The sequence below is a fragment of the Trichosurus vulpecula genome, chromosome 1 (genome assembly GCF_011100635.1).
Source record: "Trichosurus vulpecula isolate mTriVul1 chromosome 1, mTriVul1.pri, whole genome shotgun sequence".
NCBI lineage: Eukaryota > Metazoa > Chordata > Mammalia > Diprotodontia > Phalangeridae > Trichosurus > Trichosurus vulpecula.
Genome location: NC_050573.1, coordinates 26,506,053 through 26,567,000, shown reverse-complemented (window position 1 = coordinate 26,567,000; position 60,948 = coordinate 26,506,053). Strand labels below are relative to the sequence as shown.

Genomic DNA, 60,948 nt, shown 5'->3' with positions numbered 1-60,948 from the left:
ACAGACCAAGCCAAAAAATGTTGTTTCTAAGGATGATGAAGTAAGACACGTAGGGAGTCATGGGCTACAAGTGGCATGCAGAGGATTATAAGGCTGTGTGGGGAAAGCAAGGAAAACCAATGTTGGCAGACTAGTGAGGTTTTCCAAATGTATCTTCATAGTTATACCAAAACATATCAAATGAGGGCAGAGAAGCAGTAGATTATGCAACATCTTAAACTCTTAAGTAAAGCCAGTGGAAAATACCAACTTTTTTTTTTTAAAGGAAGGACACCAGATCTAAACGAAGATTACAAAAACTATTTGTTGAAAAATAACTTTATTCCAGAATCATAAAAAAAAACAACCACAGCTCTCAAAACTAATTTCTTCTCATCCCCGCCCCTACACAAAATATCAAATTATTTAGAACAGAGATACCTGACTGTGTTTCTTAAAAGCCCTAATAGCAGAACATGGCTAGTCACAGGATGGAAGATTTACACTTGTTGGCATTTGAATGCGTCATCTTAGAAAACTTTATCCAGGAAACAGTCTTTCCAGCTACTCTGTAGTGCTTAGTAATGCAAGTGCCAATACCTTCCAGTGTCTATTGCAGTCATGCTTGAATAACAGAACTTCACTTTAGAGCTTCAGTGATGATTGGAACCAGATACAAAAAGCTCTACCTTCCTCCTCAAACCCCACCAGCCCTCATGGAAAAAAAGATATGCTATGGTAGCCCCTAAACATTTACCACCCAAATTCTGGTAAACAGAATTCCTGAATTTGCTATGAAGTCACGATACCTGTTTTATTGAAAGATGAAACTTCAAAAAGCTTTGGTATTTCAGGGTTTTTTTTTCCTTTAAAAAATACTTTAGTCCCATTTCTTTGAATGCTTTGAAAATTCGAAGCACCTAAGAACCTACAATCTCACCCAAGGTCTTCTGTGCTCATACATGAGCAACATCAATCATGCATGGCTCGTGGCTTGCTTTAAGGGTTGCTTTGGCTAATAGCAAGTTGGCACTAAGCTTTTTATTTGTGAGTGGAAAAATCCCCACCTTGTATAGTTCCCCATCTCTGCTCTGACTCATTTACTAAAATATCTATAGGAGGAACAGGAAGTTAATGACCTTGCACAACTTTCTCTCATTTCCCATTGCATAAAGTTTCCCAGGGTCCACAATGTCAGTTGCTAAATCAAGGCAGACAAGCCCCAGTCATCCAAGGGAAGATATTCTCAAATGCAGGAATTTTACCAAATGGGCCTGGGAAGACTTGAAATAGGGGAAACTATGATCCAGCTCCTGGAGGTGGTAGAATACACCTGTCATGGTGGCCCATTCTGAAACTACATGAAGTAGTCAAATAGTGGAAGTACTATGGGCCAAAATGGAAATTGCCCAGTGTAGAGGCAAAATATAACACTATGATTCCTGGGATGAAAGGCCCTGCATTTAATTTCACCTTGTGCCTTGGCAGCAAAATAGTTAGGTAGCTGGGTTGACTTTGGCGAATGGACATTAGTTTGACATCTTGAAAAAAATTCCTAAAAGTTTATTTTACACAATTTTTTTTGTCTGAACCTATGATTTCAGCACTCAAGGGAAAGCCTCATCAGGGAACTTTTTCTACCTGGTACTTTCTCTGTACCTTAGTGTTAGACGGTTGCCTAGGGCATTGAGAGACCAAGTGATTCACCCAGAGTCACATACTCGGTATATGACAAAGGCAGGATTTGAACCTAGGTCTTCTTGACTCTGAGGTCAACTCTACCCACTACACTTCTCATGCAGAATGATGTGCAGTTAATGGTGAGATCTGTGCGTAATGAAACCACTTTCAGTCATCACAGTCACCGCAACATGTGAATGAATGTGATTAAAAAAAAACCCAAACTTTTTAACCTAGTTAACTTTAGTATTAGAAAAGTGAAAGTCTGCTGCTGAATTCAAGCACAGTCCAGGATGATGGTAAGTTCGTGGTGATGAAAAAGGCAGCTGGATAAGTAAGTTTGCCAAAGCATCTGTTACCTACATGACCTTGTTGGAGCCTCATGACAGCCCTGTGAGGTAGGTACTACAGGTATTCTGTCTCCATTTTACAGATAATGAAATTGAGAAAATCAGAAAAGTGAAGTGATTTTCCCATGCTCACAAAGCAAGTGAATATTTGAGGCAAGATGAGAAACCCAGGCCTTCCAAGTTCCAAGTCCCAAAACACATCCCGGCCCCATCTTGAGCAGATCTGTATCCATGGAAAACAAATACAGTGCGTAACACAACTCCTTACATTCTCTGAAACCGTCATGTGAAAGACTTGATTGGATGCACTCCCCGAAGGCCTTGTGGAAAAAAAAAATGGCGGCTCACTAGACTCTCCACTTGTCACTATTACATAGAATTTTCCTTCCATTACATAGTTATCCAATGGGGCTAGCTTCCTAGTACCCCCTTGGGGAAGCAGAAAAGATGTTTTCTTATCGACATTTCAGAGATGGGCAAGACCAGGCCAAGAATGACCATGACTCATGGTCACCAAAGGGGAGTGAGAAAGTTGAGAGTCAGCCCAGATTTCTACTCATTCCATGGCAAACTGCTGAGTTCTACTTTTGTATCAGTGACTTTCATATCAATGGCTAAGGATCAGAAAAAGTAAAGGCTCACCCAATTACACTTTTCCTGTTCCCTGCATAGCATTTCCCTATACATTCTGGTTAAAATAAAAGCATTTCCTTGTTATCTCATTAGTTTCCCACCTCTTCAAAAAAGAATTATGGCTAATCTATGGGCCTGGAAAAGTTATGAATGATCACAGGATCCATAGAGCTTGAAGAGACCTTAGAAATCATCTACACCATCATTTTCCATATGAAGAGACTGAGGCCCAGAGAGGTGATCTGCCCAAGGATACACAGGTTGTGATCATCCAGGTCCAGTGCTCTTCCATTCTAATAATTCAAATCCACTTCTTCAAAGGAAACTTGACAGCAATGCTTTCACTCAGAGAGACTGTAACTTTTAGTTAACCCAATTTCCCACCAAGGAGGGAAGGGCCTCCTCCAGATACAACAGTTTCTGGCAAATCCTGCCCTTTTCTTTAGCCAGCAGACATTTGCCTAAAAATCTGGTCCACCTATACCTTCCTTGGATAGTGACAAAGGGATTGCCTGGGTCATTTTGGGTGCTTGCCCTGGGATCCCAGAATACTCTTCTCTGTACACCGGCACGAGCTGCTGACAAACCTTCAATCATCTTCCCATTGCTAAGGAAAGATATTTCACTTGCGCTGTCAGGGAAGTAGGGACATCTGGATAGGGCCAAGATTCTCAGGGAAAGTTGCACTTTAGAAACCAAAAGCCACATGTAGGGCTTCCTCCCAAGTGTTTGCCTGTCCCTCTGGCTCATTAGCATCCTTGAGGAAGCTGATAGCAAACCAAGCTAATTAGGGAGAAAAGAACAGAAGGGGAGATGGGATCATTGCTGAGGGGCCCAAACCATTGCCAAAGCGAGAGATCTCAGAACCCAGGTTGGGGTCTTGGTTTAGGGCGTCTGGAAAAGCTGAAACTCCAACCAAGCATCCTCCGAGAGCACTCTAGCAACATGAAGGGAAAGTTGAACTGTCCATCAAACAGGTCGGTCACATTCTTCCTGGAAAATGTCGCTCTGGGTTTCCCTACTGTCATCTGAACAGCAAAAAAGAAAAGGAAAGAGCCAACATATTGTTTGGTACGTGGTATTCTTACTCAGCCACCAGCCCTAAGGAACACAATGCTTTTTTGGACTTGTTTTCAACAAATAAATCCAGACTCAGATTCGGGGGTCTGGGTAGTGATCTGGGGTAGTGTGTGCCTGTATAATAATGGACAATTTGTTTTCCAAATCTAAGTCCTATTGAGAGAGGAATTGAGAGGCAGCTTGGCATAGTGGCTAACGCGTTCAATTTGGAGTCAGGAAGATTTGGGTTTTAATCCCACCTCTAACACTTACTAGCATACGACTATGCTTGTTACTTTACCTACGTGAGCCTCAGTTTCTTCATCTGCAAGATGAGGGGGCTGGACTAGTTGGCCTCTAAAGACCATTTCTGCTCTAGATCTTGGATTCTAGGATTGCTTCATGTCCCTGGCCATCAATTTGCTCATCTGTAGGATGGAGAGGTTGGACCAGATGATGTCTAAGGTCCCTTCCAGCTCTGGATCTAGGATCCTATGATCAAAGGATCCTTCAAGACCCAGCTCAAATCCCACCTCACCAGTCAAACCTTCTCTGACCACAATAGTCCTTGGTGGCATCTTCCAATGGTCGGCGTCCTCCAGCCACCAGCATCTCCGCTGTTCAGCTGACCTCATATCACCTTCTGACCCTTCTCTAGTCAGCTTAAACTGTCACTTAAATCTTGTGTTGTTTAACTCATCACTATCTTTTCTCCCCATTTCTTGTCCTCTCCTGGAGAAAAGAGACTCAGTATTGTATTTTTTTGTGTCCAACACCATGCTGACAAGGATTCCATAAATGTTTGTTGATTGAAACAGCAAATATTTGGTGAGCTGATTCACCAATGGGATTATAAAATTTGGAACTGAAAGGAAGCTTGGAGACCATCTAGTCCATCCAGTCCTCATTTTACTAATAAAGGAAGAAACTGGGTCCTACAAAGCATCAAGTGACTCACCCAAGGTCACACAGACATTAAAGCAACAGAGTGGGAATACGAACCCAGGTCCTCTGAACCCTAATAATAACAATAATAATAATAATGTGAGTGATGGTGAAGACGATAGTAATGATGGCTAACGTTTCCATAGCACTCGAAGGTTTGCAAAAGGTTTTATACGCCATCTCATTTCATCTGCACAATGACCTTGTGAACTATTTCCATTTCAGATGAGTTAACTGAAGCTGAGAAAGATTAAATGACTTGCTTGGGGTCACAAGGCTGGTGTCCGAGGCAGGAATAAAAGTCAGGTCGTTCTGAGTTCTGAGGCAGCTAGGTGGTGTGGTGGATAGAGCCTGAGGCCTGGAGGCAGGAAGACCTGAGCTCAAATCCAGCCTCAGACACTTACTAGCTGTGTGACCCTAGCAAATCACTTAACTGCTGCATGCCTCAGTTTGCTCAGCTGTAAAATAGGGCTAATAATCACACCTACTTTCCAGGGTTGTTGTGAGGATCAAAGATCATATTTGTAAAGTGTTTAGCATAGTGCCTGGCACACAGTAGGTGCTTCATGAACACTTCCTTCCTTCTATCCCTCCCTCCTTTACTCTCTCCTTTCCTCCTTTCTCCCTTTCTTCCCCTCTTCTTTCTTTCCTTCTTTCCTTCCTTCCTTCCTTCCTTCCTTCTTTCCTTTCTTCCTTTCTTTCTTTCTTTCTTTCTTCCTTCTGTCCTTTCTTCCTTCCTTTCTTTCTTCCTTCTTTCCTTTCTTTCTTTCTTCCTTTCTTTCTTTCTTCCTTTCTTCCTTCCTTTCTTTCTTCCTTCCTTCCTTTCTTTCTTTCTTTCTTTCTTTCTTACTTACTTTCTTTCTTTCTTTCTTTCTTTCTTTCTTTCTTTCTTTCTTTCTTTCTTTCTTTCCAGACCAATTTTCTTTCCACTGTAGACCATGACTTTTTCCCTGATAGGATTTTTAATTTCTGTTCCCTGCCTCTCCAACACCCAGGCTTTGGGGAAAGTTTGAGCTAAATGCCTTTCTTTCATCTCCTATGAAATCTAAAGTCACTCTCTAGCTCAGGGTCTAAGCTAATTCCCACTACCAGCTGGTAAGTATCACTGAGGAGAAGGGGCTCACCTTGTAGGGCCTGGAGCCCATTACCCATGCCTTCCACATCTCCATTCACCAGGGCAGTCACCCGGTGTATATGGCCATGTCTGGTTATCTCTTTTGGCAAGTCTTCCACCTCTCTTTCTTCTGCCTCTTCCTCTGCTTCTTCCTCCTCCTCATCCTGTGAATCGACCAGGACCATGACATCACTTGAGTCTTGACCCCTAAAGCCCAAAGGGAAAACTGAGTCAAAAGGCTGCCCAGAGTCACATAGCTAGTAAGTGTCTGAAGATGGATTTGAACTTGGGTCTTCCAGACTCGAGACCCAGTGCTCTATCCACTATATTAATAATGACAACAACAACTAACATTTACGTAGTGCTTACTATGTGCCAGGCCCTGTGCTGCCCCTTGCCCAAACTCTGGGGACTTGCAATCTTGGGGAACTACCTGGGGAAATGCAGAGAGTTCTAAATTCTTCTTAATTAAAGCTTTGAGGAAGCCATGGAGTGATACACAGAAGAGTGACAACTGATTTGCTCCAGAGAATTGCATCAAGTCAAAGCTCTGCTTTTTCTTTCTCTTTGCTCAATAAACATCTTCCTATTCAGACAGGCCAGTCTTCTCCAGGATCTACCTGTTCATGTCATGTTTATTCCTGCCTCTGAGCCTTAGTTTATATAGGCCTTCATTCCTGAAATGCTCCTCCTTCCTCCCCTCTGCTTGCCTAAATCCTGCTCATCCTTTGAGGCGCAGCCCAGCTCAGGTATCCCTTCTGGCTTTCTGATCTTCTTCTGCTCTAACCTCCTACATCACTGACAGGGCCTTAGCTTACCTAGACTGTAAGCTCCTTGATGGCAAGGGCTATATTTATGTCTTAGACTGGAGTACAAAAATTTAAATGGCCCCAGCAGGTCATTTCTTCTCTTTTTTTTAAAAATAAATTAATGTATTTATTTTTAGTTTTCAGCATTCACTTCCATAAGTTTCAAATTTTCTCTGCCTCCCTCCACTCCCCCTGCCCAAGACAGTGTGCAATCTGATGTAGGCTCTATATATACATTCTTATTAAACATATTTTCATGTTAGTCATGCTGTATAGAAGAATTAGAATGAATGAGAGGAACTATGAGAAAGAAAAAACAAAACAAGACAGCAAATAGTCTGCTTTGATCTGCATTCAGATTCCACGGTTCTTTCTCTGGATGGGGATGGCATTTTCCATCATGAGTCTTTTGGAGTTGTTTTAGGTCCTTGCATTGCTGAGAAGAGCTAAGTCTATCAAAGTCAGTCATTGTACAATGTGGCTGTTACTGCGTACAATGTTCTCCTGGTTCTGCTCACTTCACTCAGCATCAGTTCATATAAGTTTTTCCAGCTGAAGTCTGCCTGCTAAACATTTCTCATAGCACAATAGTATTCCATTACATTCATATACCACAACTTGTTCATCCATTCCCCAACTGATGGGCATCCCCTCAATTTCCAGTTCTTGGCCACCACAAAGAGCTACTATAAATATTTTTGTACATGTGGGTCCTTTTCCCCTTTTTATGATCTCTTTGGGATACAGCCCTAGAAGTAGTATTGCTGGGTCAAAGGGTATGTACATTTTTATAGCCCTTTGGGCATAGTTCCAAATTGCTCTCCAGAATGGCTGGATAAGTTCACAACTCCACCAACAATGCATCAGTGTATCAATTTTCCCACATCTTCTCCAGCATTTATAATTTTGCAGTTTTGTCATGTTAGCCAATCTTATAGGTGTGATGTGGTACCTAAGAGTTGTTTTGATTTGCATTTCTCTAATCAATAGTGATTTAGAGCATTTTTTCATATGACTATAGAGGATTCCACTATAGATACTTTTAATTTCTTCTTCTGAAAACTGCCAGTTTATATCCTTTGACCATTTATCAATTGGAGAATGACTTGTATTCTTATAAATTTGACTCAGTTCTCTATATATTTTAGAAATGAGACCTTTATCAGAGACATTGGCTGTAAAAATTCTTTCCCAATTCTCTGCTTCCCTCCTAATCTTGGTTGTATTGGCTTTGTTTGTGCAAAAACTTTTCAATTTAATGTAATCAAAATTTAATATATTGTCCTTGGATAGAGGATGTATCAGATATTAAACTGATAAGAACAGATACTACACTTGATCTTAGCCAAAAGGCCGAGAAGCGATAAGCTGGTCATTTCTTAAGCTTCCTACATGCACTGGTCCTGGTGCTGTGTGACCAGGCTGGCTCAGGGGCAGGGTCTATCTTAAGGGATTGCTAGATGGCTAGAGCGCTGGGCCTGGAGTCAGGAAGACCAGAGTTCAAATCTAGACACTTACTAGCTGTGTGTGATGCTGTGCAAGTCCCTTAACCTGTTTGCCTCAGTTTCCTCCTTGTAAAATGGAGATGATAACAATAGGACCTATAATAATATATTAATAGTATTATTATAATTATATATATTAATAATAATAATAATAATAGGGCTGTTGTGAGCATTGAATGAGATAATAATTGTAAAATGCCTTGCACATAGTAGACACTACATAAATGTTAGTTGTTGTTTTTGTGATTGTTATGACAGTGGTTAGAGCACTTTGCCTAGAGTCAGGAAGACCTGAGTTCAAATTCATTTTGTGTGAAAATGGAAAGCCACTCAGTTTCCTCCTCTGTCAAATGAGAATAATAACAGCACCTCCCTCCCAGGGCTGATGTAAGGATCAAACAAGATAATGATTAAAAAGTGCTTAGCACAGTGACTAGCACATAGTAGGTGCTACCTAAATGTTAGCTATTGTCACCATTATTCTTATCTTAGGTCATCCAAAGCTCTTGTATCTGGCTCATTAGAGTCCGGAACCCAAGGGAGTTATTTATCAGCATTTAAGAGAAATGACGGGCTAAAAATCAATGCAGATTGTTGGAGGAGGAAGAGGAGGAGGGAGGAGGACAGAATACCAGTAATGTTTATCTTGGACCAAAAGCTGTTCGAGAACCAAGTATCTAGGATTACTAACAGAGGAGGGGGAGGGGGGAGAAGAGGAGGAGCAGGAAGGGAAGGCTGTACAGAGCTCCTTCCCAAGGAAATAGTTGGAGGGGGGAGGCTAAGAAGAGGGGGCACAGTGGGCCCATATTCCCAGGAGTTGGGGGGGACAGCCCCACAACTTGAACAACCATTTAGCAGATGTAACTCTTTAGAAACCAAAGCTGAACAAGCAGAAGACTATCTCCAGAAAATTAAATGCTGCCCCCTGCTCCTGGAGAGGGGTCTTACCTGCCTCTCCAGGATCAGACAGTAGATAAGGTTTCTTACTAGAAGCAGGAACATCTGCTGATGAATACCTTTAGTCATTCTGTTCACTTTTTTGGGTCTAGCCACTTGCCCAGATATGAACTCGCCTTTGGGTGTTGTCTCCCTCAAATAGAATGGCAGCTCCCAGAGAGCAGGAACAGGCTGGCTTGGTTTTCTGGCTGTGTCCCCTGGACTTAGTATAGTTACACCCAGTAGATACTTAACAAATGCTTTTCACTTCCATTCCCCCAAGTTGTTGCTGGTTGGGAACTATATCAACCATGTATTTGGTCTTTATAAATATAAATTCCACAATTCTAGAGGATTCCATTAGCCTCTTTCATTTCTTAAGAATGACTAGAGACTCCTGTTCTGATGAGGTTTTCTGGGGTGAACTATATACATTCCAGAGTTATTGATATCAAATAAATACTGGTGTGCCTTGCTTTAAGCAAATGCTAGATATGAAAATTCAATTTACCTATACATACATACATATATATATATACATACATATATATACACACACACAAAATCAACATAATAGATCACTATATAATGTATTAATACATAACATATGGCTTTATATATAATGTTATATATATGTATATGTATATCTCCAGGATAAAAAAGACTGGTATTGATCCAAAGTAAAAAAAAAAAGTAACCATTTTTTTTTTACTTTGTCCTTTTCCAACAGTCTGGATTGCTATTAACCCATTATCTTTGCTTTACAATAAGGGGATTCATTCCCCTGTGTACCAAGCTCTCCTAGTGCATTTGGAATGACTCAGTTTTCATACACCTTTTCAAGGACACATGCCCAAAGCAAGGTATTTGCAAAAAGCAGTCTCCCCAGGATCTGTGACTCACTCAAAATTAAAAGCTGACAAAGGGCAACGAAGGAAGCAGGATTAGGCCAAGTTGATGGGCATGGCCTTTTGGTTTGTTCCAGTTCAATAAAAGAGACTTCTATTAATCACGTACAATGGGCAAGGCAGTGTGCTGGATACTGAAGATACAGAGAGAAAATGGAGCAATCCCCAGCCTTCCAGAAGTCTCTGTCCTAGGGGGAGACGGTACACACAGAGAAGCGCATGCAAAGTAGATCTAAATGAATCCAAAGGAAGTTTAAGAGGGAGGAGGCCATGTTATCATCTGAGGAAGAGGGGAAGGGACTGGGGAAGGTCTGGTGTAGGGAGAGGCCTCAGAGCTGGGCCAATAAACACTCACCTGAGACTGTTTCCTACTGAAGGGCAGATGGGAAGAGACAGAGAGAGAGAGAGAGAGAGAGAGAGAGAGAGAGAGAGAGAGAGAGAGAGAGAGAGAGAGAGAGAGAGAGAGAGAGAGAGATTAGTGTTTACTGTCATTCATTTGAGGTTACAACAAGTTCTTAATAAATGGGACATCTTCACAAGAATGCAGAATACTTCCACCAAGCTCAGTGGACTTGAGTGCCCTTACGGGAAGCAAGGGAGACAAGGTGGAATCGAGGCAGAATCACCCGATTTGGCCACAATGGAGAAGCCTGTAAAGGTGGGATTTAGGTTGGGAAAGGGGATGGGAATTCTTTCTCTAGGCTTCCTTTGGGGATACCCTGAAGACTACCAAGTAGCTCCTACCTTTCAGGCAGATATTTGGACTGTAGTACAATATAAAACCTAAGACTGTTCCCACTCCCAACAGGAGCAAGATCACAACTGCTCCCACGATGCCCCCGACGTTCAGAGGTTCTGCAGAGAAAAGACATGGACAAAGCACAGCTTGGTTTTTAAGTAGCCAGGTGGTGCAGGTGTTGAATGAAGAGTCAGGAAGACCCGAGTTCAAATTCTACCTCAGACACTTACTAGCTGTGTGACCCTGAGTAAATCACTTAACCTCTGTGAGTCTTAGTTTTACAGCTCATCTGTACCACGGGGATCATAATAGCAGATATTTGTTGTAAGGATCAAAGGAGGTAATATTTGCTGACTATTATTTCTAGTGCTAATGTACATGACTGAAGAGTCATATCACCACCCCTTGGCCTGACCAGCTTCTATTTCTTACTGAGTCATAGACGAGCTGTCTTTGGGCAAGATGTCTTGGTTTCCTCACCCATAAAATGGAGATAATCCTATGTGTTCAAACTGACTCTCACTGTAGTACTTCAAGGATCTGTCATCCCTGATGCATAATGGATGTGGGCAATTCCTTCTACCAAAACAGATTGTGGTTCCTCTTGAATTTAATAGCTGGTCTTCGAAGGTTTCTGTGACCAAAACATTCATCATGCAGGATTATGTGTGTTTTGTCCTTCCTTCTCAAAGAGGATCATGACATCAAGGTGATGGTGACATGACTTGTAATTGACTTTGATTTGAGTGAGGGAGGGCTGTGCAAGGTCACCAGCCTCACTTTCTCCTCCAGAGCCATCTGGGTCTGGTGGCCAGATAGCGATCAGGATGACTGGAGATGGCCTAGGATGCTGTGGGAGACCTTGGCCCTTTTAAGGCAAGGTCTTTTTAGAGTCTCACTTAGAGTGAGGCAATAGCCATTCAGTGAATAGGCCTCTTTAAGAAGTGAGTCAATTTAATTTAAAAAAGTGAGTCAATTTTAATTTAAAAAAAAAATCAAACTTGGAGGTGAAGACCCTCCCAGTTGTTAGTCAAAAGAGAAACAATTATTACCTTCACTCTGAGTGAGGAGGGCCCAAAAAATAGCTATTATGTGTTGCTTGGGCAGGGACCTATGGTCTAATCCATGAGATCTAGAGTGAATCAGGTTTAAGACTTGGTCTTTGAGAAAGAAATCTAGCCAGTAAATTCCAAGTTGACTAGGTAGCTTTCAGCCATCAAAATTTCCCTTCCTTTGGGCAGAACACCCTCATCCAGAGACCGGCCCAGTGAGGAGCTAGGCCCTTGGCTAGGCAGGTCCTCAGACAATAGACCACTAACATCCTGCCCACCTCACAGGGAAGTGACTGGAACGAGGTGGGAAGAAGGGGCCAAGCACTGGGGTGAAAATAAATGTGATGTGAAACAAAAGATATCAGTAAAAATGAGATTAAAAATATGTGAAAGCACTCTGCACATGTAGGAGCTTAGAATGTAAGCTCTCTGAGGGGAGGCATGGTGTTTTGGTCTGTACCATCAACACCTAACTCAGTGCCTGGCACAGAGTATGCATTTAATAAATGATGACTGATTGGTTGTCTTTGTAACCCCAGCACACAGTAGGCATTCAGTAAATGATGGTTTATTGGTTGTCTTTTGTATCTCCAGCACACAATAGGCATTTAATAAATGACGGCTGATTGTCTTTGCATCCCCAGGACACAGTAGGCATTTAATAAATGATTACTGATTAGTTGTCTTTGCACCCCTAGCACACCTCCCCAGCAGAGAATAATAATAGCTAATCAGAGTTAACATTTATATATCACTTACTGTGTGCCAGGCACTGTACCAAGGGCTTTAACTCATTTAATCCTTACAACAACACTGGGAGATAGGTGCTCTTGTTATCTCATTTTATACATGAGGTAACTGGGGCAAACAGAAGTTTAGTGACTTGTCCAGGGTCATACAGCTAGTAGATGTCTGAGGCCAGATTTGAAATCAGGTCTTCCTGACTATAGGCCCAGTGTTCTATCCAACTAATTAGGTACTTAATAGTTAATTAATAAAGCAATATAATGATTAGTTAACTATATAATTAGTTAAATTATAATTATATAAGTAATTAAATAATAATAAATTAATTAATAAGTAAAAATAATTAATAGATGCTTGCTGATTGGTTGTCTTTATATTTCCAGCACACAGTAGGTGCTTAATACATGTTCATTGTCTTTGTATGCTCAACACCCAGTAGACTTTAATAAACACCTGTTAATTGATTGCTATCATATCTCTAGCACCTAGCACAGAATAGCCAGTTAATAAATGCTTATTGATTGTCTTTGTACCTCTAACACCTAGCTCCATGCCTGGCACACGGTAGGCACTTTATAAATGTTTATTGATTATCTTTCTATCTACAGCACTTTGCTCAATGTCTGGCACCTATGGTGCTCGAGGAATTCTTGTGAAATGAATAAATTATATTGGTTTGAACAGCAACTCTGGTATCCCTGAGAATCTGTCCTCACCTCCCCAGGCTTACTGAATGAAGCAACTAGCTTCTGCTGGTTGGCAATGATGAGGCAAGCAGTACGGTGGAAAGAACACTGGCTAGGGAGTCAGAGGAGCTGAGTTTGAATCCTGGCTCTATCACTAACTATAGGTTAAAGAAATAACCTTTCTGGGCCTCAGTTTCCATTTCTGTAAAAAAAAAATTTTGAGGGAGTGATTAGTCTAGATGACCTCTGAGGTCCCTTCCAACTTTAAACCTATGATGACCGATGGTCGACCCGCTATGGAGAAAGCATCAGCAAAGCGTCACCCTCTTGTCCATTCTAAGGTTGGACACCTTCTCCCCTTCCCCTACCATCCAGTTCTTGGGAGCCAGTTGGGTCAAACTCACTTTCCACGGTCAGCCAGATGTCCACCTCCCTCACCCGCACTGGGTTTTCCGCTCTGCAGACATAGTAGCCTTCATCCACACCCTGGGAACAGTTGAGGATGGTGAGGGTGGAGACTGAGTCCTTGTGTGTTATCAGGTACCGGGAGCTGGGCAGGATCTCCTCCTCTGGCTGCGTGAGATTCCGAAGCCAGGAGATCTTGGCTGAGGGGTTGGCTCCAGACACCTGGCAGGTGAGGGTCACGTTGCCTCCCAAGAGGCAGGTCTTCATTGGCTCAGACTGAAGGGTGGGCCCATCTGATGGTCATAAAAAGGGAGAGAAAGAAAGACAGTTGCTTATGCAGCCAAGCTTGAGATTCCAGGGGAAATTCCAGCAAAACCTCTTCCTTATCGGATCAGAGAGCTGGATGACGCCTGAGAGGCTGTCTAGTCCAATTCATTTTACAGAGAAGGAAACTGAGGCCCAAGAGGTTAGGTAAATTGCCCAAAGTTACTCAGAAAAGTGCCAAAGCTTCAAACCCAGGTTCTGACTCCAATCTAGCATGTTTTCCATTGTACCTCAGTGCCTCCAGGAATCACTTCACTGGGGTTTGGAGAGTAAATAGCAGATGGCCCCCAAACCACTAGATTAAAAATTCACTCCTTATCTCCAAAATTTGGCTTCAATTTACCAAACTTGGTGGTTTGTTTTTGAGGCAATTGGGGTTAAATGACTTGCCCAGGGTCACACAGCTAGTAAGTGTCTGAGGCTGGATTTCAACTCAGGTCCTTCTGACTCTGGGGCCAGTGCTCTATCCACTGCACTCCCTAACTACATGGTAGTTTTAAAGAGGTCTAAATTGACCTCTTTTTAGACTTTCTAACAATGAGAGCTGTCCCAAAGTGCTTACCTCTGGAGGGACCTCATCAAACTGAAGCTGGATGCCCACTTATCAGGGATGAGTTGGACTAGAATGTACTGAGGACCCTTTTAATTCTTAAATTCTCTGATTCTACCAATGATGTAGAAAGAACACTGGATTTGCAGTGGCAGAACCTGGGTTCCAACCCCTGGCAGTGACTAGTTACCAGCTAAGTGAATTTGGGACAGTCACCTAACCTGAACTTCCTCTCACAGATTAAATGATCTTTAAGCTCCCATTTAGATATAACCTTCTTTGATCAACCACTTGTCTGCTTTGAGAAGCCCTGAGAAACACCTCTCTGCCCCAAATCTCTCTCTATTTCCAAGTGCTACAGAATTTGAAAGTTAGAAATTCATTCCTTTGGCAATTGATTTCTCATCCTCCCTGACAGGTCAGAAGCTTCTCACGTTATTGACCACACTGTCCTCTGACATGTTCTCTTCCCTTGGCTTCTGGGACTCTGCTCTTTCTTTGTTCTCCCATCTCTATGACTGCTTCTTTTCAGCCCGAGTCATTTGCTGGTTCATCATCCGTCTCTGAGAAAGATTTTGTGGGTAGTGCAGTAGATTTGGAGTCAGGCAGACCTGGGTGCAAATTCTGATCCAGCCACTTACTAGCTGTTTAACCGCAGGCAAGTCACTTAGGCACTCAACTTCATTTGTAAAATGAGGGGGTTGGACTGGATGGCTTCCAAAGTCCTTTGGGGGCAGCTAGGTGGCACCATAGTGCACAGAGTGTCTGGCTTGGAGTCAGGAAGACTCATCTTCTGGAGTTCAAATTCCAGCTCAGCCACTTACTAGCTGTGTGACTCTGGGCAAGTCACTTATTCCTGTCTGCCTCAGTTTCCTCATCTATAAAATGAGCTGGAGAAGGAAATGGCAAACCATTCCAGTATCTCTGCCAAGAAATCCCCAAATGGGGTCACGAAGAGTTGAACATGACTGAAATTACTAAAAAAACGATAAGTCCCTTCTAGCCCTAAATTTGTAATTCTATGATCTTTTAAACATGAGTATTCCTTCGGGCTAGGCCCTCTTCTCTTTCTACTCTTTCTTCCCTGATGATCTCATTTCCACACATACATTTGATGATCACCTTTATGCAGATGATCCCCCTATGGTTATATCCTAACCCGATCTCTCTCCTGAAATACAAGCTTGGATCACCAGCTACCTCCTGGACGCCTCCACCCCAATGTTCTAACAGCATCTCAAACTCAAGAACTCATCACTAGCTTCCACTTGCTCCAGTCTAATTTTTAAGGTAGTATTTTCTTCAGTGCTCTTTTCGACCTCCTTTTCCATTTGGCTAATTCTGCCTTTCAAGGCATTCTTCTCATTGGCTTTTTGGCTCAAATGGCTTTTGCCATTTGAATTAGTCTATTTTTTAAGGTGTTATTTTCTTCAGTATTTTTTTGGGTCTCCTTTAGCCAGTCGTTGACTTGTTTTTCATGGTTTTCTTGCATCACTCTCATTTTTCTTCCCGATTTTTCCTCTCCTTCTACCCCCAAACCAACCCATCTTCTAACTGTCTGTATCCATATCAAGGACACTAGAATCCTCTCAGTCATCCAGGTTCATAATCTCAAAGACTTGGTTGACTTTTTCCTCTCCTTAAATACTCTACACCTTAATTAGCTATCAAGCCTGGCTTTTAAGATTCTCCAACAGAACCATTCCAGCCTTACATAGAACTCTCCTTCATACAGTCTACATTCAAGCCAAACTAGCCTACTCACTGTTCCCCAAACTCATCAACCCATTTCCCACCTCCAAATATTTGCATAGGCTGTTCTCCATGCTTTGAATGCAAACCCTCCCAATTTCAGCCTCTGGGAATCCTTATCTTTATTCTAAGCACAGAATAGTTCTCCCTACCCCTCCTTGAAGACTTCCTTGACCTCCCTCTGTCCTCCAGTGCTCTTTGTCTCTCTCAAATAATTTACATTTATTTATCTAAGTATAGAATCCCTACTTCATTCAAGGATCAGTCAAAATGGACCTCCTATATGATAATAGTAATTTGCTGTTCAGTTGTATCTGACTCTTTGTGACCCCATTTGGGGTTTTCTTGGCACAGATACTGGAGTAGTTTACCTTTTCCTTTTCTAGCCCATTTTACATATGAGGAAACTGAGGAAAACAGGGTAAAGTGACTTGCCCAGGGTCACATGGCTAGTAAGTGTCTGAGGCTGGATTTGAACTCAGGAAGATGAATCTTCCTGACGCCAGTCCTGGCACTCTAAGCACTTTGGCGCCACCTAACGCTCAGTAATGGTAATAACAACAACAATTAGTATTAACATAGAACTTGAAGGTTTGCCAAACACTTTATAAATATTATCTCATCTGAGCCTCACATCAACCTTGGGACGTAGGTTCTATTATTATGCCCATTTTAAAGATGAAAAAACTGAGTCAGAGGTTCAGTACCTTGCCCAAGATGACAAAGCTAGTAAGCATCTCTTCACTCTGTCAGCCAGTGCTCCCTAATCCCCACCCCAACTGCTTGTGTCCATCCCCTGAGAAGATACTTCTGTATATTTTGCATGTACTTATCTGTATGGGTGTTGCTTCTCCTCAATAGAATGTAAACTCCTTGAGGGCAGGGGCTGTTTCATTTTTGCTAGTGCTTAACACATAGTAGGTGCTTAATAAATGTCTATTGAATAAATAAATGTTGTATTCTCCCAGTAGAATGTAAGCTCTTTGAGGGCAGGGATCGTTTTGGTTTTAATTTCACATTCCTCAATATCGAGCACATAGTAGGTCCTTAAGAAACATTTAAAAAAAAATAAACTGGCTTCTTCCCTCTTGAATAATGTTAGCCCCTACTTCACAGGGTGGTTATGAGGATCAAATGAGATCACCCATTTAAGATGTTTTGCAAACCTTAACTCGCTATATAAATGTTAGAGGTAGAGACTAGACCTGTGCTTTTATTTTATTTTATTTTTTGGAGGGGGGAAGGCAGGGCAACTGGGGTCAAGTGACAAGTGACTTGCCTGAGGTCACACAGCTAGTGTGTCAAGTGTCTGAGGCCGGATTTGAACTCAGGTCCTCCTGACTCCAGGGCCAGTGCCCTACTCACTGTGTCACCTAGCTGCCCCCTGTACTTTTATTGATATAGGAAACTCCCAGATTAGGAAATTCCCTTTACCAATGCAGGTCTCTGACCCTTAGAGGGCTGTTTAAGGCAGAAATGTTAAACTCCATCACATTGAACCCAAACTAGATTAAAATATAATTAGGAAATATTTGACAAAATAAATTAAAATACAATAAAACATAGTGAATATTAGTTTCTGGTTTTCTGAATCACTGTGCTTCCAGAAGGGATATATACTTCTATTTGAGTTTGCCACCACTGGTCTAAAGCCCTACGGATTTCAGGGACTTGTCAAGGCTCACACAAGCAATATATGTCAGAGGTGGGACTTGAACCCAGGTCTTTCTGGTTCTAATAATTTTGATCCACCTCACCAGGCCACCCTTACAGAGACTTTAGACAGTATTATTACTATCTACCTTGACAGAATCAGAGAAGAGTCAGTGGAAGGAGTGGGAGCCCCGGGTTAAGGCACAGGAGAGAAGGGAGGTGGTTTTATCTACTGGGGAATTTTGCCAAGGGTCAACCTCATGCTTCTTCTGGGTATGGGGAGGATGGTGATGAAGGAGGGTATAACTCTATCTCTCTAGTCCAAGTCCACAGCATGGAATCTCCCACACCTGGATTTGCTCATGAATCTCTTGCCTTTATGACCTTTCTCAGTGAGAATTCTTGTTATGCAAAAGCACTCCATTAAGTTGTTGTTGTCCCTCCTTCATTTCAAAGAGGACCAATAACATCACGGGGTTATATCTGGACTCGAGAGTGAATTGGATTTAAGTGAGGCAGAATTGCACAAAGTTGTCAACCTCACTCTCTCTTCCACAGTCATTGACATCCAATGGCTGGAATAAAAGTCCAGATGACTGATGATGTACTGGGGATGCAAAGACAAAATTGAAGAGTCCCCCATCCTCATGGGGAGGAGGTGAAGTAGCCAACATGTACAGATCGGTTTTAAGACAAACAGGGACAAAGGAAAGATCCAGATACAGGGCACTAAATTTGGAGTCAGGCAGACATGGGTTCAAATACAACCTCAAGTCTTTAATAGCTATGTGACCCTGGGCATTTAATCTCTCTGGACCTCAGGATCCCTACTTGTAAAATGAGAAAGCTAGACTCAATGGCCTCTAAGGTCCTGTCCAGCTCAAAATCTATAATACTGACTCTAAGAACATTTGAGAAGGGAGAAAAGGCTTTGGTTGGAGGGGTCAGGGAAGTTTTTATGAAATAAGTAGCAACTGAATGAGACCTAAAAAAGAATAAGGACTTTGGAAATTCACTACGGGGCATATACCCCAAGGAGGCCATAGACAGAAGGAAACATACAAAAATATCCAGAGCAGAACTTTACCATAGCATGAAACAAGAAACAAAGTGGGGTCCTGTCAATTGTGGGTAGCTGAACAAACCACAGAGTATAAATGTAACGGAACGTTTTTACATTGTAAGAAACCACAACTATGAGGAATTCAGAGAAACATGAGAAGACTTTTATAAACTGATGCAGGGCAAAGAAAGCAGATTAAGGAAAGTGATGTACACAATGTACATAATAATGTAATAATATAAATTATGTATGCAAATAATGTAAATAAAACGACACTATAAGGGAGACATCATTTGCAACAACCAATTTTAGCACTAGAGTGTTTAATCAACTCAGTGGTATCCAACTCTTCCTGACCCCATTTGGGGTTTTCTTGGCAAAGATACTGGGGTGATTTGCCGTTTCCTTCTCCAGCTCATTTTATGGATGAGGAAATTGAGGCAATAGGGGTTAAGTGACTTGCCTAGTATCCTGGGAAAAAGAAGAACCTTCCTTCTTTAGTATTTGGCATTTTCCCACATGTGGACCTTTTTCTGGCTGTACCTTTAGGAAACAGGCTGATGAATAGTCAAAATGGAAGTCTCTAGAGATCACTAGACATACAGGTAGAACCAACATACCTGATTAAATATCTGCAAAATTCAATAGAAGGAAAGAAGAGGGGAGAGAGGGGGAGCCCCCAAACACTCCTTGTTTCCCAGACATCCTATGAAGGAATGGCAACCCCTCTTCCACCGGAGACTCACTTATCTGGACCACGCAGTTGGTTCCTGTCATTCCCGACTCCACAATATGATTCCCGATACACTTGAATTTCTTGCCATCAGACAACTGGGACCGATTGAGTGTCTCTACGCCCAAGCTTGAATTGCCCAAGATCAAGTTCCCTGGCTCTTCTGTCCACAGGAAGACGGGGTCTGGATACCCCCCAGACCATTGGCAGATGAGCTGTAGCATGGACCCCATGGCAGCTGTCTCTGCCCAGCACTGTGGGTCTGACCAAGGAGGATCTGCGAAGCAGAAGAACACTTCTAGCTGGGTCCCTTGGACACCAGGTCATCTGTTAACATAACAGGGCTGACACAACAAAAAGATCAGCCCCAACCAGTTATCTTGATATAGCTGAACCCTCTGGCAACTCCAGAAAAAAAAATTCCATTTTTTTTTTCCTCTCAAGTAAAAGGAATAGGTAGAAATGTAGCTAAGAGTGGATTTTTATGCCTGGGGCAAGTGACTGAAAGTATATACTCAGTTGTGGGGGCAGATAGAGCAGGGTGGGATAAGGGAAGAGCTCACCCCACCCCATCCTCTGGTGTCTTACTGAGTGGACTCTTAAGGAGTCTGAGCGCTTGTAATGGTTGTACTGACAAGCAGGCCAGATTGAATCTGAACACCTTCATGGAGGCAAGATGGATCTTACATATAGAAAGGCTGTGGGAGGGATCTAGGGGTGGCCAAGTGGTCTGGGGTGACTGAAGGAGGGGTCCAGGGAGGATCTTGAGGAGGAGTCTAAGGGAGACTGGGGTCAGACTCCAGGAACCAAAAGAATGGGATTTTGATAGGATCACACCCTCTGTTTTCTATTTTAACTCATCATTCTAGTAACATGTTAACTTCTGTTATTCCCATGCTGCTGGAGGCCTAGAGATACTTTCAGCACTCTCAAAATTCAGCACCCAGGTAGGTGCCCAGATCACCATGCCCTAGTTAGCTCTACATGTTGGCAAGCTATATTTTTTCCATTTATCACAAAACTTTCCTCTCTCCTCTATCAAAAGTACAAGTACCATTTCCTAAGAAGTGTGGTCAATGTTTCCCTTTACATATGCTGATTTTCCTTTCTATGGATTGTAAGTATAAAATTTTAATCCAAGGTCTCTTTTCCCTTGATGTTCATTAGGGTCTTATGTTTTAGCCCCACACAATTGATGTATGCCTAGGAGATTTCAGTACTGATTTTAGCACTCTTTAATTTTTTTTGTGCAGGCCTATGACTTCATCTAGTGTGGGAGGCTCCTGGTATGAAAACTCTTATCCACTAATGCAGATTGCAAAGCTTCTGTAGCTGTCTGGGGAATAGAGAGGTTAGATTGTCCAGAGTCACACAGCCTAGTGCGTGTCAGAGGCAGGACTTAAACCCAGGTCTTCCTGACTCTACTATACCATGCTGTATTTTTTCTTTTGGGTCAAACCTAAAATTTCATTGGTATAAGGGACTTTCAATGATAAAACTGTTCTCCCAATGCAGTTATGTTGACTGCTTTGCAATTTATGGTCTGATACTGAGAGGTTAACATAGATAATGTGAGTTTGTAGTTTTCTAAGTTCCTTTCTATTTGTGTTTGACAACACTGCATTCCTCCAACATGCTGCCTCCTCTCAAGCTGTATATAAAGGATATTGACATAATGGAACAATATTATACCAGGAGACATAGTAAATAGGAGGAATTTGGAGAAACATGAGAAGATTTGTATGAACCGATGAAGAATGAAGAAAACAGGACAAGGAGAACAATACATACAATGCCAATAATATAAATGATAAAAGGTCCACAAAACTCTAATTAATTGTAATAAAGAATCTCCATCCTGAAAAAAGTGGTAAAATGAACCACACCTCTCTCCTCTCAATAGAGAGGATATCAAATGGATATCAAATGGGGTATTACCTGCTAGACTTGGCCTGTGTCAATTGGTTTTGCTTAAATGTTATTCTTTGCTAGAAAGGGCTAGGAGGGAGATTAAGGGCAAATGATGAATATAAAAACAAAAGACAATACAATTTTTTTAAAGGGAAAGCAATGAATAACAAGGTGGCTTAGTGGATAGAGCACTGGACCTGGAGTCACGAAGATGTGAGTTCAAATCTTGCCTCAAACACTTATTAGTTGTATGACCCTGAACAAGTCATTTAACCTTTCTTTGCCTCAGTTTCTTTGTCTGTAAATTGAGGCAGATAGGTTCAATGGTCTCTAGGCTACTCTCCAGCTCTAAATCTGTGACTATGTGCATAAGCCTGTGCAAGACTGCTTGGGTGCATACAGGGGCACAGAGTACCACAGGGGATGGATGAATGAGCTTGCAGGCATTCCAAATTAAGTGTGTTCCCAGCAAAAGGCAGGAGCAATGACTTCTTACGTACAATACACCAGGAGCTCAGAGGTCACTTTCTGAACCCTCTTGCTGAGTGTGTTTGTGGCCAAACATGTGTAATTCCCCTGAAGTGTGGGCGACATGTTGTGGAGCACAAAGTAGCTGAAGGTCTCATTGTTGACCCCAAAGGGTTCGCTGCTGGACCCTGGTGGCTGGAAGGACCACTCCACCATGGGTGGTGGGTAGGAGCTGCTGCTGCAGTTGAAGGTCACCTGGGACCCCCTGGCGACAAAGAGTGAGCCATTCGGGTGGATTCCAGTTGGAGAGATGTTGATGTCGATCTGGGTGGGGCCACCTGAAATGAAGGTAACAAGGAAGAAAACAAAATATTCAAAACATGGGTCCTCCATAGCTCTAACAAATAAATACCACCCCCCCCACCCCCCTACCCCCCCCCACCAAAGGCAATACAGTTGTCTCCTTATTCCCAAGTCCCCTTATTTTAAAATCTATGGAGAGAGATTAGAACTTGAATTTCTCTAATTTAGAGGATTCCATGGTGAGGAAATGCCCTCCACCAATTCAGGTTGACCTCTTTTCTGCAGTTTATAGTCTTAGAGAGTTTCTTAAGGCACAGAGACTTACTTAGGGTGACACACCCAGAATGTAAGAAGCAAGACTTAAATCCAAGTTTTCCTGTCTCTGAGGTTGGCTATCTACTACACCATGCTGCCCATTAGACTGTAAACTCCTTGAGGAAAGGGATGATCTTTTGCCTTTTTTTTTTTTTGTATCCCCAGCACTTAGCACAGTGTCTGATATGTAGTAGGCACTGTGATTTTTAAAAAAAGTTTAGAGGAATAATTTCTGGGTAGTTGTTTTATATGCTCTCAAAAGAACCGCCATACCTAAATGTGGCAATCAACTCTGATAGGCCAAGTAATGAGAAAATGAATATTACGAGGGTCTCATTCTAATAAGAGTCTTGGGGGTGTGACTTGGATCACTGAAATCTTGGTCAAAGAGACTTATCAATTTCATTATCACTGTTCTGACAAAAGGGAGAATCCACATTTTCTCAGACCTATCTAAGTAAACACAATGAGCAGGAATCGACCCAATAGGCTAAACTTAGAATTTCTTTTCCTGTTTCTGATTAATCTTTGGTACGAGTAGGTCTTTGCAAGAGATTTTCCACACTGGTTGACTTCTGGATGAGGAAATAGAAAAGGGGAAAAACTTTGGTCTTGATTGAATAATTAATTATTAGTTCAAGAAAGAAATAATCTTTTCTCTTAATAAATGCTTACTGGCTGACGAAATGGAACACAATGAAAAGATTAAGACCTAAAAAAGATCAGCTTAAATTGAGTGCAAGGAAATATCTCAGTTTAAATTCCCCCTAAAATGGCAGACTAGGACCTAATTCAATTCAGTGAGCATTTATTAGACACCTATTATGTTCTAGGCACTGTGTTGGGTACTTGGGATACAAAGATGCTACAAAGATCAAAATAAAACAGTCCCTGTCTTTCACAGAGCTTACGTTTTACTAGGAATGGTCAACATGAATTGAGAAAAATAAATACAAAGTGTTCCTCATGTGGTATAACCTCAAATTCTTTGAAGGTATATTACACTCCAAAGGAATGAATTTCTAATCATACTAATTTCTCTAATCATTAAGAGACCACTATAACACACTACCCCTAATGTGCTTGGAGGCCTTTTCCAACTCAAAATTCTATGGTCCATGTGATATATAATAGAATGAAACTTGACAGAGGGGATAGAGTACTGGACCTGGGATTCAGAAAGACCTGAGTTTGAATCCTTCTTCAGAAACTTGCTAGTTCTGTGATCTTGAACAAAAAGCTTCACTTCTCTCAGTCTCAATTTCTTCGTCTATAAAATGGGGATCATAGTAGCACTTACCTCCCAGGGTTGTTGTGAGGATTACGTGAAATGATAAATGTAAGGAGTTTGGAAAACCTTAAAGTGATGGATAATGCTAGCCTCTATATTATTAATCAGTATTCTCTGATTTCCTAGCTGGAGCTTAGAATCTCCCAACTTTCACCCCAAACTACATTCATGCTGGCAGGTCTAAGGAGTTTTCCCAGGACGTGACCTGGAGATGGCCACCATGTTATTACAACTCACTCACTCTCATGGTCCTGGGGGTAGGGGGAGATACATTCCTTCTATTCACCACTATGAAGCCCCCATCCATATGCTTACCATTTCAACAAATCAGTCACTTATGACACCGTGTACTCATAAACATGAAACATTTACTAAGTAAGAAGGTAAAGCAATCAATCAAAATTAGCCTAACGTTTATTCATCAAAAGCTGGAATAATCAAAATATGACAAAAACCTGGGTTGTACTCTCCCACCAATACACACAGTGTACGTGGTAGAGACTGGGCAAGCATTTAACGGGGAAGTACATAAGTAGAGAAACACGCATGCCCAGGGCAACTCACAAATCTGGACTGCAGACCTGGAGGTCCTGGTGTAATGCCTGAAGCACCAGGCCTGGAACTCAAATCTGGCCTCAGACACTTTCTAGCTGTGTGGGCCTGAGTGGGTCACTAAACCTGTTTGCCTCAGTTTCCTCATTTGTAAAAAGATATTAAAATAATAGCACTTACCTCCCAGGGTTGTTTTGCAAATTAACTGAGATAATATTTGTAAAGTGTTTAGCACAGTACCTGATACACTATATAAATGCTAACTATCATTATTTTTTATCATCATTATCATCTATTTTAGGAACAGTCTAGACATAGCTCAGGTAATCTGTTCCTCTTCCTGAGCTTTTCTTTTCCCCTTCTAGACAAAGCTCCTTCTCTGTGACTCTTGGGCCACTGATGCAGGAAGCTCTTTCAGTAAAATTGTCACATTAGACCTTTTCAGTGAAACAGCAACCCCTAGTCTGGGGTCTGTGACTTTCCAGGTCTACTCCCTTGGCTGGGCTATTTCAGTAACAGAAAGCCGCCTTAAGCCAGAGAACTAAACAATTCTGGGGACACTGAGGAGTTTCTCTCTTTCTCAAGTCCGAAACAGTAGGAGAAAGTGACACAAGCACACTCATGAGAGGTTTTCCCCCTTTTTTGGATGTGCCTAACGCTAAAGGGAAGCCAACCCTTTACTTAGCCTCCAATCAGCCTCCAGAGCATCTTGCAGGACTTTTCTGTGCTCAGTCATGCTCAACCTTCTAGATGGCGCTAAAGAGCAAGAAGTTCAGCTAGCTCTTCATGTAACAGGAGGGGTCTGCTGGGTCCACTGAGCTCCCAGCAGTTGCAGAACCCCCTAAAGCTTCAATCCATTCTCTCAGTACTCACCCCAAAGTAGCTGAATTGCCTATGCTCTCCAGCAGGGGGCAGTGTGCACTTAGAGATATTATCTCTTTTCTCCTATGGCTTCAAAAGCCTCAAATCAGAGCTCCATCCCTGACTCAGTTTAGAAAAAACTCAAATTCATAGTTCAATTAAATATGACCCAAATAAACAATATATAATTTCTCCCATAGTTACCAAATCATTCTGTAATTTACAGTGTCTCAACTATATCCCTCAAAACCTTGAAAAGTCATATATAAATCAACATTTGGGAAGGAAGGGAGGGAAGGAGGGAGGGAAGAAGAAAGGAAGGGAGGAAGGAAAGAAGGAATGGAGGAAGGGAGGGAGGGAAAGAGAGAGGGAGGGAGGAAGGAAGGAAGGAAGGAAATAAATATTTATTGAGTACCTGCTATGTACTGTGCCAGGCACTCTGGCAAGCACTTTACGAATCTCATTTGAGCCTCACAATGACCCTGAAAGGTAGGTGCTATTATAACCCCCATTTTAAGGGGAAAGAAACAGGTAGACAACTATACAAATATAAACATAAAACATTTTTATACAAATAAAGTTAGATCTAAATAACTGGAATAATACTTATTGTTCATGGATAGGTAAAGCCAATATAATTAAAAAGTGACAATTTTACCTAATTAATCTATTTATGCAATGCCATCCCAATGAAATTACTAAAAAATTATCTCAATGCATTAAAAAAATAATAACAAAGTTCATTTAGAAGAACCAAAGGTCAGGAACTTCAAGGAAGCCAGGGGGAAAAGACAGAAAGGAAGCAGATTTAGTAGTATCTGACCTTAAACCTTTTTATAAGATGAGAGCATTGTTGAAGCATATCATTTTGATTATTTTAAATCAAAATTTTCTTGTATCAATAAGACCTATGCAGCCAAGAACAGAAGGAATGCAGAAAAGTGGGAAGAAACTTTCATAGATAATCTCTCAGACAGAATGGGATTGGGTTGGAATATTGTTGCGGTGTAGGAAACGATAAACTGGTTGACTTAGAAAACCATGGAAAGATTTGGACATATGAAAGAAGATGCTATTCACCTTCAGAGAAACAAGTAGAAATAAGCACAGTACGATCTTACATATACGTATAGGAGTGTATGTATGTTTATAGATATCTATGTATATGCGTGTATTTATGTGTGTATATATGTGTGTGTATTACACACACATATCCACACTTAATTGTAGCCGCCTTGGTGGGAGGAGAGGAAAAAAAGTAAAAAGTGCACAGCAAAGAACAAAAGAAAACCTACAAGGAAGTGAAGAAAAGCTGGACAGCTTTGAAAACAATGTGTAGTATTTATTACATAGATTTTCTTGAAATGGAAATGTATTACTTTATATTGAATCCTCTCTTATGTTCTGTTGTGTACATGGCATTTTTTTTCTTTATTTAAATGTAAATTTAAGATAAATTAAAGTTTAAATAAATCTAAATAAAGTTTAAAATAAAGTTGAAATAAATTTAAATAAGTTTTAATTAAATTTTAAATTTAAATAAAATTCAATAAGTTTAAAATAAATTTTAAAACTTTTTAAAAAAAGGAAAAAAGAAATAGGCAGAAACTTGCCCAGGGTCACATTTCTGAGGCTGAATTTGAACTCAGATCTTGTTGACTCCAGGCCCAGGGCCCTATCCACCGTACCACCTCTAACTGTCTCAATAATGCTTTGCAGACATCACCACCTTCAGTCCACAACACTTGTGTCTTTAAGCTACTTTTAAACAGGTCCTCTCAGCATATTTATCTATAGAGCAGGTTTTTCTTAGGTCTTCAGAACTGTTTCAAGCTGCTTTTTTAACACAGATATCTGAATTCTACCTTTTTGGCAAAAAAAAAAATCATATCATATTTAGTCCATATTTTAAGGGGCTCACGCCCTACAGTGACATCTCCCACTTCCACACCTTTGCACAGGCTGTTCCTCCCACTTGTAATGCACACCCTTCCCACCTCCACCTCTTAGAATCTCTAGCTTCCTTCAAGGCTCACCTTAAAAGCCACCTCCTCTGTGAAGCCTTTCCTGTTTTCTCCCAGTTGCCAGTGCTCTCTCCCTCTTCGAATTGTCATCCATTTATTTATGTGTGTCTGTGTGCGTGTGTGTGTGTGCGTGTTGTTCCTCACAAGTAGAATGCAAAATTCTTGAAGGCAGTGACTGTTTCATGTCTTTGTAGCCCCAGAGCCTGGCACTGTGCCTGGCACATAGCTATGCATATGAATTGAATAAATGCTTCCTGAATGAATGAATGATTGCCTGTCCAAACAGCGATGACTTCTAACCATTCTGTCAATTCTCCTTGAGTACATCCCCTCCCATGTTCTACGAGCCATAGGAACAATGGAAGAGAAAGAAGACACCCATCTTTCTTTTTTGTTTACAAGAGCAATTTAGCCTCCAAGCAAAATACATTCAATTTACGTCGGCAGGACAAAGCAACTTAGGTTTTCTCCACCCGACCAGCTCAGGTTTTTATTAAGTGCTACACTCACAACTTGGCATGCCAGCATGGCACAGAGCACTGGACTTGGAAATGAGGACACCTGGGTTTTAATCCTGCCTTAAAGACTGTAGGTCCCTGATAAAATTACTTAACTCCTCAAAACCTCAATGTTCTCATCTGTAAAATGGAGACAACACCACTTGCATTACTAATCTACTTTGCAAGGAAGGTCCTGTGTAAAACTCTAAGAACTCTATACATTTTAACTATTGTTATTATCATTAATCATTGGCGTCATCATCCCCCAAGGTCATTAAATGCTTAACATCTTTGAGGAAGGCAGGGGTGGCAGATAAATCTATTGGTGTTCCTTAGTTATTCAGGTAGGCCTATGGAGCAGGTGTAGTGATATGTGGTATGTGATATCCTTAAGGTGCTGTCCCCTCAACCCAGATCATGAGATACAGGATATTCTGACTAGCCAACATTCTTATTAGCACCTCCTTAGGAAGGGTGAGGCTCAGAACCTGGCTCCTGGCTTTCTCCGGGACTCTCTCAATCCTTCCTCTCAAATCTGATTTTGTCCTTCTAGAAAGACAGCCCAAGCAATAGCCAAGGCACCCTCCTCCTGCGCCATGCCTGCCCTGGCTCTCTAGGTATGAGAGGAGGGAGGAAAGGATTGCTTGCTGGTACATGAGCTATTCTTACCCAGATACTTAGAATCTGTTATTTTATCAGGATGGAGAGCTCCCAGTATGAGAGTGCCTTTCCCCAATGTGGCTTACAACCTATGATCGGTCAGTCGGTCAATCAATAAACATTTGTTGAGCACCTTTATGTGTCAGGCACTGTATTGCCTGCTGCAGATACGAAAGGGGCCGAAGGTAGTTCAGGGCATGAGATCAAGAGAGTGGCTAGCTTAGCCAGGGCCACACAACTAGTAAGTATCAGAAACAATATTCAGACCCAGGCACCCCACCACCAAAGCCAGTACTCTATCCACAGAGATATGCTGCCTCTCAGATGTTTGGACTTTCCCTTTATAACTGTATTCTTCCTTCCCTTCCCTTCCCTTTTCTCTCTTTTTAAATATCACTTATGCTTCCCATGGACTCCATCCCACTGACCCCTACAACAAAACTCTCCTTTATTTAAAAAAAAAGTGGGTTAAGCAAAATAAATCATCACATTGTCCAAGTCTGAATGTGCACACTTCATTCCTCCCCTGTAGGCTACCATATCTTTGCTGCATGCCTCTTGGTTTTAACCCACAGAAAAGAAGAGCCATAATTATAATTAGAATAGAACAGAAGCTCCCTGAAGGCAGGAACTGTTTCTTTTTTCCTTCCTTCCTTTCTTCCTTCCTTCCTTCCTTCCTCCCTCCCTTCTTTCTTCCTTCCTTTCCTCTTTTCCCCTTTCTTCCTTTCTTCCTTTCTTCCTTTCTTCCTTCCTTTCTTTCTTTCTTTCTTTCTTTCTTTCTCCCCTGTTCCTAGTACAATGCTTGGCACACAGTGAGTACATAGTAAGTCTGATATCAATAGAATCACAGAATCTCAAGGCAGGAAAGACCTTCTTTAGAGGCCATTTTGCCCAACCTGTACCTGAAAAAAAAGAGTTCTCCTTATAACAAAACAAGCAGTCACATAGTTTCTGCTTAAAGACATGCTGTAAGGAAGCCCCATCTGCCAAGGCATTAGCTCTACTTTGGGCCAGTTCTCAATGCTAGGAATTTCCTCTGACATCTAGTGTAAATTTGCCCCTCTACAATTTTCACCTGGGACTCCTCATTCAGCCTGCAGGGCAGAGCAGAACAAGGCTAGTCCCTCTGCCAAGTGACAACCCCTCAGACACCTGGAGAAAGCGAAACTGTCTATGCTGAGTCTTCCTGTCTCGGCCTGATCCTCACGTGGAATGGACACAGGGCCCTTCCCCATCCTGGCTTCCCTTCTCTGGACATACATCCGCTTGTCAATGCTCTCCCTAAACTGTGGCGCCCAGAACTGAGCCATCATTTCCAGTTTCAGATGATTTAACAAGGCACACAGGAATCCATCCCTGGATAAAAGACGCTCTCATCTGGCCGATGTCTGAGACTTTTCTTCAACATTCTCCTTCTTCGTTTCATATTGCCCCAATGAGGAAAGTTCTCGACAGCCACGATGGCAGAACCAGGCTGTGCCAAATGGTACCAGCCATTGGGAGCCCAGGTAAAAGGCAGTGGCCCTGTTAAGCTCATGCTCCACAGTCACCTCAACCTAGGTAGGGAAGATGGCTCATAAGAAGGGCAAAGAAGGAATGAAAGGAAAGCATAAACATTTATTAAGTGCCTGATATGTGCTAGGCACCATGCTAAGCATATTTGATCCTCTCAACAACTCTGAGGTAGGTGCTATTATTATCTCTACTTTTACACTTGAGGAAACTGAGGCTGATAGGTCAAGTGGTTTACCCGGGTAAGTGTCTAAGGTTGGATTTAAACTCAGACTTTCCTGACTCCAGGCCCGGTGCTCCATCCAATGCACCACCAAGAAGACTAATAACTAGCATAGGGATTCCCAAAGAAGAGTCACCCATCCCTAACCCAACGGTTTTCTCGGGGACAGTGTTTTGTCATGGAAAAATTGCTAAATTCAGACCCTGGATTCAAATCCTGACACTAAATATATTAGCTATGTGAATCTGGGTAAATAATTTCACCTCTCTAAGCCTATTTCCTTATCTGGCTAATGATGAAGATGTCTGCACTACCTACGTCACAGAGGCTGTGAAATGCTTTATATCCCATAGCACATTATATCCTGAAAGTGCTATGAAAATGAGTTATTATTATCATCATCATCAAGCCGCTGCTGTTACTGCTACCTCCACTATAGCTAATGGTCTCCCACCAGAGATTGCCTACATAGGCCAATGCCTAGAATTTCCAAGTGTCTGAATTGTCCATGAAGAAGTTAATGCAAGCCTAAAATTTCCTCACCAACTCCTAAGGAAGAACCAGCCCAGACACAGGATCCAAGTAAGACTATCATTAGATACGAAGGAGGTGATAGTCCCAATGTACTCGGCCCAGGTCTAACACACAGAGTTACTATGTTCAGTTCTGGGCCCTACTTCTCAGGAAGATCCAGCCCAGACACAGGATCCAGGTAAGGCTATCATTAGACATGAGGGAGGTGATAGTCCCAATGCACTCTGCCCAGATCTAACACCCAGAGTTACTGTGTTCAGTTCTGGGCCCCACTTCTTAGGAAGATCCAGCCCAGACACAGGATCCAGGTAAGGCTATCATTAGACATGAGGGAGGTGATAGTCCCAATGCACTCTGCCCAGATCTAACACCCAGAGTTACTGTGTTCAGTTCTGGGCCCCACTTCTTAGGAAGATCCAGCCCAGACACAGGATCCAGGTAAGGCTATCATTAGACATGAGGGAGGTGATAGTCCCAATGTACTCGGCCGAGGTCTAACACCCAGAGTTACTGTGTTCAGTTCTGGGCCCCACTTCTTAGGAAGGACATTAACAAGCTGAAGAGCGACTAGGATGATGAAGGATGGTGGTTGAAGTAACTAGGGATGCTTAGCCTGGAAAGGCTAAGGAAAGACGTGAGAGCTGTCTTCAAGCAGTTAAAAGGCTACAGTGGGGACGATGGATTGGACTTCTTCCCCTTGGCTTTGAAGAATAGAACTAGGAGTGAGGGAAAATTGCATTAGGTTTGATACAAGGAAAGTCTTCATAATAGTGAGAGTTATTCTAAAACAAAATGTGCTTCCTTGGGAGGTAGCTGGGTTCTCCCTTACTGGAAGTCTTCAGAAAATGGATGTCCACTTGTTGGGTATATTGTCAAGAGGATTCATAATTTATTATTGGGTTCTTTAACTTCTGACACTGAGAACCTATGATTCTGCGACCTCGGTGAAATCCTTGATGGACTGACCCCAAGTTGTTCCCCAAGCATATAAGCAGTTATATAATGATACAGGCATACAGCATATTTATACTTAGAAAGTCCTTCCCTCTTTTTCCCCTTTGCTCCCTGAAGGGCACCCCCCTGCCTGCTATACCAGTCCCTGCACACAACACAGATACACCCACAAACCTGTCCCAACCTGTACACACGGACATACATATGCTCCAGACCCAATCTGCAAATTCCTTCTCTGCCCTCACCTGGCCTGCTCACCAAACACCAGTGGACCCTTTCCATCCAAAATGGGAGGTTTGAGGAGGGGGAAGGGGTGGTTGGGCAGGGGGAGTGATAATCATAGCATTTAGAGCTGGAACAGGCATTTGTAACCATCTGGTCCAATTGCTTCATTTTACCAAAGAGGAAGAAGCTGAGCCCCAGGCATTTAAGTGGATGGCCAGATGTCCAAGGACCAGCATAGCCATGCACAAAGAGGTTCATGAGTTGCTTGACTGACCACTAGGTCATGAATATTTTAGCCATAGCAACTATGAGACAAAGCAGATATAAATGGAGTGATATAGAACAATCCCAGAGTATCAACCAGAGGAGACCTCATAAGCTATTTAGGTCCAGCCATAACTGAAAAATGATCCCCTCTACATTAGGTGATGAATTTTTTAAGCTTCAGAGGCCCATGAGATAAAGACCCTGCCCTCAGGGATCTGATATTCCTATCCTACCCAATGGATCATCCAATGAGGGAGCCAAGGCCCAGAAACTTACATGAGCTGTCTGAGGTCACTCTGGTAGTAGGAGACAGAGCTGGAATTAGAACCCAGGTGTTCTGGCTCCAAACCCAAGGCTCTTTTCACTTCAATGTCAATTTGGTCTCATAATCCCCTCATAAGATAAGCAGGGCCAGGCTTCTGCTCATTTTACAAAAGAGGAAACTGAGACCCAGAGCAGTTACACGACCAGGTAACAGCAGGGCCAGGACTATAATCAAGGCTCTCTTCCCTTTACTTCCTGAACTCAAAGGGGCTGATTGGAAATAAACCCTCCACCCTTTGCGTCCCACATCAAGTTCATAGAGATATCTGGTGGGTCAAGGATTGGCAAACATGATTTCTGGGGATGATACTTCACAGCTTTCTCTACTTTTTCTACTTTTCTTGCCCCAAACTTAAAACAAACATAGGCCATCCATAGGCTTAGAGAGAAATTGGCCTTTGTTACTTACTGGCTACTAGCAGCTGGACCCTGTGTTCCAGGTGGTCTCCCAGGGTCTTGTTCAGGACTTCCCGACAGGTGTAGTTCCCTTCATCCTGTGGGCCCAGCCCTGTGATATGCAGGGAACTGGCATTCACCAGGGAGTAGCGGAATTCAGGCGTGACAGTTGTGTTGGAAGAAAGGAGGAAGGTAGCCTCAGGCTCATTCCTATACCAGCTCACCAGGCCCCCAGGGGCAGTAGTATTGCTACAAGGTATGGTAATGTTCTCTTGTTCTTCTCCAATAAATACAGCTTTGGTTTCTGCAAAGGAGAGAAGCCAGTTAGTACCACTCTGAAATACCTGGCCAGTCACCTGAGTCTTAGAGATATTCTCATGGATGTGACTTCTCCCCCACATCCAATAAGCAATTTTAAAAGGGGAAAATGGAGAAAGCCACCACAGTGATTACAGGCCACTTTAGCCACAGGCTAATGGCAATGCCAATTAACTTACCATATTCTCTCTATGATAAAATACAAACTCCCCAGCCTACTACTCATAGCCCCTCACAGGATGGATTCAACCGACCTCCCTGGACTTATTTTACATACTTCCAACCTTCCAACTAGCTGTCCTCCAAATTCAACACTAAATTTTTGGAATCCTTTATGCCTTTAGCTATTACCCACCCCTACCCCGTTACCCCCATGCCAGAAATGTACCATCTCTTCAGACCCACCCTTCAGAATCTTTATCTTCCTTTAAGGCTGACCGAAGATGCTACTCAAATGCTTACTAAAGCATTCTCTTACCCCACCCCTTGCCCAGATGTGGACAGTCCCTGCCTTTTCAAGTCCTCACCTAGCATTTATTTATTAGATCAGGGCTGTCCTACCTTAGGTTTTTATTGAAACAATAGACAACATATTTTTACTTGCCATTTTAGTGAGAGCTCTTTATGTAAATTTCTATGCTTGTAGGCGAGTCACATAAATTGAACTGTGGGCTGCATTTTGAACAGCACTGTTTAGATTATATGTCAGAAATTAACTCATTTCTATAATGCTTTGAGCTTTGCAAAATACAACCTGGACACAACCCCACAGGATGGATAGTGAAAGCTTTAGCACACTCATTTTACAGATGGAGAAATCATGGTTCTGCAAACAAAAAGCTAGTCATGTAACTAAGATAGGATTGGAACCTGGCTCTTCTCAACTCCAAGCCCTGTGCTCTATCCATTACACCTGACTATTACACCAATCCAAGCCGGTAAAGAATAGAAACCCCTTGAGGGCAGGACTGTTTCACTGTGGTCTTGGTATTCCCAGAGTTCAGTACCAAGCCTTGTATGCTGGTGGTGTTTAATAAGTGTTTAAAGAATAAACAAATGCTTGAAGTTTTACACTCCCTCACCCCAGCAGACCCTAGAGCCAGACCAAGGCGCAGTATTTAGGAACTTTGGATGGCAGGTAATACAGTTTAGTCCTACTCTCATCACGGTGGGTTCTCTTTCTACCAATCACTCAACAAGCATCAGATACTGACATCCTTTCTCCAGCTGAACTGCCCAGCTTTCAAATCCTACTACAGAGAGTGCAGTTCCAATAGGCTGGCCACGTTATTCAAATGCCTAAAAGACTATTTTATGGAGAACTCACACAAAGTAAGCACTCACATGGAGATGAGCAGAAGCAATACAAGGACATTCTCAAGGTCTCTCTGAAGAACTTTGGAATTGAATGTGTGACATGGGAGACACTGGCACAGGACCACTCAGTACGGCGTGTGCATCAGAGAAGGTGCTGTGCTCTCTGAGTGAAGCAGAATTGAAGTAGCTCAAAAGAAATGCAAGATGCACAAATTTAGAGAATCCACCCCAAAAATCACATGGACTGCTTGTGCCAGACCTGTGGCAGAGCCTTCCGAGCTCGTATTGGTCTGATCAGCCACAGTTGGACACTCTATAGCTTGACTCTAACATGGTGATGTCATTTTGGTCCTCTTCTATCACTAAGGACAACAACCAACCAACCAAGTGTCAGGCACTAGGAACAGGGTGCTGAGATCCCAAAGATAAAAATGAAACAGCCCCTGCCTTCAAGGAGTTTAAATTCAATCAGGAGACAATAAAATGAATACACTGTGATTTTGGTAGTGAGAGAGAACGTTAGCAGCTGGAGGGCAATGGGAAAAGATTCCTGTACAAAGTGGTCCTTGAGCTGAGATTGGAAGGGAGTGAGGGTTTCTGAAGAGGCAGAGGTGAAGAGGGCATGCATCCCAGGCATGGGGAGCAGCCTATGCAGCAACATGGGGATGAGAGATGGAATATGAGGTGAACAGAAGAGGAAGCAAGCCAACTGGGCTGGACATTAGCATGGAAGGTACAATGTAATAACCATCTGGAAAAGGAGATTGGAGCCACATTGTGAAGGGCTTCAAATGCCAACCAGAGGAGTTTGTATTTTATCCTACAAATGGGGAGCCACTGGAATTTATTGAGCATGACAGGGACACGGTCAGAACTATATTTTAGGAATGTCGATTTGGCAGAGGTGTGTAGAAAAATGTCAAGCGGGTGAAAACCCCCTCTACCTTTTAGCAGGTGGTTTTGAGGGATCCTTAAATTGGTAGGCCACAGTGGAGTTAAAAGCAGGAGGAAATCTTCAGAAGTGACCAGGGTGGGAGAGACCGTGATATGGCACTGATATGTACTGGATGTGGAGTCAAAAGACCTGAGTTCAAATCCCTGCTCTGCCATGTACTAGTTTTTGACTTTGGGGGAGTCATTAATCTCCCTGGGACTCAGTTTCCTCTTTTGTCAAATGAGGAGTTTGAGCTAGATGGCCTCTGAGGTCCCTTCTGGTTCTAAATCGATGATCTTAGGTGTAACCTTGGCAAAAAACCATTTAACCGCTGTGTGCCTCAGTTTCCTCTTCTGTAAATAAAGGGGGTTTGACTAGTTGGCCTCTAAGGCCCTTGCAGCTTTAGAGCTATGATCATAAGTCCATCTAGATGGCTTTGAAGGTACTGACCAGCTCTAGGGTCATGACCCTACGATTTTTCTGGAAACCAGAAAGACTCCGGCTGGCAATTTTGGGGAGGAGTCCCGGGATTGGGACTTGCATCTGACATGCATATTCCAATACGGAAACATGTCCCCTCCCAACCCTGCTGGCTGAGGAGATGGGGAAGGAGGGGTTAAAAGGGAGCAGGGCCTGGGACACTAACACAACTCAACACAACTCCCACTTACAGGACACTGGCCTCAAAATGACTCCACGAGAGGGGCAGGGTGAGCATCATAGAAGAGGAGAGGGAGACCCAAACCCGGGCAGCTAGTAAACATCGGAGCCAAGATATAATAATGATCATGGCAGCTGGTACTTATAGAGGGCATTAGATAAAGTACTACAAATATGCGTGTCTATATATATATGCATATATATTAAAAGGATTAAGAGTACATGTGCATGTTTACCATCTACATAATATATATACACACATGTAAGTCTGCTCATGACAGCTTATTTCCAACTCTCTGTGACCCCATTTGGGGTTTTCTTGGCAGAGATACTGGAGAGTGGTTTGTCATTTCCTTCTCCAGATCATTTTACAAATGAGGAAACTGAGGTAGAAAGGGTGATTTGCCCAGGGTCACACAGCTGGTAAATGTCTAAGGTCAGATTTGAACTCGGGAAGATCAGTCTTCCTGACTTCAGGCCTGGCACTCTATCTACTTCACCATCTAGCTGCCCTTCAGTGCATAAAGTAGATACTTAATAAATGCTTGTTGAACTGAATTAATATTCCGAATCACTATCAACCTCCCAGACCAGGCTTGTCATCTCTATCCCCCTAGAGCCTCCAAAGGTGGTCATCATCGTCATCAAGAGACAGTTGGACATATAAGGGATATATATATATAGATACACACACATATATACACACAATATACATGTGTATGTGTGTGTGTGTGCGCGCGCGCCCGCACGATCACACCTCTTGCCTTTTCAGTGGTTTGGGGGAGGGGCAGGTGGGAGAGAGAGAATTCAGAACTCAAAAAATTTTTAAATGAATGTTAAAGATAAATAAAGAATAAATTATTATTATTTTTAAAAAGAGATAGTCACTATGGTGATCTTAGAGCGTCAGAAGAGGCCTGGAATCAAATCTTTGCTCCAACACTTGCCAGTGGTGTGACTTCATATTAGAAACAATTCACCTCAGTCAATTTTTTCCCCTTTATATGGGGAAAGTAGCATATGAGAAACAAGATCACAGAGAACTGCAAGAGAACTTGGAGGACATTGAGTGCAGCTCATTTTAACAGATGAGGAAACTGAGGCTCAGAGAGAAGTGATTTGCGCAGAGTCACCTGCTAGGTACAAAGTGTTCTTGGGAACAGTGAAGGATGATAACCACCCCTCTCTAGAGCACTCTGTGGCTTACAGATCATGAATATTCCTATCCCATTTTACAGACTGGGAATCTGGGGCTGCCAAAGGATGAACAGATGTCCTCCAAAGTCCTTTTGGCTCCTAAATTCGGGGAAGGGGAAGGACATGGAGTGATGGGAAGAGACTGCTTTTTTTTCTCTCTGACCCCACCCCCCCACCCCCCAGCTGCCTCTCTATGCTTTATGTATTATTAAAAATTGGGTTTGGTTTTCTCTTGGATGTAAAACTCTCATCTCCAGGAGGAAAAATATTCTATTTAAAAACTTCCACATTAAGGGAAAGGAAACTGACGTTGGTGCCAGAGGGCAGGGCTTTGCCATTGGTTACCTTCATGAAAGTGGGCAGGTCACCTTCCCATTAGGGCCTCAATTCTCTCATCTGGAAAACCCAGGGACTGGACTAAATGACCTCTGAAGTCCCTTCCGGCTTTGATCTGAGTCCAAAAGAGTCCAGTCCATGTGAGTACATAAGCCTGGAGCCTGGGGGTGGGGTGGGGACTGAAGGGGGGGTGCTACATAGACCAGGAGCCTGAGGGTGAGGGAAGAGGAGGGGGTATATAGGTAGGGCAGGTGCCTGGGAGGTGTGGGAGGACGGGGGAACACGTAGACCAGGAGCCTGGGGATGAGGGCAGAGAAAGGGTACACAGGACAAGGAGCCTGAGCCTGGGGGTGGGGGCGGAGGTGGGGGCGTGTCTGGAAGTCTGTATTTACAGACAACCATAACAAGTCAGTGGGAAAGAAAGAATTAGTTCCCAGCCATGTTCTAGCCGGGGCGGCTAGTAAAACCGAGGCAGAGTTCCCGACGGACGATCCCGAACCCCCTTATACTTAAACACACACACACGTCCCTTCTGAGCGCCCCAGGACAGCCAGTTTCCAGTCCTGCGGAGCCCACACCCCTGGCTGTCAATATAACCCGCCAGAAACAAAGCAGGATGGGGGTGGGGGGGTGGGGAGAGAAACGGACGGAATTCCTGCTTTCGGCAGGAGGGGGTCAACAACCCCGGAGCCCCAGATCCCCACGGGACGGCTGCGGCTCCAGATCTGGCAGCTCTCTAAAGAAACTACTGGAAGCGCAGCGACGACAGGAAGCTGGGGAGAGGGGCAGAGGCAGTGGGTCAGCCCCCCAGCCCTGCCCTGCCCAGCTCAGCCCTTCCTGGCCTTGCCCTTCCCAGGATTTGGAAAGCTCAGCCCTTCCTGCCCAGTCAAGAGCCGAGCTACTTCCGAAAAAGTGTGCCTGCCTCTCCTCCCACCGACTCACCTCCCTCCCTCCCTCCCTCCGTCCTTCCTTCCCCAGACTCTCGGGTACCTGGAGGGACGCCGTTCGCGGACGATTGCTCGCAGAGAAGGAGGAGGAGAAGGAGAAGAAGGAGGAGGAGGAGGAGAGGTGTGGGCGCCCTGCCTCCAGGCATCTTGATCTCCGCGCCGTAGCCGCAGCTTCAGCAGGCTGCGGGGGCACAGAGGACAGCGCACAGCGGGGCAGGCGGGCACAGCGCAGCAGGCGGGCACAGCGCAGGCTAGGTCGGAAACGGCCGGTCCCGGGAAGCTCAGCGCTCCGGGCGCTCTTGGCACAGAGTTTCGCCCGCGCTCTGGGGCTCTGCCAAGTTGCTGGGGCTGGGGGCGGAGCTGTTGGACTTCCCAGGGGCGGGGAGGCTCCGAGTTCACCCCAGACCAGCTCTGGGAGGCTTGCACACTCGCCCTCTCCGCCCGCCGGCTCACTCACTCACACACAAACAGCGCAGCGAAGCCGCAGGCTGGATGCTCGGTGTGTCCATCCGTCAATCTGTCTGCCGGTTGGTCAGTCCAGGCCTAACCCGACTCCCTTCGCAGAGATGCTCGGGGCCCTACTTAGCCCAACTTCCTCTTCTAGCTCTGGGGGGCCGGCCGGGGAGGCAGGCACCAAGCCGGACAAGCCTCGCCCGCAGCCTGTTAGGTGCGGAGCCAGCCCAGGCAGAGGAGGAGCCGAGCCATCGGACCCGCCTCCGCTCCCCCCTTCCCTCCTCCCTCCTCTCAAGTCCCCGCATCTCTCCGGGCTTGCAGCCCCGCCTCGTCCCTGCCCAGTGCAAACTGATCTGTGATCCCGAGAGGAAAGCTGACATCCAGGGCGCACCCCGCCCCAGGGAGACAGAGTAAAAAGGTCCTGCCAGCTTGCCAGCCTGCCCACTCTGGGCTGACTCCCCGGCTTGACAGCTCCTGTTTCTTCTGGGAACCTAAGTCTGAGGTGCAGTTAGTGTGTCAACAGGAATTTATAAAGTGCCTACTAAGTGCCGAGCACTGCCCTAAGCGTTGGGGATATCAAGACAGTAAAAAAAAATAAAAAAAAAACAAGAAAAACTCGGTTTTTGTCCTTAGGGAACTCCCATTCTAATGAGGGAGTCAAACTTTTAAATGACTGCACAAACAAAATATATATAGTGTGAGATGGAAGGCAATTTCAGAGGGGAAGGCATGAACGTTGGGGTGGCCAAAAAGGCCTCCCTTAGCAGGTGGGACTTGAGCTGGGTTCTGAAGGAAGCCAGAGAAAATGAAAGACAGAAGTGAAAAGACATTCCAAGGGTGAAAACTATTCCAACCGTAGAAGACTGAAGAAGTGTCTGGAAAGCGAGCCAGGCTGGGAGTGGGCCCTTTAGCAACCCTTGGAGCCGATGGGTGGAGTCGGCAGATTTCCATAGACTCCCAGGAGGGACCTTAGAAACAAAATGAAATCCAATATCTGCTTTTGACTGAGGAACTGGAACCTAAGATCACACTTATTAGCTGTGTGACCCAGGACAAATCACTAGTCTTCTGAACCTCAGTTTCCTCATTTGTAAATGTGGATGATAATGATACCTTACCTCACTGGGTTGTTGTGAGAATGGAATAAAATAACATGTTTAAAAAGCCATTTTAAAGCTAAATAAATGTCATTGCTGAAACTCAAATAGTCAAAAAACACTAAGCGCCTGCTATGGGCCAGGCTCTGTGCTAGGCTCTGAGGATTCAAATACAATAAATAATAGGATCCCTAATTGCAAAGACTTTACATTCCATTAAAAGCAGACCTAGAGTCAGGAAGACCTGAATTCAAATCCAGTATCAGACACTAGCTCTATGACCCTGTGCAAGTAACTTTACTGCTGTCTGCCTTGGTTTCCTCAACTGTAAAATTAGGATAAAGATAATGCTTAGTTTTTTGAATTGTTGTGAAAATCAAGTGAGATAATTTTTGTAAAGTGCTTTGCAAACCTTAAAAAGCACTATTGTTACTGTTAATGAAGGAACGAAAGGGCATTTATTAAGTGCCTACTATATGCGATGGTGCTGAGCATTTGCTGATGGAAGCAACCTACCCTGATGAAATCAATTCCAGTCAGAAAGAAAAGAAGTAGTAGCAGTAGTAATAGGTAGTAGTGGTAGTAGTAGTGGTGGTAGTAGTGGTGGTGGTAGTGGTGGTAGTAGTGGTGGTGGTAGTAGTGGTGGTAGTAGTGGTGGTGGTGGTGGTGGTAGTAGTAGTAGTAGTAGTAGGTCAGAGTTTAGTACCAAAACACAGGTTTCCCAACTTCCAGTCCAGAACTCTTTCCTCTAAGGAGGCGATTATGCCACAGACCTGGATTCTACTTTTTAGTATATGAGGCAACTGCAGGTCAATGTGTCTTAGTAAATAGGTCAGCCTTGGAGTCAGGAAGTCCTGGATTCAAATCTAATCTCGGATACCTACTAGTTATATAAAACTTGGCAAAAATCATTTGCTACATCAGTGAAATCACAGTTTCAATAAAAAACAAGCAAACAAAATAATTGTGGAAAGAAGGTGAAGAAGAAAAAGACCTGTATTTGGCTTCAGAGGACCTGGGTTTAAAGCTACACTCTGCCACTTAAAACCTCTGGGCAATGGGACAGTGGGGGTACAACACTGAGCCTGGAATCAGAAAGACTTGAGTTCAAATCCAGCCTCAGACCCTTATTAGTTGTGTGACCCTGGACAAGTCACTCTCTATTTGCTTCAGTTTTCTGATCTGTAAAGTGGGGATAATACTAGCCTCTACTTCCAAGAGTTGGTTGTGAGGACCAAAGGAGATAATATTTGCAAAGTGCCTAATAGTAGCTACTTAATAAAAGTTTGTTTCCTACCTCTGATCTTTGGTTTCCCCACCTGTAAAATAAGGGAATTGGACTACAGGGATTCTTAATCAGGTACCTGTGAACTTATTTGTCCTGATGTTTTGATAACTATTTAAGTATAATTATAGAAATTGTTTCCTTTGTAATCCCGTGTATTTTATTTTTTGCATTTGAAATATCATTCTGAGCACATGTCCCTAGGATTCACCTGTCTGCCAAAAGGGGCCAGGGTGGACAGAAGTTAGAAAACCCAGGACTAGATGATCTCTGAGGTCCTTCAGTCAATCAAAACATCTTAATAAAATAAAAATTGAGAAATATGTACTACCTTTCCCCAACCTCTAATCAGCCTGAATTCTTGAGCCAAGGTGCCTTTTCTGGAGCCCCTTGTCTTCTCAAAAACCTTCAGGAACTTTAAGTGCTCTGAAAAACCTTTGTAAAGTACCTACTGAATGTCAGGCACTAAGCTAGGCACATAGATTATGATACAAAGACAAAAATCAAAGTGGTCCCCATCCTCAAGGACTGACTTTCCAAGGAAAGTCACCAAGCATTGATTGCATTTTCCTTTCTTCCCTCCTACTTCTTTCCTTTCTTCCCTCTTTCCTTCCTTCTTTCTCTCCCTTCCTTCCTTTCTTTCTTCCTCCCTTCCCTCATCTCTCCTTCCTCCCAACCTCCCTTCCATCCTTCTTTCTTTGCTTCTTCCTTCTCTCTCCCTTTCCTTTCTTCCTTCTTTTTCTCCTTCCCTACCTTTTTTCTCCCTTCTTCCTTCCTTCCATTCCATCTTTCCTCTTTTCTTTCTTTCCTTCCTCTTTCTCTTTCCCTTTATCTCCCTCCTTTCCTTTCCCCAGTCCTCTTCTTCCTTCCCTTTTCCTTCTTTCTTTCTTTTCCCTCCTTTCCTTGCCTCCCTCTTTCTTTCCTTCCCTGCCTCCCTCCTTCCTATAAGTGAACTGCCATTCACCTCTTTTTTGCCTGCCTATTGAATCCCTTGTTCATTCATGACTTCATGATTCTGTGGACCAAACCATGGAGTTTTCTTGGCCAGGATACTGGAGTGGTTTTCTATTTCTTTCTCCAGTGGATTGAGGCAAACATTAGTTTAAGTGCCTTGCCCAGGGTCACACAGCTAGTGGGTATCTGAGGCTGGATTTAATCTCAGCCTTCCTGACTCCAGGCTTAGTACTCTAGACACTGAGCCACCTAATTGCCCTGTCAAAGCCCTACCCAAGTTTTATAGCCAATATTAAACACCATTCCTTCCTCAAAGTTGATAAGACCTTTCCTCTCAGCCTTCACCTAAGACACACATGTCTCTAATGCAGTAATCTCTCTACAATGTGGGTTAACACCTTTGCATTTGTATCTTACCCTCCTCCTAGACCAGAAGATCCGTGAGGGAAGGTCCCATTTTGTCTTGATGGTTTATCTCCAAGGGAGCCAAAATGGCAGTGTAGTAGTTAGTGCAGCAAGCTCCCCAAACCCCTTACCTCCCCCCAAACAAACAAATTTCTCCAACAGATCTAGACCAAATCCTGGTTAGGGAATCCAAAAATTTACAGCAAGTTTCTCTGATAAAGGCTTTATTTCCCAAGTATACAGAGAATTGAGCCAAATTTATAAACAAAACAAAACATATAAACAAAACAAAACATACAAACAAACAAAACCAAGCCATTCTCCAATTTTAAATGGTCGAAGGAAGTGAACAGGCAGTTTTCAGAAAAGAAATCAAAGCATTTTTTCATATGCCTATAGATATCTTTAATTTCCTCCTCTGAAAACTGCCTGTTCATATCCTTTGACCACTTCTCAATTGGGGACTTGTATTCCTATAAATTTGGCTCAGTTCCCTGTATATTTTAGAGATGAGGCCTTTATCAGAGATACTAGTTGTAAAGATTTTCTCCCAATTTCCTGCTTCCCTCCTAATCTTTGTTGCATTGGCTTTTTTATACAAAAACTTTTCAATTTAACATAATCAAAATTATCTATTTTGCATTTTGTAATGCTTTCTATCTCTTGTTGTGTCATGAATTCTTTTCTTTTCCATAAATCTGATAGGTAAACTATTCCCTGCTCTCCCAAATTGCTTACAGTATCAGCCTTTATTCCTAAATCATGAACCTATTTTGACTTTATTTTGGTAAACAGTGTAAAATATTGATCTATGCCCAGTTTCTGCCCTACCATTTTCCAATTTTCCCAGCAGTTTTTGTGAAATAGTGAATTCTTAGACCAGAAGCTGGATTCTTTGGGTTTATCAAAGAGTAGATTGCTATAGTCGTTGACTACTGCGTCTTGTGTACCTATCCTATTCCACTGATCCACAACTCTGTTTCTTAGCCAGTACCAGGTAGTTTTGATGACTGCTGCTTTATAGTACAGTTTAATATCTGGTATAGCTAGGCCATCTTCCCTAGCATTTCTTTTCATTAATTCCCTAGATATTCTAGACCTCTTGTTCTTCCAGATGAATTTTGTTATTATTTTATCCAGCTCTGTAAAATAATTTTTTGGTAGTTTGATTAGTATGGCACCAAAGAGATAAATTAATTTGGGTAAAATTGTCATTTTTGTTATATTGGCTCAGCCTAACCATGAGCAACTGATACTTTTCCATTTATTTAGATCTGATTTTATTCGTGTGAAAAGTGTTTCATAATTATGTTCATATAGGCCCCAGGTTTGTCTGGGCAGATAGACTCCCAAATATTTTACAGTATCTGCAGTAACTTTGAATGGAATTTCTCTTTATATCTCTTGCCGTTGGGCTTTGTTAGTACTGTATAGGAACACCGAGGATTTATGTAGATTTATTTTATATCCTGCAACTTTGGTAAAGTTGTGTATTATTTCAAGTAGGTTTTCACTTGATTCTCGTGGATTCTCTAAGTAAATCATCATATCATCTGCAAGAAGTGATAATTTAGTTTCTTCTTTGCCTATTCTAATTCCTTCAATTTCTTTTTCTTCTTATTGCTACAGCTAACATTTCTAGTACCAAATTGAATAGTAGGGGTGATAACGGAAATCCTTGTTTCATCCCTGGTCTTATAGCTTATCTTGCTTTTCCCCATTACAAATAATGCTTGTTGATGGTTTTAGGTAGATGCTATTTATAATTTTAAGGAAGGCTCCATTTATTCCTATGCTTTCTAGTGTTTTCAATAGGAATGGGTGTTGTATTTTGTCAAAGGCTTTTTCTGCATCTATTGAGATGATCATACGGTTTCTGCTAGTTTTGTTATTGATATGATCAATTATGCTGATAGTTTTCCTAATATTGAACCAGCCTTGCATTCCTGGAATAAATTCTACCTGGTCGTAGTGTATTATTCTAGTGATAAGTTGCTGCAATCTTTTTGCTAATATTTTGTTTAAAATTTTTGCATCAATATCCATTAGGGAAATTGGTCTATAATTTTCTTTCTCTGTTTTGACTCTTCCTGGTTTGGGTACTAGTACCATATTTGTGTCATAAAAAGAATTTGGTAGGACTCCTTCACCTATTTTTCCAAATAGTCTACAAAGTATAGGAATTAATTGCTCTTTAAATGTTTGATAAAATTCACATGTAAAACCATCTGGCCCTGGAGATTTTTTCCTAGGGAGTTCATTGATGACTTGCTCAATTTCTTTTTCTGAGATGGCATTATTTGGGAATTTTACTTCCTCTTCTGTTAACCTGGGCAATTTATATTTTTGTAGATATTCATCCATATCCCTAAGGTTATCAAATTTATGGGCATACAATTGGGCAAAATAATTCCTAATTATTGTTTTGATTTCCTCTTCATTGGAGGTGAATTCACCCTTTTCATTTTTTATATTGGTAATTTGATTTTCTTTTTTTTTTAATCAAATTGACCAAAGGTTTATTAATTTTATTGGTTTTTGCATAAAACCAGCTCTTTGTTTTATTTATTAATTCAATAGTTTTCTTGATTTCAATTTTATTAATCTCTCCTTTGATTTTCAGTATTTGTAATTTGGTATTTAATTGGGGATTTTCAATTTGTTCTGTTTCTAGCTTTTTCAGTTACATGCCCAATTCATTGATCTCCTTTTTCTATATTTTATTCATGTAAGCATTTAGAGATATAAAACTTCCCCTAAGAACTGCTTTTACTGCATCCCATAAGTTTTGGTATGTTGTCTCATTATTGTCATTCTCTTGAATGAAGTTATTTATTGTTTCTATGATTTGCTCTTTGGCCCACTCATTCTTTAGAATTAGATTATTTAGTTTCCAATTAATTTTTAGATTATTTTGCCATGGTTCTTTATTACAAATAATTTTTATTGCATAGTGATCTGAAAAGTATGCTTTGACTACTTCTACCTTTCTGCAGTGGATTGTGAGGTATTTATGCCCTAGTACATGGTCAATTTTTGAGTATGTGCCATGTACCACTGAAAAGAAAGTATATTCCTTTTTATCCCCATTCAGTTTTCTCCAGAGGTCTATCATATCTGCCATTTCTAAAATTCTGTTCACCTCCTTAACTTCTTTCTTGTTTATTTCGAGGTTAGATTTATCTAGTTCAGAGAGGGGAAGGTTGAAGTCTCCTATTATTATAGTTTTGCTGTCTATTTCTTCCTGTAACTCCCTTAACCTCTCTAAGAATTGACATGCCATACCACTTGGTGCATATATGTTAAAACAATGATATTGCTTCATTGTTTATGGTACCTTTTAGCAGGATGTAGTGTCCTTCCTTTTCTCTTTTAATTAGATCTATCTTTACTTTTGCTTTGTCTGAGATTAGGATTGCTACCCCTGCTTTTTTTTACTTTAGCTGAAGCACAATATATTTTACTCCAGCCTTTTACCTTTACCCTGTGTGTATCCCCTTGTTTCAAATGTGTTTCTTGTAAACAGCATATTGTAGGATTATGGTTTTTAATCCATTCTGCTATCTGCTTCCATTTTATGGGAGAGTTCATCCCATTCACATTCATAGTTATGATTATTATCTGTGTCTTTTTCTCCATCCTATTTCCCTCCTGTTTATGCTTTTATATCTCCATTTCCCCTTGCACTCCTTAACAAAGTTTTGCTTTTCACTGCCACCTTCCTCAGTTTACCCTCCCTCTTGATTCCCCTCCTTTATCTTACCATTTTCCCCTCGCTACTTCTTCCCTCAATTCTGACCTTCCCCTTCCTTTTTTTCCCCCTTTCCCCTCCTACTGTTCATAGGACAAGTTTGATTTCTATACTTATCAGAGTATGATATTCCCTTCCTGAACCAAATCTGATGAGAGCAAAGCTCAAATACTGCTCTTCTCCTTCCCTTCTTTCCCTCTACTTTAATGTGTTTTTGTGCCTGTTCATTTGATGTAATTTACCTTTTTCTACTACCTCCTTACCTCTTCTCCCAGAACCCTCCCTTTACATCTCTTAATTATGTTTTTTATCCTTGTATCAGTTATGTTATACAGACATCCACAGTCTATGTGTATCTCTTTCAATTGTCATAATAACTGTACTATTCTCAAGATATATGTAGCATACATAAGATGATATAATCCTATATAAAGATGTACATAATTTGCCCTTATTGATTAATAAGGTTTGTGGGTTTTTTTTCCTCCTGTTTACCTTTTTACATCTCTCTTGAGTTTTGTATTTGAAGATCAAATTTTCCATTGAGTTCTGGCCTTTTCATCAGGAAGGTCTGGAATTCCCTTATTTCATTGAATGTCCATTTCCTTGCCTGAAAAATTATGCTCAATTTTGCTGGGTATTTGATCCTTGGTTGTAGTCCCAACTCCTTTACCCTTCAGAATATCATATTGCAATTTCTCCTGTCATTTAATGTAGAAGCTGAAAGATCCTGCGTGATCCTGACTGTAGTTCCATGATATTTGAATTGTTTCTTTTTGGCTGCTTGTGATATCTTCTCCTGACTTTGTAATTCTGAAATTTGGGTATAATATTTCTTGGAGTTTTCAATTTGGGATCTCTTTCAGTGGGTGATCGGTGGATTCTTTCAATGACTATTTTACCCTCTAGGTTCTAGGACCTCTGGGCAGTTATCTTTGATAATTTCTTCAAAGATACTGTCAAGGCTTTTTTTTTCACTGTGGATTTCCAGGGAACCAATAATTCTTAAATTGTCTCTCCTGGATCTGTTTTCCAGGTGAGTTGTTTTTCTAATCAGATATTTCACATTTTCTTCTATTTTTTCATTCTTTACATTTTGTTTTACTACTTCTTGATGCCTCATAGAGTCATTAGCTTCCACTTGCTCAATTCTAATTTTTAGTGAGTTGCTCTCTTCATTTTGCTTTTGAGTCTCCTTTTCCAGTTAGTTGATTTTACCTTTCAGGGTGTCATTTTCTCTATTTAGATTCTGAATCTCTGCAGCCATTTTGCCAATCTTGTTTTTTAAAGACTTGACTTTGTTGGTGGGTTTTTTTTTCCATTTTTTTCCCATTTTTCTTTTACCTGCCTAATTTGGTGTTTAAAATCCTCCTTTAGCTCTTCCCGCAATGCTTTTTGGGCTTGAGGCCAGTTCACATTCCCTTTTGAGGTATCAGATGTGGTTACAGTGTCAATGCTATCCTCTTCTGAATTGGTATTTTGGTCATCCGTGTCTCCATAAAAAGAATCAATGGTCCTCAGTTTTTTCATGTTCTTTTTGTTAAAAACTCTTAACTGATCCTCCCCATGGAAATCTTTAGTAAAAGGTGAAGGATTTATATGATCTGAAGAGAAACCAGAGTACGGGTGTGTGTGTGTGTGTGTGTGTGTGTGTGTGAGTTTTTAAAGGAATATGCACTTTTTATATTTACTGCATGGGTATTTTACCCAGAGTTCACTAGGAAATAGCCCAAAGTGGGGCTACACAGAGGTGTGGTTTTAGTCCTGAAACATCACTAAGTCAACTAATGGTCAGGGCTGACTGGGAAATACTCAGGCTGCTCCCTTTGATGCCTTGTTAGACAAGATAAATGTAAGGGAGTATATATATGTCTAGGTCTAGCATGCATATGATAGGTTAATGAGTAGTAAATATCTCTATGACCCAGTACACAGCTGGTTCAAATTAATAAATTCTATAGGTGCAGCTGGTCACTGTATCAGGAAGAGAGATAAGTTTTTTGCTAGGGCATGCTGTCCTGTTTTGCTAGAGAGAAACTACTAGGGACAGTGTTTTGAGGCTAGGGAGAGATGTGATTTTGGAACTGGGGTCCAAGCACAGACACCCAAGCACCCTATCAATAAGATTGGCTAATATGACAGAGAAGGAAAATGACAAATGCTGGAAGGGATGTGGAAACATTGGGACACTACTGTATCATTGGTAGAGTTGTGAATTGATCCAACCACTCTGGAGAATAATTAGGAACTCTTCCCAAAGGACTATAAAACTGTACATACGTTTGATCCAGAAATACCACTACAAGGTCTATAATCCAAAGAGATCAAAGAAAAGAGGAAAGTACCTATTTGCACAGAAATATTTATAGCAGCTCCTTTTGTAGTGGCAAAGTATTTAATATTGTTAGGATGCCCATCAATTGGATAATGGCTGAAAAAGTTGTGGCATATGATTGTGATGGAACACTATTGTGCTATAAGAAATAAACGGCAGCTAGGTGGTTTGGTGGTTAGAGCACTGGGCTTGGAATCAGACAGACTCTTCTTACTGAGTTTAAATCTGACCTCATTTATTTACTAGGCACCAGGGTGTGACCCTGGGCAAGTAAACTCAACCCTGTTTACTTCAGTTTCCTTATCTGCAAAATGAGTTGGAGCATGAAATGGCAAACCACTCCAGTATCTTTGCCAAGAAAACTCCAAATGGAGTCACAAAGAGTCAGTCATGATTGAAGAGAACAACAACAAATAACAAAGGATGAACAGGATGGTTTCAGAAAAATCTGGGAAGTCTTATGTGAATTTATGCAAAGTGAGCTGAGTAGAACCAGGAGAACCGAGTACACAGTAACAGCAAGATTGTACTGATGATCAACTTTGAAACACTACTCTGATGGAGACAATGATCCATAATTCCTAAGGACCCAGGACGAAAAATACCATTCACCTCCAGAGAGAGAGAGAGAGAACTGAGGAATTTTCACTGCAGATTGAAGCATGCTTTTTTAAAAAAAAACTTTATTTTGTATGAGCATATGTGTGTGTGTGTATGTGTGTGTTTTCTTTTGTGACATGGCTAATATGGAAATGTTTTGCATGACCTCACACGTATGGTCAGTATTGATGAGGGCACAGTCTCTGGGAACCCCTGGAACCCATGAACTCTCCTTGAATCTTCCCACTTGATCTGGCCTTGGCCTGAGGCTATAACCATCAGGCCCAAATGCCTACCTTGCCCAGCCCTCTATTGTCCGGCTGTTTCCCACCCTTAATCCTGTTTCCCATCCTTAATCCTGATCAAAATATCTATACCCTAGCTCTGTTACCCTAGCCCTCTATTGTCTGTCATTTCCATGTAGCCTTCAGCTATTTCCCACCCTGGAGTCTGACCTCATCTTGGTTCCATCAAGCTCCTCCTTAGACTCCTCCTCGTCCTCCCTAAACCCCTCCTCTGGTCACCCCAGACCAACCCTCAATCCCTCCCACAATCTTTGTGTATATAATCTCCATCTTGCCTCCATGAAGGTGGTCAGATCCAATCTAGCTCAGATTGATCTGGCCCGCTTCCTTACAGGCCTCACAAGGGGTGGGATCTCTTGGGGCAGGTCTATTTGGCTAACTCTTAATAAACTTTATCTTTTCCCTTGGCTGAGAAAGCTTGAGTCGAATGAATTCGGCAGGACCCGGTGTGCCAGTATTTTGGGGTGTCGAGCACCCCTCACCCCAAACTCTCTTCAAATATCATATTGTTTGCCTTCTTGAGGGGCAGGGGAGGGGCAAGAGGAAGGAAGAGAATTTGGAACTCAAAAATTTTTTAAATGAATGCTAAAACTTTTTTACATGTAACTGGGAAATATTTAACAAAGTAGGTCACAATGAGTCATTTTCCCAGTCCAGGTTGGCACAGGGAGATAAAGAAGTCTGTAGATACTGGGGAAAAAGTCTGCCCAGGAGCACACAGCAAAGCATTCTACCCAAGGCAAGATGAGGTCCCAGATTCAAACAAGGGCATGACCTCGTCCAGGGTGTAGGAAGAAGTGCCAATATGCAACTTTGTTGCCTGCTACCAGAGTTCCGGGTCACAGATCCTAGGCAGACTGGAGATTCTAAGGTAGGGAGCTGTCACAGATTCTAGCCTGTGCACAAGCAAAAAGCAGTCATGTGGCTCAGATCCCAGGAGTGCAGGAGGGTCATAATTCCAGCTTCTAGCCTAATCCGAAGCCTGTAGAGGAACAACCAGGGCAGAAATTCTAGATCAAAGGAAAGCCTGGAGTCACAGAACTGTTCATCAGCAATCTGTTGTTGCCCAGAGCCAAAACCAGGAACTTGCCCAGCTCGAAGGAGAAGGGGAAGAAAGCTGACTGTGTTCTGGATCAGACCACTTTGAGAACCACTGAAAGCTTGAAGGTCCCTAGACTGAGCTGCCCCTGAGAGCCTAGAATAACACAACCCTCAATACCCCTGTGTGGGACAAAACCACAGGCTCAAAATAAATAAAAACAGAGGGTCTCGGTTTTCTCAAGGTAGAAACAAAACAGAAGCTTTATTTTGATCAAGTCTCGCGAGAATTGGGCATCTCCCCCACTACCAGGGCGGGATGGTAGTGCAGAGAGGCAAGGGGGAGAGGGCAGGCAAGGGGATATATAACCTTGTACAAACAATTCTAAGAAATCCCACCCCTAAAGGCTGGACCCCTGTCCCTATTTGCTGGGACAGGTAGCCTCACAATCTATCCCAGAATAAGTTTACCCAATACTAACACAAAGACTACAGAATTACCTTATAGGGAAATCTTAAGGTTGAGATGACGGCATGCAAGTAGGCTATGGGAGGGGGAGAGGGGGAGACCACCTGATTTCCCCGAATTCATATGATTCTCAGGAAAACGAAACTTAGGCCTAGTGAGGTCTACATCCTAACTAAATTTGTAATATTTGAATATTATCTTGTCTGATTTATTCATTGGGAAGCTTTCACAGTCTTGTGTCCCCCACAAATCCCCCCTCTTATTCCCTAGTTGAAAGCTTCCCACACCAATTCTCATACACTGCTTCAACTGCATGATCCAACTCATCGGTCTTCTCTCCAGGATTTAGTGGGTCTTCTTGCTCGATTGGTTCCCACCCCCCCCCTTTAAGGATCATCAGTCTGACAGATCCCCCAGTTGTACCTTCTATCTTAATCTTTGATAGTGTCCTTGTTATCATCCTGGTAACCAATTGCAGTATACATGGGAGGCAAATTGGAAGGAGCACAGCTCCACTCATAGCTATCAGCAGGAACCATAGTACCTGCTTCCACCAGGACCCACCAAACCATGACCACCAGGACCACCCTTTTTCAAAGGGGGAGGACCATGTTTGTACAGGAACATGGGCTATTTTGCGAATGTTGTCTGCAATATCTCTCACTAGTTGGCCATTGTCATCAATTTTTATACATCAAGTGGATAAATTTAGTTTCCCACATACTCCTCCTTCCTCAGCCAATAGATAGTCTAAAACTAATCTGTGCTGTAGAATTGCCTCTCGACTTTGATCTGCTTGATAAGACAGTAAGTGTAGGGCATCACGTGTCTGATTGGCTATTATTTCCACAACTGCTTGGAGCCTAATGATTCTATTCAGCATATAGATCGGGGTTCTGTAACCCCAGCTCCCATCTTGGGCCCAGGTGGCGGGACCATATTCCTTAACAATCCTTTCAGGGGGCCAAGTGTTCCCCCACCCGTTAGCATGTCCTGTTTGTGCAATAGATGTATCAATGTTCCGCCTGTCTCTCCATAAATCATCATAGACACGCACTCCTAGATGTTTCCCTTCTTGTCCAGGGAGGAAAAAGAACTTAGGCCTGACCAACCCGATGTAACAGGAACCAGCCCAATCTACAGGGAGATGGGTGTATGCAGTATGGCCACAGATCCAATAGTGTCCTTTTAAGGCAGGCCGACTTCCTGCACTGTGGGGGAAGATCCTGGATACATTGCCAAGCCTGGAAGGGTAGTACTGTTGATCCTCAAGCCCTAGGGGCCCTCCCCAATAGGTAGCATCTATCTCGTTATACTGACATTTCCATAACCCACTGTCCTCCTTCCACCTGCATTGCTTAACTCTGTATCTGAGGGTCCCAAAGGTGCGGTCTGGTATGTTGTCTTTGCTCCAAAACTCCTGGAAATATCCGAAATAGGAACCATTATCCCAACCCCAGTGTCTGTAAGGGATGGAGACGATTCCCTGGGTTTGATTAAGATTTCGGCACCTAAAGATGGATTCTAATGTATGGTATTCAGATTCATTCCTAACGATCACCAGGAGTGCTAAGCGACAAAAGAATCCCCCTGTGCTGCAGTTTGCCCAAACCCCGGTATTAAGCCTGATATGGGTGGAGTTCCAGCGTGACCGTACAGCAGTACAGTTATAGATTTTCACCTCCCCTTTCCTTTTAAGGGTCCACTTGCATTGGCTCCAACCTAAATCTTTCCCATGACCAGTCTGGTTTAGACAGTATTCTCCCTTCCTTGTTTCAGCAAGGGACCAGGTGTGGCGCTCGGACTCATCCCAAAACCCAGTCCCGTCGTGGACAACAGATTTGTTGCTGAGTAGCCATTCAGGCCTTAGGGGAACTGGGACCCAGGGCCAAGATTCCAATTTCTGAGGCCCCCCCGCAGATCCAGCAATTTGTAAGGTTAAAGGCATTGGCTACTGTTTGCATAAGGGTCTGAAAGCTGTTTTCCTGAGGGAGCCAAGGAATTGGGTTCGGAGAGGTGAGGGAGGTTAGGCTGAGCAGAAAGAAGAGTACTGGCACCCCCATGATGTCACACTGTGGGTACAGATGGACAGATAAAAAGATAAGCAAAAGCAACTAACACGAATGCAGTCAGCACCAACAAACGAAGTAAAAAAAAAGGGGAAGGGAAAATTCAATACAAGGAAAGGTCAACAACCCTATGGATTAAGTAGGGGTTCAGGGTTCATGCATCCAGCCGGTGGGAGGCTTACGCCTCAGGTGTATTTTTAAGGGGTCCCCCTGGGACAAGGGATCCACAATCCATTCACCAGGCGGCTCGGTAGATGTCTTCACTCGAGAGTGATGTGTCCAGCCTCGTTCCGTGGTCCGTACCGCGGTGTCCGATGTTAACAGGACTTGGAAAGGTCCTTCCCAGGTCGGGGCAAGCTTTTCCTCCTTCCACGTCCGGATCAGGATCCAGTCTCCTGGTTGGTACTTATGTACCGGAAAGCCTAAAGGTGGAGTCTGAGCGATCAACCCCTTAGTCTGTAAAATACGGAGGTGTTTTGCCAAGGCAGATACATACTCCCTTAAAAACCTATCCTTTTGTTCATATATAGGATCCCACGTTTCCCCTCTTCCCAGATAAGGGTGACCAAATAGGAGTTCGTAAGGGGACAACCCCACGTCCCTTCGAGGTTTAGTACGTATTCTGAGTAGGGCCAGGGGGAGACATTTAGTCCAAGGTAACTGTGTCTCTAACATTAACTTCATAAGTTGTCTTTTAATCTCCTGATTCATTCTCTCTACCTTGCCTGATGAGGGAGGATGCCAAGGAGTATGAAACTCCCATGTAATATCCAAGGCTTGCATAAGGAGCTGCAGGATCTTGCCCGTGAAATGAGTCCCCTGGTCCGAGTCAATTCGTTCCACCATCCCATACCGTGGGATTATTTGTTCCAGTAAAATCTTACATACCATAGGGGCAGTAGCCCGGGGCAAGGGAAAAGCCTCCACCCAAGATGTCAGGTGGTCCACTATGACCAGCAGGTATTTGAGACGGCCTATGGGGGGCAGCTCAGTAAAGTCCACCTGTATGCTTTGAAACGGCCGAAGACCTGGTGGCCTTCCACCCATCGGGGTTCGGCGCAAAGCAGTCTTGTTCGTCCTTCGACAAACAAGGCAGCCCTGTACCAACTGTCTTGCTAGGGTGTAAAGGCCGGTTGACACATACCGTGTGAGAACAGCATCACACAGGTTCTGGACGTCCCAGTGACTGCCCTGGTGTAAATGGTGAAGGACCTGCCTCATACCTGACTTGGTCAGTACCTCTCTTCCATCTGGGAGATACCATCGGCCTTCCCGCTCCTCAGCCCCTAAAGATGACGCCTTCTTCTGTTCTTCTGTAGTAAAGGTTGGGGAAGGAAGACTCGGAGGAAAAGAGGGAATTAGTACCAGCAAATGGTCGGGTAGCTCAGATTCTGCAGCTCCTATTTTCCGTGCTTCTTCATCTGCAAGGCGATTACCCCTAACCTCAAAGGAGTGTCCAGATTGATGACCATTCACATGGATTATTGATATATTTTCTGGTAATAATAAGTTTTCTAACACCTGAGAGACCAAGGCAGTGTGGGCCAGGTCTCGTCCTTTACTATTTATCATCCCCCTTTCCTCCCATATTTTCCCAAAAACATGAGCCACCCCCCAAGCGTACTTAGAATCAGTGTAGATATTCCCATCCCTTCCCTCTAATAACTTTAGGGCTCGGTTCAATGCATATAGTTCACAGGTTTGGGCTGACCATGCATTTGGCAATCTGCCACTTTCAACCAGGGAGGAGCTATCACCATCCACTATGGCATATCCATTCTTCCTTTTTCCCTCCACCATTCTGGAGGACCCATCTATAAACCAGTTCCTCCCCCTTGGAATCGGGGATTCCTGTAAATCTTCCCTGACTTTGGTCTGGAGATCAATTAAATCAATACAATAGTGCTCTAGAGTATCATTATCTGCACCTTTTGAGGATAGGAAGGAAGCTGGGTTTATATTATTGTCCTGGGATAAGATCAAGTCATCCTTTTCAAGAAGTATAGCTTCATACTTTAGAATTCTAGAATCAGTAAGCCATCTCTCTGCCCGCTGGTTAAGGATGGCTCGGACCTGATGTGGGACACTCACAATGAGGCTTCCCCCGAACGTGAGCTTCCTACTCTCTTCTACCAGTATGGCAGTGGCTGCAACAGATTGAATACAGGTGGGCCACCCCCTCACAACAGGATCCAAGATTTTCGAGAGGAAGGCTACCAGCTTTCTTTGCCCCCCTCTTATTTGGGCAAGGACTCCCAATGCCACCCCCTCGTTTACATTCACAAATAAATGAAAAGGCTTCTCTAATGATGGGAGAGTCAGTACAGGAGGGGTGACAAGTGCTTCTTTTAATTTCCTAAACCCCTCCTCACCCTCTGGATCCCATGCAATTTTATCTGGCTCTCCCTCTAACAAACACTTATACATTGGCTTGGTGAGAGTAGCATAAGAATCAATCCAATTTCTACAATACCCCACTATTCCCAAGAATCTCCTGAGCTCTTTCTTAGTCTTGGGAAGTGGGGTTTGAAGGATGCCTGCCACCCGGTCCGGATCCAATTTCTTTTGTCCTTCACTAATTAGATGTCCCAAGTATTTGACTTCCCTTTCTACAAATTGTAATTTGTTCCTTGAGACTCTCAAACCTTCTGATGCCAAATAATTTAGCAATTTAATAGTGGCTGCACTGACATCCCGTCTTTTGTTTCCTGTTACCAGTAAGTCATCCACATACTGTAGTACTTGGGTCCCTGGGGGAGTTTCAAACCCTTCCAATACTCTTTCTAGGACTTGCCCAAACAGGTTTGGTGACTCCGTGTACCCCTGGGGAAGAACACACCACCTGTATTGTTGTTTTCTCCCAGTCTCGGGGTCTTCCCATTCAAATGCAAAAATGTCTCTACTTTCAATATCTAAAGGACAGGCCCAGAATGCATCTTTCAGGTCTATTACACTGAACCAGCAACTCCCTTCCTTTATTCTCCCTAAGATCGTGTAGGGATCAGGGGTTACTGGATGGGAGGGCAAGACAATTTTATTAACTTCTCTCAAATCTTGTACCAGCCGATATGTTCCATCCCCTTTTCGGACTGGTAATATGGGTGTATTGAAAGGGGATATACACGGTTCCAAAAGTCCTCCCTCCAGGAGCCCCTGAATGACAGGTTGGAGTCCCCGTCGGCCTTCCAAGGATATGGGGTATTGCCTCACCCTTGCCACCATGGTTGGGTCTCGTAGTCTGATTTTGAGTGGTGGCATTTGAACTTTCCCTCTGTTGTTGGGGCCTGCCCAGACCTCTGGATGAATCAATCCCTCTTCTTCTTCTCTCATAAGTAAAGTTCTAAATGGAATGATTCGAGGCCCCCTAGTGGTCAGTTGGATAGACAGCTTTGTGATCAGATCCCTCCCCAATAAATTTATTCCTGCTTCTGGAACCAGTAGCAGTCGACTTAAGATTGTGGTATCCTGATACTGGACTTCTAAAACTTCAGAGAGAGGCACTGGGAAATTTTCACCTTTTACTCCTGAAATCATAAGAGTTTCCTGTGATAACTTAGTCCCGGAGGGGAGGCGAGTTATAGATGACCGAGATGCCCCAGTGTCTATCAGAAACACCATCTCCTCCCTCTGTTGCCCCACTTTTAGGTTTATCAAGGGTTCTGGGTGGGGCTGTTCAATGAACCCCTGACACCCCTAATCCTCTAATTCTACCAGGGAGCACATTCTTTCCTCCATCAACCTCTGGGGGCAATCTCTCATCACATGTCCCATCTTCCCACACCCCCAGCATGTTAGAGGCCTCCTCCCTGGTCCCTCCCTCCGTTCCCACTGAATTGGTGCCCCCTCCTTTCTACTTTCTTGTCGCTCTAGGGGCTTTTTCCACTGTCCCGAACCTCTCTGTTGTTGTCCTGTTATATTTTGAACTGTCTGTACCATTAATCTAGTTTTCTGCTTTTGCTTCTCATCATCCCTTCTTACATATATCTTGGTAGCCTCTTCCAGTAATTCAGCTAAAGCTTTATGGTTCCACCTATCCATCTTCTGAATCTTTTTACTAATATCTGGCCAGGCATTAGTCACAAAGTTTAGTTTTAGCATTGTTTCTGTGGCAGGGTCACTCATGTCCAGGTCAGAGTACTTTGCCATGCTTTCTTTTAGTCTCTCTAAATACTCAGTTGGTGATTCATCTTTCTTTTGTGCCACCTCAAAGGCCTTTTTAAGATTCTGAGGTTTTGGGGTAGCATTTTTGACTCCTGCAATCACCATGTCTCTAAGGTCCTGCATGTGGGTTCTGTGTTCTGCATTATTATGATTCCACCCAGGATTTTCCAGGGGAAATTTTTGATCCGCAGGCAGCCCCTGGCCAATTGGGCGCCTCCGGTCCCAATCTGCCATGGCCGCTTTCCTGATCATTCCTCTTTCTTCACTAGAGAATAATATATTTAATATAGACATCAACTCATGCCAGGTGTAAATATTAGGGCCTAGGAACTGATCTAATTGTTCTGATAAGCCACCAGGATCCTCCATGAGGATCTTCATTTCTTTCTTAAAACTCCTGACCTCGTTTGTGTTCAAGGGAACATTTACAAACCCTATTTCCCCTGGAGCTAAGGGAACTTCCCTCAGGGGGAACATACTTGGGTTTTTCTGCTCCAAGGGGAAATTTTCCTGATCCTTAAGAATTTGCCTCAATTCTCGTCTCAGAGGCCTGTGAGGAGGTTCCCCAAGGTCAATGAGATTGCCTTCCTGCTCCTCTCCCTTAGGCTCAAGTTCAGAGAGAGCTTCTGCAGCAGCTCCACCCCGAAGAGGCAGATAAGGGGGAGGGAGAGAAAGGAGCGGATCCCAAGGACTGGGCTCAGATTTCCTCTTTTCTTTAATCACTAGTTGTTGCACTCCCGGCAGCCAAAGAGCTGCGTAGGAGCTTTCCTCCGAATTGAAGGGCTCTTTTGAGTTAACATATAAATTTAACTTTTGGCATATCCAATCCTCGGAGGAGCCAAATTTCGGCCATGCTATGCCGCCTCCGATATCCATTCCGCCCCAGACAAAACAGCAGTACTTAATCATCTTTCTCTTATCTTTTCCTTTGTACTTTGGTTGTTCGTGCCAATTTTGCAATCGATTGCCTAAAGGACTATCTACAGGTACCTCACAGTTGTGCTCCGACTGCACAGACTTAGATTGATTTTTCCCCATAATTTGGTTGGGAGCCGTCGCCGCACTCCCCGAGTCAGAGACTCAACAGAACTTAGCTGAACGGGGAGGGCACACAGGCCTCAACTCCCCAGGGGCAGCTACTCCCCCGAAGTCCCCCGCGAAGCTTACTCGAGAGCGTCCTTGCGTTGGGGTTATATCCCACCCTAATTTGGTCGGGAGCCGTCGCCGCACTCCCCGAGTCAGAGACTCAACAGACTCACCCCCAGACCTCTGAGTGCTTACCTTCGGAGAGTACGCGTACTTGTTTATGACTTCAACACACACACACACCGGCCGGCCGGACTTTTCTCTTATCTCTTATCTCTTACTTTTGGAATGTCGGAACCTAGCCCAGCTTCTGTTCCTCCGAGTCCCTCTCTTCGGGATATTCCCCCAACTGGGTGGGGCCCCACACCAGGACCAGGAACCCCCAATAAATCTTTGTGGTGCGCGCTGGATCCTGCTCCCTGGTGAGGAGAACCCTCCCCAATCGAGGGGATCCCGGACGAGCCCCCAACTGTGTGGGACAAAACCACAGGCTCAAAATAAATAAAAACAGAGGGTCTCGGTTTTCTCAACGTAGAAACAAAACAGAAGCTTTATTTTGATCAAGTCTCGCGAGAATTGGGCATCTCCCCCACTACCAGGGCGGGATGGTAGTGCAGAGAGGCAAGGGGGAGAGGGCAGGCAAGGGGATATATAACCTTGTACAAACAATTCTAAGAAATCCCACCCCTAAAGGCTGGACCCCTGTCCCTATTTGCTGGGACAGGTAGCCTCACAATCTATCCCAGAATAAGTTTACCCAATACTAACACAAAGACTACAGAATTACCTTATAGGGAAATCTTAAGGTTGAGATGACGGCATGCAAGTAGGCTATGGGAGGGGGAGAGGGGGAGACCACCTGATTTCCCCGAATTCATATGATTCTCAGGAAAACGAAACTTAGGCCTAGTGAGGTCTACATCCTAACTAAATTTGTAATATTTGAATATTATCTTGTCTGATTTATTCATTGGGAAGCTTTCACAGTCTTGTGTCCCCCACACCCCCAAGAAAGCAGCAACAGGAACAGCCTAGACTTTCCCTCCAGAAGTGCATAGAGCTCAGATCAAATAGGCTGAAAAAAATGATCAAGAAACGAAACAAACAAAAAAAGAGCCCCAATATTATAAAGCTATTGTAGTGACAGGAACACTCAAGATACAAAGAGAATGACTCCAAAACATCTACAAGCAAAGCCTCAAAAAAAAAAAAAATACAGCTTGGGCACAATTAGAATTCCTGGAAGAGATGAAGCAACGCTTTATAAAAAGAGAGAGAGTTTAAATGGTTTTTTTTTGTTGTTGTTGTAAATGGAATGAGCACACTAGAGGAAAAAATGGAAAGAAATAAAAGTTATGGAAGAAAGAATTGAAAAGTGAATTTGCAACTTGGCCCAAGAAGTACAAAACCTTGCCCAAGCAACAAATTTCCTGAAAATTAGAATGGCCCAAATAGAAGCCAATGACTCCATGAGATGACAAAAGATATATATTTTTTTAAGTAAAAAGGCTAAAGAAATAGAAGAAAATGTGAGATATCTCACGACAAAAAAAACTGAACTAGAAAATAGATTGAACTGGGGGGCAGAGCCAAGATGGTGGCTGAAAAATAGATTGAACAGAAAAAAAAATTAAGAATCCTTGGGCTTTCTGAAAACCACAACCAAAAGAAAAAAAAAGAATCTAGACATTCGATTTCAACAAATTTTAAAAGAAAATTGTACAGAGCTCTTAGAACCAGAGGGCAAAGTAGAAATAGACAGAATTTATCAGTCACCTCTTAAAAGAAACCCCAAAATGAAAACTCCTAGGAATATTATAGCCCAGATTCAGAGGTTCCAGGTCAAAGAAAACATATTCCAAGCTTCCAGGAAAAAAAAAGAATGCAAAAACTGAGGAGCCACAGTAAAAATTACACACAATTTAACAGCCATCACTATAAAGGAACAGAAATCTTGGAAGAGGATATGCCAGAAGGCAAAGGATATGGGCTTTACATCCAAGGATGAATTACCCAACAAAACTGAATATAATACTATAGGGGAAAAAATAGACTCAATAAAATAGAAAACTTCCAATCATTCCTGATAAAAAGACCAGAGCTGCGGAGAAATATGAAGTTCAAACATTAAAGTTAAAAGAAACATAAAAATGTAAACATTAAAGAGCAAGGATAAATTGCTTACGTTCATTTTATTGTGGGGAAATAATTTATCTATCTCCTCTCAACCCTATCATCATCAGGGTTTGTTTGTTTAATTTTAAACAGTAGCTATAAGGCTCCAAAACA

General features: G+C 42.8%; 1 protein-coding gene and 2 pseudogenes across 4 annotated transcripts; all 3 read right to left on the bottom strand.

The window, feature by feature from the left end:
* Positions 1 to 300: 300 nt before the first annotated feature.
* VSIG10 (V-set and immunoglobulin domain containing 10) lies at positions 301 to 39,296 on the bottom strand. Of its 4 annotated transcripts, XM_036761505.1 has the most exons (9): positions 38,695 to 39,294; positions 32,956 to 33,246; positions 22,034 to 22,339; positions 19,636 to 19,899; positions 13,547 to 13,840; positions 10,663 to 10,773; positions 10,274 to 10,289; positions 5,771 to 5,967; positions 301 to 3,670 (listed from the first exon to the last, which is right to left on the bottom strand). In XM_036761505.1, the coding sequence occupies exons 1-9, from the start codon at positions 38,795 to 38,797 to the stop codon at positions 3,612 to 3,614; spliced, it is 1,641 nt and encodes a 546-aa protein (XP_036617400.1). In that variant the 5' UTR covers positions 38,798 to 39,294; the 3' UTR covers positions 301 to 3,611. The 4 variants fall into 4 exon arrangements, with proteins under 4 accessions (XP_036617400.1, XP_036617391.1, XP_036617385.1 ...); XM_036761496.1 differs by lacking the exon at positions 301 to 3,670 and having other exon boundaries at positions 5,568 to 5,967; positions 10,274 to 10,286; positions 38,695 to 39,296; XM_036761490.1 differs by lacking the exon at positions 301 to 3,670 and having other exon boundaries at positions 5,568 to 5,967; positions 38,695 to 39,295.
* On the bottom strand, positions 7,825 to 7,934 carry LOC118835129 (annotated as a pseudogene).
* An 8,834-nt stretch (positions 39,297 to 48,130) lies between the features above and the next one.
* On the bottom strand, positions 48,131 to 48,220 carry LOC118835139 (annotated as a pseudogene).
* Between the last annotated feature and the right edge of the window lie 12,728 nt (positions 48,221 to 60,948).

What these genes read in the sequence shown, in the direction of transcription:
- VSIG10 (XM_036761490.1), bottom strand. Translation starts at nt 38,797, where the DNA reads ATGCCTGGAGGCAGGGCGCCCACACCTCTCCTCCTCCTCCTCCTTCTT. An exon ending in CGCGAACGGCGTCCCTCCAG is followed by an intron (nt 33,247 to 38,694) that starts GTACCCGAGAGT and finishes TCTCCTTTGCAG; the next exon opens with AAACCAAAGCTGTATTTATT. An exon ending in GGTCCAGCTGCTAGTAGCCA is followed by an intron (nt 22,340 to 32,955) that starts GTAAGTAACAAA and finishes CCTTCATTTCAG; the next exon opens with GTGGCCCCACCCAGATCGAC.